General features: G+C 48.4%; 2 protein-coding genes across 2 annotated transcripts; one reads left to right on the forward strand and one right to left on the reverse strand.

The window, feature by feature from the left end:
• Positions 1-2,011: 2,011 nt before the first annotated feature.
• Positions 2,012-13,267, reverse strand: cnrip1 (cannabinoid receptor interacting protein 1). The gene is made up of 3 exons (XM_033026341.1): positions 12,883-13,267; positions 10,808-10,952; positions 2,012-2,393 (listed from the first exon to the last, which is right to left on the reverse strand). Exons 1-3 carry the CDS (start codon positions 13,059-13,061, stop codon positions 2,229-2,231), a joined length of 489 nt encoding a protein of 162 aa, XP_032882232.1. The 5' UTR covers positions 13,062-13,267; the 3' UTR covers positions 2,012-2,228.
• A 12,737-nt stretch (positions 13,268-26,004) lies between these two features.
• plek (pleckstrin) lies at positions 26,005-59,260 on the forward strand. The gene is made up of 9 exons (XM_033026342.1): positions 26,005-26,322; positions 45,127-45,282; positions 47,135-47,316; positions 48,064-48,155; positions 50,969-51,153; positions 54,554-54,658; positions 55,766-55,849; positions 57,728-57,803; positions 58,602-59,260. The coding sequence occupies exons 1-9, from the start codon at positions 26,275-26,277 to the stop codon at positions 58,739-58,741; spliced, it is 1,068 nt and encodes a 355-aa protein (XP_032882233.1). The 5' UTR covers positions 26,005-26,274; the 3' UTR covers positions 58,742-59,260.
• The last annotated feature ends 12,829 nt before the right edge of the window (positions 59,261-72,089 follow it).

Consider the following 72,089-nt stretch of genomic DNA (forward strand, 5'->3'; position numbering starts at 1 on the left):
AAATTAATGATCAAACATTGAAGATAGACACAAAATGCTGGAGTAACTCAGCGGGACAGGCAGCATCTCTGGAGAGAAGGAACGGGTGACCCTTCTTCAGACTCTTACATTGTAGTATTTTGGATATCCTTTTACACTGGTATTTTATTTAATTCACATGTTTGATCGATGATGGTTAATGTTTTATGTGTCATTCCTAACTGTCACTGCATGTCATGTTGTCACTTGCGGGCGGAGCACCAAGGCAAATTCCTTGTATGTGTACATACTTGTTCAATAAACTTAGTAATTCATTCATTCACTCGTACTCAAAAAGGATTTAATTTCCCATGACTTATTAATGCACATAGAATCGTTTTTTTTATTGCATATTATCAACAGGTAACACGTTTGTTTTGCATTTCCCATTTTCCATCAAAGTAACGAGGAAATGATACAACAGAACACTTCACATCTGTCACATACTGCTGTGATAATTCATTATCTCTTAGCCATGTAAGGAACAGGTCTGAATGACAAATAAATGAATCTAATCTAATCTAATCTATGGAGCAAAGGAATAGGTGACGCCTATTCCTTCGCTCCATGGATGCTGCCTCACCCACTGAGTTTCTCCAGCATTTATGTCCACCTTTCATTGAAGGTCATGAACATTTTAAGCTCGTCTTTTATTCAAATTGATTCTCAAGTGACTAACACCGACACTACACACTCCCACAACTCAACATCAGATCACCTGCACCAACTGAGGTAGACAAAATAAATACAACACAGAGCAAAATAACAAGGTGTAGCATCTTGCAAAGTGTAGTCTCAATAATAACTTAAAAGGACTGCCCGCACAAAATGATATTCACCACACTCTCATCTTGCAGTGCAGATGGGTTCATGGTGAGGAATATCAGGAATATAGAAACAAAGAACTGCAGATGCTGGTTTATACCAAAGATAGACACAAACATATTTGAACAAACATATTCTTGATATTAAAGATTGACACAAAGTGTTGGAGTAACTCAACGGGTCAGGCAGAATCTCTGGAGAAAAAGGACAGGTAATGGGCTAGTGGAATCCAGGGATATGGGGAGAAGGCAGGCATGGGATATTGATTGGCCACGATCAGCCATGATCACAATGAATGCAGCGTAGGTTTACAAGGTTAATTCCCAGGATGGCGGGACTGTCATATGCTGAGAGAATGGAGCAGCTGGGCTTGTACACTCTGGAGTTTAGAAGGATGAGAGGAAATCTCATTGAAACATATAAGATTGTTAAGGGCTTGGACACACTAGAGGCAGGAAACATGTTCCTGATGTTGGGGGAGTCCAGAACCAGGGGCCGCAGTTTAAGAATAAGGAGTAAGCCATTTAGAACGGAGACGAGGAAACACTTTTTCTCACAGAGAGTGGTGAGTCTGTAGAATTCTCTGCCTCAGAGGGCGGTGGAGGCAGGTTCTCTGGATGCTTTCAAGAGAGAGCTAGATAGGGCTCTTAAAAATAGCAGAGTCAGGGGAAATGGGGAGAAGGCAGGAACGGGGTACTAATTGGGGACGATCAGCCATGATCACATTGAATGGCGGTGCAGGCTCGAAGGGCCGAATGGCCTACTCCTGCACCTATTGTCTATGTTTCTATGTTTCGTCAGACCTGTTTTGGATGAAGACCATTCTTCAGAGAATGAACAAGGGTCCCGACCCAAAACGTTAACTGTCCTTTTTCACCTGAGGTGAGCTGCCCGACCCGCTGAGTTACTCCATCGCTCTGCGTCTATCTTTAAAATCAGGAATATGTTTGTTTAATTCCCGATTGCTATTCTAACAATTGCACGTTCCGAATTCTTGATCGGACAACAGATATTACATTTTACATTAATTGAACCAAAAACATTGTACATTTGACATCAATTTACTCTCCTAACTGTTATGGCAGAACATATACGTTACTAACATAATGCAGATACTGGTGTTTAAGTTTCTGCTGAGTGATATAAGCAGCAGGTCGGATATGTTTTTATCAAAATCAAATTCTATCTGTTTAAAATACGTGGATAAATGTCCATTCTAAACAGCAGGAGAAGCAATTACACTTGAGCACTAAATGGTTAATTCCACATTGTGCAGTTTCAGCCCAATTTGTGTTGATGTTAAGGCTTGGTTTTTGTATTTATAACGCGGACAAGTGTAATCTGTCCAGACCAGTGTGTGAAGGGATATGTCCTCATACTGCAGTCTAGGTAAACATCTCTTTGTTGATCCACATCAGACTGCGGGTCTCGTTGGGTTTACACTCATAGTCGATGCTGCCAAAGCTGTTCCCCCACTGGCAGTGGTCCCGCTTGTGATAGTTGTAGAACTTCACCTGCCAAACCGTCTCAAAGGTGCCAATGTCCATGAACTGGAGAGAGGGAAGGAGAGAGAGTGGGGGAGAGAGAGAGAGAGGGGGGGGGAGGGGTAGGGGTGGTGGAGGGGGAGAGGGAGGGATGGGGAGGGGAGGGCGAAGGACAGAGGGAGAGAGATAGAAGGAGGGGGAGAGGGAGAGACAGGGAGAGATAGAGGGGGCAGGGGAGAGGGATGGGGAGGGGGAGAGGGAGAGAAGAGGCAGTAGAGAGTTAGGAAAAGAGCAGAGGGGAGGAGAGGAAAGGAAAGAGAGAGAGGGGGAGGATGAGGGGGTGGGTGGGAGTGGGGAAGAGGGAGGGAGTGAAGAGAGGAAAAAGGTGAGTGGAAGAGGGTAGGAGAGGGAGGGTGGGAGGAGAGAGGGGGGTGGGAGAGGGTGAGGTAGAGGGAGAGGGGGGAGGGGAGAGGGTGAGGTAGAGGGAGAGGGGGGAGGGGAGAGGGGGGAGGGGGAGAGAGAAAAGAAAGTTTCAGTAAAACTGGGTTCACTGTAATGATACATTTCAAAGCCAAATCAAAAGCCCAAACGCAAGGATTAAATGTTACCAGAATGAGAGTGGAATTATATTAATGACAATGTTCCTGAATTTATTAATACCAGTTTGCCAGTTGAATCATTCATGTTTACTTAGAATAAGATGAAATGCACTCTTCTGAAGAAGGGCCTCGACCTGAAGTATCACCTATCCATGTTCTCCACAGATGCTGCCTGACCCGCTGAGTTACTCCAGCACTCTGTGAAACGTCACCTATCCATGTTCCCCACAGATGCTGCCTGACCCGCTGAGTTACTCCAGCACTCTGTGAAACGTCACCTATCCATGTTCTCCAGAGATGTAGCCAAGATCACATTGAATGGTGGTGCTGGCTCAGAGGGCTGAATGGCCTACCCGTGCACCTATTGTCTATTGTCTATTGAGAAGGGCAAAGGTTAAAGGAGATGCTCGGGGCAAGTTTTTGACGCGGAGAGGGGAACAGCTGCCAGGGATGGTGCTGGAGGCAGATACAATAGTGGCATTTAATGGGCATTTGGATAGACATGAATATGGAGGGAATGGAGGGATATGGATCACGTGCAGACAGAGGAGATGAGTTTAACGGCTTCATGTTCAGCATGTCCTGTGTTCTAACATGGAAGGTGATCATACGTTGAAGTCCTTATTCTATTGCCCTCTGGATTAAGATGGAAATTATGCTTACAGTTACAGTTTACAGTTTAGTTTATTGTCACGTGTACCGAGGTACAGTGAAAAGCTTTTGTTGCGCGCTAACCAGTCAGCGGAAAGACAATACATGATTACAATCGATCCATTCACAGTGTGCACATACATGATAAGGGAATAACGTTTAGTGCAAGGTAAAGCCAGCAAAGTCCGATCAAGGATAGTCCGAGAGTCACCAATGAGGTAGATAGTAGTTCAGGTTCAGGACCGCTCTCTGGTTGTGGTAGGATGGTTCAGTTGCCTGATAACAGCCGGGAAGAAACTGTCCCTGAATCTGGAGGTGTGCGTTTTCACACTTCTGTACCTTTGCCCGATGGGAGAGGGGAGAAGAGGGAGTGGCCAGGGTGCGACTGGTCCTTGATTCTGCTGCTGGCCTTGCCGAGGCAGCGTGAGGTGTAGATGGAGTGAATGGAAGGGAGGTGTGATGGTCTGGGCTGCAATGTCCACAATTCGCTGCAATTGTCCTGTATTTCAACAGTTTATCCGTGTCTATCTATCTCCATCAAAGAGTAAATAAATTGTCTAGAGTATAATTAGAGTGAATGTTATACCTAGCCTGCAAACATGGTCAATGAAGTTAGCTCGACAGGCCCTCAGGCTTGCCCGACTACTTAATCAGATGTTGGCTGGCTTGCAGCGTCTAGCTAATCTGATATTGTCAACCTTGATACAGACATCTATCACCATCAGGCTCGAAGCTTTCAACCATTTGTCAGAAGATATTTTGGAGAAAAAAGGTGGAAGTCTCAGATTTCCGCTTCTCTTCCCGACATCACAGTTGGAAGGTCACTGGAATTTTCATCTTATTCTGAATTCACCCACAATCTCCTCCCCATCTCATTATATGCAGTGAAACAAACCAACAGCTACTGATGAAAAGAATGAATAAGGGATGAGCCCTTCATCAAACAAGCCAAATAGCCCCTGTCCCACTTAGGCCATTTCTTCGGCGACTACAGGCGACTAGGATGTCGCCACATGGTCGCGGGGTGACGCCTGTACGGTCGTGAGTCGTCTCCTCAAGTCGCCTACAGAGTCGTAACGTTTTTCTGGTCACCGCTGGATTTTGAAATGTTCAAAACGTTTCGGCGACTGTGGGCTTGACGTTGCTTGTCTTCTCCTGACGTAGGCGCTGTCGCAGGTTGTCACCAGGTGACGCAGGTTGTCGCCGGGTGCTGACTTTGGTGAATTCCATCGGCGACTACCTACGTCAACCGGCGACAGGTAGCGGTGACTGAATTGTCTTCAGTTGTCGCCGACAGCGTCGTTGCTTGTCGTAGCTTGTCGCAGGTGGACGTAGGTTGACTTTGGTTGCCGTAGGTGGACGGCGACCCAATATGCAACGTTTCTGGCTGACACCCTTCTTCTGAAGAAGGGTTTCGGCCCAAAACGTTGCCTATTTCCTTCGCTCCACATAGATGCTGCTGCACCCGCTGACTTTCTCCAGCATTTTTGTCTACCTTCGTTTTCTAGCATCTGCAGTTCCTTCTTAAACAGGTGCAGGAGTAGGCCATTCAAACCCTTCGAGACAGCACTGCTATTCAATGTGATCATGGCTGATCATCCCCAATCAGTACCCCGTTCCTGCCTTCTCCCCATATCCCCTGACTCCGCTATCTTTAAGAGCCCTATCTAGCTCTCTCTTGAAAGTATCTAGAGAACCGGCCTCCACCGCCCTCTGAGGCTGAGAATTCCACAGACTCACAACTCTCTGTGAGAAGAAGTGTTTCCTCATCTCCATCTAAATGGCTTGCCCCTTATTCTTAAACCCCATTCTCCTGCCTTCTCCACAGAACCTCTGACACCTGTGTTGAAGATGGTGTTAAGAAATCAACAAAGTTGTCCCATTAAGTTTAGTTTAGTTTAGAGATACAGCGCGGAACAGGCCCTTCGGCCCACCGAGTCCGCACCGACCAGCGATCCCTGCACACTAACACTATCCTACACATACAATCCTGCACGTCTTTGGAGTGTGGAAGGAAACCAAAGATCTCAAAGAAAATCCACGCATGTCACGGGGAGAACGTACAAACTCCGTACAGACAGCACCCGTGTTCAGGATTGAGCCCGGGTCTCAGGCGCTGTGAGGCAGCAACTCTACCGCTGCGCCACCGTGCCGCCCTAAGTGGAAAAACTGAGGATCGCAACAGCGTAAAGACACCGCCATCTGTCCATTTTCTCCGCAGATGCTGCCTGACCTGCTGAGATCTTCCAGCACTTTGTGTTTTATCCACAGGGTACTTCAGTGTCATATCTTTGCACTAAATGTTGTACCCTTTAGCCTTTATCTTTGTACTGCGGACATCTTGATTGCATTCATGTACGCACTTTTCTACTTGATTGGCTAGCATGCAAACAAAGGTTTTTCACTGTACCTCGCTAAACTAAATGAACATTGCTACTGTACGTACAGACGGCAGCCGAGGTCAGGATCGAACCCAAGTCTCTGGCACTTTGAGGCAGCAGCACTGTGCCACCCCAGTGTACACATTCTATACTCTACCTATTGTACATCCATCAATATGAGGGTTTAGCAAACAATGATAGATAGAGCAGAAGCTAGACAAAAATGCTGGGGTAACTCAGCGGGTGAGGCAGCATCTCTGGAGAGAAGGAATAGGTGACGTTTCGGGTCGAGACCCTTCTTCAGACTGATGTCGGGGGGGGGGGGCGGGGAAAAGGAAGGGAAGAGGCGGAGACGGTGGGCTGTGGGAGAGCTGGGAAGGGAAGGGGAAGGAGGGAGAAAGCAAGGACTACCTGAAATTGGAGAAGTCAATGTTCATACCGCTGGGATGTAAACTACCCAAGCGAAATATGAGGTGCTGCTCCTCCAATTTGGCAAATTGTTGTCTGTGTGGGAAGAAACTGCAAATACTGGTTTACACTGAAGGTAGCCACAAAATGCTGGAGTAACTCAGCGGGACAGGCAGCATCTTTGGAGAGAAGGAATGTTCTTTCAAAAGACCTTTGATAAGGTGCCGCACATCAGGTTCTTGGGAAGATAAGAGCCCAATGTATTAAAGGACATTTACTAGCATGGATGGCGGGTTGGCTGCCAGTGACTAGTGGAGTTCCGCAAGGGTCGGTGCTGGGGCCGTTACTCTTCACATTGTATATTAATGATTTGGACGAGGGGATTGAAGGTTTTGTGGCCAAGTTTACAGATGATGCTAAAATAGGTGGAGGGGCAGGCAGTGTATGGGAAGCAGGGACTCTCCAGAAGGACTTGGACAGGTTAGAAGTGTGGACAGAGAAGTGGCAGATTCAGTGTAGCAATGTGTGGAGTCGTGCATTTTGGTAACAGGAATAAAGGCGTAGATTATGTTCTAAATGGAGAGAGAATCCAGATATCAGAGGTGCAAAGGGACTTGGGAATGATGGTGCAGGATTCCCAAAATGTTAATCTGCAAGTGGAATCGGTAGTAAGGGCATCAAATTCAATGCTAGCATTTATATCAAGAGGACTGGAATACAAAAACAGGGATGTAACGCTGAGGCTCTATAAGGCGCTGGTCAGGCCGCATTTGGAATATTGTGAGCAATTTTGGGCCCCATCTCTGAGGAAGGATGTGCCGGCTCTGGAGAGGGTCCAGAGGAGGTTTACAAGAATGATCCCAGGAGTGAGTGGGTTAACATATGATGAGCGTTTGTCAGCACTGGGCCTGTACTCGCTGGAGTTTAGAAGGTTGAGGGGGGACCTCATTGACACTTACAGAATAATGAAAGGCATAGATAGAGTGGATGTGGAGAGGATGTTTCCACTGGTGGGAGAGTCTAGGACCAGAGGTCATCGCCTTAGAATTAAAGAGTGCTCTTTTAGAAAGGAGGTGAGGAGGAACTTCTTTAGTCAGAGGGTGGTGAATCTGTGGAACTCATTGCCACAGAGGGCTGTGGAGGCCAAGTCAGTGGATATTTTTAAGGCAGAGATAGACAAATTCTTGATTAGAACGGGTGTCAAGGGTTATGGGAGGAAGGCAGGAAAATGGGATTAGGAGGCAAAGATCAGCCATGACTGAATGGGCAGAGTAGACTCGATGGGCCGAATGGCCTAATTGTACTATAACTTGTGAACTTGTGATTGGGCGAGGTTTCGGGTCCAGACCCTTCTTCAGTTAGACTAGGCAGTCTTATTGACACGCTATGTTTTGACGGACGATGATGTGAGAACTGAGCAAATCTGTTTGCAAGTGGCGGTGTTGGAATAAGAAGTCAGTCACAAGCAGTCATGGGAGGCAGTGCCTACCCTGAATAAAATTATAAAATGGCAATTATTAAATATAAATAGTAAAGGCACGGGAGAATTATGCTTACCTAAGAGATTGATCTCTTATGTAGGCGTAATTCTCCGTGCCTTTCATCCACAGTACATGTAACACACGGACGTATGTGCTACACACGTGCCATCGACACTGCTTCAAGCCATCAGTGGCAACGGTCTACAAAGGCAGCTGAAATTCTGCCTTTCCACCGTGGACTGCGTGCAGCGCATGTTTCTTGGCAGGTTTTTCAAAGACGGATAGTGATTATCTTAAGAGTTTCCCCAAGCAATCTTATGAGGAAAAGACCCAAATAATTAAAAATGGCGGACCAACACCGGAACTTAAAGAACTTCAACAGCGCAAAGGAACAAAAATAATTGGAACATCTAAAACAGCTCGGTACAACAGGAAAGAGTGGCCATGCGGTTGTATTTCAACAAATAGAATGTGGGAAGTACATTTCTTTGAGCTATTTGTTTTTAAATACTTTAGAAGACAAATTACTTTATAAAAGTCGAGAGAACAATCTGCACATATGCGGTTTTCAAGATTATTTTTAAAAGCCGACTAACCAAAGATACTGACTGCCTACCCTGACTAAATTACTCACGGCATGTGCCTGGTCACAAGGCAGAGAGTGTGAACACTCAGGGTGTTGGTGTGATGATCAATCAGTAATATATTCAAGGCTGAGAAAGATTTTTGCATTTACAGGTACTCCTTGGCTGATTGATTGAAAGATACATAGAAACATAGAAATTAGGTGCAGGAGTAGGCCATTCGGCCCTTCGAGCCTGCACCGCTATTCAATATGATCATGGCTGATCATCCAATTCAGTATCCCGTACCTGCCTTCTCTCCATACCCTCTGATCCCCTTAGCCACAAGGGCCACATCTAACTCCCTCTTAAATATAGCCAATGAACTGGCCTCGACTACCCTCTGTGGCAGAGAGTTCCAGAGATTCACCACTCTCTGTGTGAAAAAAGTTATTCTCATCTCGGTTTTAAAGGATTTCCCCCTTATCCTTAAGCTGTGACCCCTTGTCCTGGACTTCCCCAACATCGGGAGCAATCTTCCTGCATCTAGCCTGTCCAACCCCTTAAGAATTTTATAAGTTTCTATAAGATCCCCTCTCAATCTCCTAAATTCTAGAGAGTATAAACCAAGTCTATCCAGTCTTTCTTCATAAGACAGTCCTGACATCCCAGGAATCAGTCTGGTGAACCTTCTCTGCACTCCCTCTAGGACAATAATGTCCTTCGTCAGATTTGGGGAATCAGCACAGAAACTGGCCCTTCAGCCCACCATGTCCAGGCCGACCATCGATCGGCCATTCACACACCAGTTCTATGTTATCCAACTTTCACGTCTGCTCCCTACACACTTGGGGCAATTTACAGACGGCCGATTAACCTACAAACCTGCAGGTCTTTGGGTTGTGGGAGGAAACCGGAGTACCCGGAGGAAATGCTGGAGTTTAGAAGAATGAGGGGGAACCTCAATGAAACGTACAGAATAGTGAAAGGCTTGGATAGAGTGGATGTGGAGAGGATGTTTCCACTAGTGGGAGAGTCTAGGACCAGAGGGCACAGCCTCAGAATTAAGAGCCTCAGAATTTTTGAAAGGAGGTGAGGAAGAATTTCTTTAGTCAGAACGTGGTGAATCTGTGGGATTCTTTCCCACTGAAGGCTGTGGAGGTCACAAGTCAGTGGATATATTTAAGGCAGAGACAGATAGATTCTTGATTAGTACGGGTGCCAGAGGTTATGGGGAGAAGGCAGGAGAATGGGGTTAGGAGGGAGAGATAGATCAGCCATGATTGAATGGTGGAGTAGACTTGATGGGCCGAATGGCCTAATTCTGCTCCTATCAGTTATTATCTTACGAAGAAACCCACGCAGTCACAGGAAAAACGTGCAAACTCTACACAGACAGCATCCGAGGTAAGGATTGAACCCAGCTATCCAACGCCATGAGGCAGCAGCTCTACCCGCTGCACCACTGTGCCGCCTCTGATTGATGAATGTTCCAAATACAAATTGTTGTCAATATACCATTGACTGTTAACTGTAGCCTCGATGTACACATTGGTTTCAACGAAGACTGGTCCTCTTTCTACTCTTAAAATGCGTTGCTAAGGCTCGATGCAAGAAAAATGTCTCTAACTTCAAGTTACCCTTGCTTTCCCTCTCTCTCCATCCCCTCCCCCTCCCCAGGTTCTCCAGCAATTTTTAGCTCTCATCATCAGCGGTCACTCAACACGAGTGTGACTGTCCTCTCATGGTGGACGCCTGCCTGTGCGTGACTTTGTTTAACGTGGGGAGACTGGTGCACAGACAGCTACCTGACTTTTCGGGTCGAGACCCTTCTTCAGACTGAGTCAGGGGACTGAGATCCAATTCCCAGGATAGCGGGACTGTCATATGCTGAGAGAATGGAGCAGCTGGACGTGCACTCTGGAGTTTAGAAGGATGAGAGGGAATCTCATTGAAACATATAAGATTATTGAATGGCGGTGCTGGCTCGAAGGGCCGAATGGCCTACTGCACCTATTGTCTATATTGTTTATTGAGAGGGAGACTAGAGATATGGAAGTGTAAGATGTGAAAACAATAGACAATAGACAATAGGTGCAGGAGTAGGCCATCGAGCCAGCACCGCCATTCAATGTGATCATGGCTGATCATCCACAATCAGTACCCCTGCAGATCAGCAGATCAAAGTAGATGAAATGTGTAGGAAAGAACTGAGATGCTGGTTTACACTGAAGATAGACACACAAAATGTTGGAGTAACTCAGCAAGTCAGGCAGGCAGCATCTGTGGAGAGTAGGAATGGGTGATGTTTCGGGTCGAGACCCTTCTTCAGAAGGAGTCTTGGTGACTTGGTGAACCGGTGATTCGGAATGAGGTGGGATTGTGTTATTGACTAACCTGAATGTGGACTTGCAGAGGCTGCCGTTCGCCACTCTTGGTGTGAACTACTCCTTCTGTGTCGTAGACCCCAGTGTAGTTCACCGTCTGTGGGTCTCTCGAAGTCTCCTCCAGGGAGATGGGTATCGTGCCCACCAACATCGACCTGAAATCACACAGGAGCCTTCTTATACACAATAGACAATAGACAATAGGTGCAGGAGGCCATTCAGCCCTTCGAGCCAGCACCGCCATTCAATGCGATCGTGGCTGATCATCCCCAATCACTACCCCAATGGGCAAGTATAGACTCTCCGTCTGAAGAAGGATCTCGACTTGAAACGTCAGCCATTCCTTCACTCCAGAGATGCTACCTGACCCGCTGAGTTACTCCAGCATTTTGTGTCTATCTTCAGGGTAAACCAGCATCTGCAGTTCCTTCCTGCACACTAAGTATTTAAGGTAACCTTTTTCCAAATAAGGATGAACTTAACGCTCCCTCTAAACATGAGTTAATCGGCCATGTTCAGGTAGCCCGGCATCTTAAGGGCAAGGTCTACCACAAACAAAGAGAGGCACAAAACGCTGGAGTATCTCAGTGAACCCAACCCGAAACTTCGCCTATCCATGTTACCCAGAGATGCTGCCTGCCTGCCTGCCTGGCCCGCTGAGTTACAGGACTAGTATAAACCAGAGATAGGCACAAAATGCTGGTGTAACTCAGCAGGACAGGCAGGCAGCATCTCTGGGTAACATGGATAGGCGAAGATACCTTGTAAACCAGCATCTGCAGTTCCTTCTGATTACATTGACCACAGACACTGAAGGTGTACGCGCCCGCCCGCCAATGTCACGGCCAAACCCAGCCCTGTCTTTCTGCTTTGTTGTAAAATTAATAATAATGCAAGAAATATCATGGGCACAAATAGACAATTTACACCTCCAGCGGGAAGACGGGACAAGTGTGTAATTGTGGAAACAGAGACACTCGGTGTAGGAGTGGGCCACTCGGCCCTTCAAGCCAGCACCGTCATTCAGTGTGATCATGGCAGAGTATAAGCACTCAGTTTCAGCGACTGAGAAAGCAGGGCTGTGATTACTGTAGCTCTCTCTCTCTGTCTCTGTCTCTCTCTCTCACTATCTCTCTCACTAGCGCTCTCTCTCTCTCTGTCTCTGTCTCTCTCTCTCACTCTCTCTCTCTCTCTCTCTCTCTCTCTGTGGAATCTGTGTTACCAAGAGGTGCCCACCTTACATCTGTCTAATGATTAGGCAGCAATAACTTGCTGATTTGCCTCGAGTTAGCTAGCTTTTAGATTTTGTTTTGCTTTAGTTGCATGGGAATTAAAAATAAATAGACGCACAGGAATTTTTCTATATATATGTGTGTGTGTGCATATATATATATGTATGCACGCATATATATACACACACACACACACATATTTATACATATGCACGCATATACACACACACACACACACACACACATATATATATATATATGTAGTCATGTATATATACACAAACACACACACATATATATATGTAGTCATGTATATACACACACATATATATATATGTATGCATGCATATGCAAATACACACACATTTATATATATGCATGCATATACACGCACACACACATATATATGTAGTCATGTATATACACATACACACACACATATATATATGTATGCACGCATATATATATATACACACACACACACACACACACACACACACATATGTAGTCATGTATATGCGTGATGCTCTACCTAGAGATTTTCAGCGTACTACATCCAGATCCAGACCCATATATATATATATATAGGGCGGCGCTGATCGCCTGACAATCGGTATCATCTTGAGCAGAGTGCCAGTCTGTAACCTTGGCTTCCCCTGTATATGTTGGGTGTTCAGGGGTATTTGCAGCCGCAGTAATGCAGGACAGAGAGTAGCGGCGACCAGATGACAAAGCGCAGGGGGAGGGTTGGGGTTAGGGGGGGGGGGGGAGGTGTTGGAGCCGGCGGCTTTGCCCCACTTACACCCCAGACATGGCCCTACCTGGCCCCATCACCCCGACCTTGAGTACTCACTTGGCCGACACGACCCCGGGCTTGAGGACGATGTCCACCTTGTACTTGGCTCCGGTCAGCAGCTTGATAGTCCGGTTTTGTCCGAAGCGTTGCCCGTCCACTTTGAAATACACCGGGCCGTCGCCGGGTTGGATTCTCAAGGAGACCCCGATTTTCACCAAACTGGGAATCTCGCCCATAGTGGACAATGTTAGGGGGGGGATGGATGCTAGATCATGGGGAGGAGGGGGGCTCAGATGCTGCGGGAATATTCAGTACAGACACAGGGCGCAGCGAGCCAGGACTACATGAGCTGAATCCACTCTGATTGCTCGTGTAATCCCCTGCTACAAATACAAAGACGTCAGCACTGCGCGGCCGCTGTGATCCTCTACCCACTGTTCAGTCAAGATGGCAAGTGATCTATCTCCCCTCCTCAATCACCTCCACTCAACATACACGGCCCCAGATGCTGGTCAGAAAACGCCCTCCTCTTACACTTTTAATCTAATGGCATTTAAAAAAAATCTTGTGCAGGAAAGAGCTGAAAGATGCTGGTTTAAACCGAAGGTAGACACAAAACGCTGCTGTAACTCAGCGGGACAGGAAACATCTCTGGAGAGAAGGAACGGCTGATGTTTCGGGTCGAGACTCTTCCTCAGACTTCTTTAGTCTGAAGATGGACACAAAATGCTGGAGAAACTCAGGGGGTCAGGCAGCATCTCTGGAGAAAAAGGAATGGGTGACGTTTCGGGTCGAAATTTCATAAGAGTACATGTGTGCATTATTTAAAAATGCTTTGATTTAGAACTAATTCTCCGGTCATAGTTGTTGATAAACCAAGACTTCACGTGTATTTGTTGAAATGCCACATATAAATGTAGAAACAAAGAAAATAGGTGCAGGAGTAGGCCATTCGGCCCTTCGAGCCAGCACCGCCATTCAATATGATCATGGCTGATCATCCAAAATCAGTACCCCGTTTTCCCCCCATATTCCTTGATTCCCTTTAGCCCCAAGGGCTAAGTCTAACTCCCTCCAATGAATCGGCCTCCACTGCCTTCTGTGGCAGAGAATTCCACAGATTCACAACTCTCTGGGTGAAAAAGTCTTTCCTCATCTCAGTCCTAAATGGCCTTATTCTTAAACTGTCACCTGGAACATATAAGATTATTAAGGTAGACAAAAATGCTGGAGAAACTCAGCGGGTGCAGCAGCATCTATGGAGCGAAGGAAATAGGTAACGTTTCCGGCCGAAACCCTTCTTCAGACTGAATTATTAAGGGCTTGGACACGCTAGAGGCAGGAAACATGTTCCCGATGTTGGGCGAGTCCAGAACCAGGGGCCACAGTTTAAGAATAAGGAGTAAGCCATTTAGAACGGAGACGAGGAAACACTTTTTCACACAGTGAGTGGTGAGTCTGTGGAATTCTCTGCCTCAGAGGAGGGTGGAGGCCGGTTCTCTGGATAATTTCAAGAGAGAGCTAGATAGGGCTCTTAAAGATAGCGGAGTCAGGGGATATGGGGAGAAGGCAGGAACGGGGTACTGATTGGGGATGATCAGCCATGATCACATTGAATGGCGGTGCTGGCTCGAAGGGCCGAATGGCCTACTCCTGCACCTAGTATCAGGGCCGGGTTTACGTATAAGCTAGACAAGCTTAAGGTTAGGGCCTCGAGATCTAGGGGGGCCTCGGCCCGCTCCACCAAACTTTTGATATATTTGTATTTTCTGAGCCTTGTCCTTTCAACAATCAGGAGTGTTGGAGTCGGTGCGCGGCTGCAAGTTTAACAATGTCAGAGCCAGCTCCGACTGTGCCCGACCTGCCTGCTTCAGGGGAGAAGATATAAGGCGGGATAAAGGGTGGGTGGGAATGAGCAGCCACCCGCTACCATAGGCGGAATGGTCCATTCTATAGTTAACCCTGCTCACAGTCTCTGATGGGGCTGGTTTCCCGCCCAACGGGACCTCCTGCTGACCCTGGCCACTCCACCGCCCTCCAGCAGCCCGCAGCCATCGCCTTACCTGCAGCCTGGTCTCAGCACCGGGCCTGAAGTTTCCACGCTGCAGACTCCAACTCCCCTGAGTTTGACTGCGCTGGGTCCTAGTGCTAGTCCCCCCAACCCTGGTCACCTCAGTGGCTGTTCCTCTGGGTCTTCCCCATTCCCCTCAAACCATGTGACCCCAGCTCTTCCCCACACACACTACAGTCCGCATACCCCCCAACCCCCTGACCACCCACCACCCCCCCACCAGACATTGCCTCTGGCCCCAACCCCCATCCTTGCCGTGTGTTCACCATCCCCCCTGACCTCCCCTCTCAGATACCGAACGGTTTGTCCGCCAATGGCCACCAACTGCTCGGGAGAGAGGTATTTTTCAAGACTCAAAAGAATAAAAAATGAATTAAGGTCCACGATGCCTCAAGAGAGGTTGGCTGCACTGAGCATTCTGTGCATTGAGGCAAACAGATCTTGGTGAACTTCTGGATGATTTTGCTATGAAGAAGGCGAGAATAAAACATTTTTGTTCTTAGTGTATTTGTAGTATCTTTATTTCTTAATATTCCACATTCAATTCAAGAGACACTTATTGTCACATGCACCAATAGATACAATGAAATTTGGGGTCAACATCCGACGTCGGAACGGCTTGGACTTCTGAATCGGCCACTTCCTACCGGAGTCCGCGGCTCCTGAAGTCACAGGCTGAGCTGGGCGGAGATTCACGCTGGCGGCCCTCGGCAAAGGGATCCCAGGGTTCCGCGATGTTGAAATCAGCGCGGCCCGAGGCTGGGAGCTCAGTAACCCACAGCTCCACGATGTTGAAGCAGCGGGCCCAACACCCCAGAGCTTCAAATGGCGATCCAGGTAAGGCATCGCCCGCTCCGCGGTGAATCCAATATGTATTTTAAAACCAACTGTTTAATGGCAACATACAGCAGGATCTAATAGTGTCACACTGTCACTGTCAGGTAGTCATGGTCCTCTAGTCGTGGGGGTGGGGGATTGGGATGGGGGGGGCTTAGGGCCTCTCTTCATCTAAATCCGGCCCTGCCTATTGTCTACCTACAGGCACAGTGCCATCAAACATTCATCATATGTTAACCCACTAATTGTGGGCCAAAAGGCTGGCTCCCGTGCTGTTCTGTTCATAACAGTAATGACTGTTTATTTCAAGATGATCCGTCAAAGCTCTGTTTGATCATTGGGGAAACAAAACAAAGAACATACGACACAAAGCAGCATTTTACATTCCAACATTTACCAACCAGGCCAGGAACAAAAACATAAACATCGTGACCATCAAAGCAGAAAGAAAGGTTGAAATCTGTTCTGTTACAAATTGTTCTGAATCGGGTCATTTGATCCCAAGACGTGTTTCAGCTGCAAGATGTACTTAGTTAAAGGTGGTTACTCATTAGATTCTCTGGATACTTTCAAGAGAGAGCTAGATAGGGCTCTTAAAGATAGCGGAGTCAGGGGATATGGGGAGAAGGCAGGAACGGGGTACTGATTGGGGATGATCAGCCATGATCACATTGAATGGCGGTGCTGGCTCGAAGGGCCGAATGGCCTACTCCTGCACCTATTGTCTGTTGACCCCTGGTTCTGGACTCCCCCAACATGGGAACATGTTTCCTGCATCTAGCGTGTCCAATCCCTCTAAGAATTTTATATGTTTCTATAAGATGCCCTCTCATCCTTCTAAATCCAGTGAATATTAAGCACACATGTATTCCACGGTGGCGCAGCGGCAGAGTTGCTGCCTCACAGAGCGACTCGGGTTCGATCCCGACTACGGAGTTTGTGCGTTCTAGCTGTGACCACGTGGGTTTTCTCCGAGATCTTCGGTTTCCTCCCACACTCCAAAGACATACAGGTTTGTAGGTTAATTGGATTGGTATAAATGTAAATTGTCCCTAGTGTGTGTAGGGTAGTGTTAGTGTGCGGGGATCGCTGGCCGGCGTGGACCTGGTGGGCCGAAGGGCCTGTATCTATAAACTAAACAAAACTAAACAAGGCCAGTTGACCCATTCTTTCATCATGTGTCTAACTTGTATCTGGGGGGAATTAAACCATTATTCTAGTCTCCCCATGCCTCACATATAATCCCGTCTGGGGGAGGCCCACGAGAGGAAGAAGACTAAAGGGCCTGTCCCACTTGCCGGCGTCATAGCAGTGTAGCAGTGAACATTTCAAAATCCAGCGGTGACAAAAAAATGTTGCGACACTTGAAAAAACACCGCACGTCAATACGTCATCACGCCGCGTCACGTCGTGAATGTTTCGGTGACCTGATATGTCAATCAATAATGCCGGCAGTATTAGAAACGTAGAAACATAGAAAATAGGTGCAGGAGGAGGCCATTCGGCCCTCGAGCCTGCACCGCCATTCAATATGATCATGGCTGATCGTCCCCAATCAATAACCCGTGCCTGCCTTCTCCCCATATCCCTTGACTCCACTAGCCCCTAGAGCTCTATCTCACTCTCTCTTAAATCCATCCAGTGATTTGGCCTCCACTGCCCTCTGTGGCAGGGAATTCCATAAATTCACAACTCTCTGGGTGAAAACGTTTTTTCTCACCTCAGTCTTAAATGGCCTCCCCTTTATTAGATACATAGAAAATAGGTGCAGGAGTAGGCCATTCGGCCCTTCAAGCCTGCACCGCCATTCAATATGATCATGGCTGATCATCCAACTCAGTATCCCGTACCTGCCTTCTCTCCATACCCCCTGATCCCTTTAGCCACAAGGGCCACATCTAACTCCCTCTTAAATATAGCCAATGAACTGGCCTCAACTACCCTCTGTGGCAGAGAGTTCCAGAGATTCACCACTCTCTGTGTGAAAAAGTTTCTAAGACAGTGGCCCCTGGTTCTGGACTCGCCCAACATTGGGAACATTTTTCCTGCATCTAGCTTGTCCAGTCCTTTTATAATTTTATATGTTCCTATAAGATACCCCCTCATCCTTCTAAACTCCAGTGAATACAAGCCTAGTCTTTTCAATCTTTCCTCATATGACAGTCCCGCCATCCCAGGGATCAATCTCGTGGAGCCAGAACCAGGGGCCACAGTCTTAGAATAAAGGGGAGGCCATTTAAGACTGAGGTGAGAAAAAACGTTTTCACCCAGAGAGTTGTGAATTTATGGAATTCCCAAGAACATGATTTTAAACACTGGTGTCCCCCAGGGTTGTGTTTTATCACCGATTTTATTTTCCATCTACACAAACGACATAACAAACAATAACAGTGACATTTCCCTTTTTAAGTATGCAGACAATATGGCCCTGGTGGCCCACATCAAGGATCACAATTCTCTGGCTACCTACTAGCAGCAGGTCAACACCCTGATGCTGTGGATCAAAGAGAGCTCTCTGGAGCTTAACATCTCCAAGACCAAGGAGCTGTGTTGTGGGGGGAGGCGAACATCTTCCCCCCAACCTCTCTTTGAACCTCTGAGGCTGAATGGGCAGACAGTTGAGCAGGTAGAGGCCTTTAGATTCAGATTCAGATTCAGATTCAATTTTAATTGTCATTGTCAGTGTACAGTACAGAGACAACGAAATGCATTTAGCATCTCCCTGGAAGAGCGACATAGCAAATGATTTAAATAAATAATAATAAGTGATAATAAGTGTCCGGGGGGGGGGGGGGTGATTGGCAGTCACCGAGGTACGTTGTTGAGTAGAGTGACAGCCGCCGGGAAGAAGCTGTTCCTGGACCTGCTGGTTCGGCAACGGAGAGACCTGTAGCGCCTCCCGGATGGTAGGAGAGTAAACAGTCCATGGTTGGGGTGAGAGCAGTCCTTGGCGATGCTGAGCGCCCTCCGCAGATAACGCTTGCTTTGGACAGACTCAATGGAGGGGAGCGAGGAACCGGTGATGCGTTGGGCAATTTTCACCACCCTCTGCAATGCCTTCCGGTCGGAGACAGAGCAGTTGCCATACCATACTGTGATGCAGTTGGTAAGGATGCTCTCGATGGTGCAGCGGTAGAAGTTCACCAGGATCTGAGGAGACAGATGGACCTTCTTCAGTCTCCTCAGGAAGAAGAGACGCTGGTGAGCCTTCTTGATCAGAGTTGAGGTATTGTGGGTCCAAGAGAGGTCATCGGAGATGTTGACTCCCAGGAACCTGAAGCTAGAAACACGTTCCACCTCCGTCCCGTTAATGTGGATGGGGGTGTGCGTGCCGCCCCTGGACTTCCTGAAGTCTACAATGAGCTCCTTGGTCTTCTTGGAGTTAAGGGCCAGGTTGTTGTCAGCGCACCATGCTGCTAAGTGCTGGACCTCCTCCCTGTAGGCCGACTCATCGTTGTTGCTGATGAGGCCAATCACCGTTGTATCATCTGCATACTTGATGATGGTGTTAGTACCATGTACAGGTGTGCAGTCATAGGTGAAGAGGGAGTAGAGGAGGGGGCTCAGCACACAGCCCTGTGGAACGCCGGTGTTCAGGGTGAGGGTTGAAGAGGTGTGCTTGTCTAACCTAACAGACTGGGGTCTGTTGGTTAGAAAGTCCAGTATCCAGTTGCAGAGGGAGGGGTCGATGCCCAGGTTACCGAGTTTGGTGATCAGTTTTGATGGTATAATGGTGTTGAATGCTGAGCTGTAATCGATGAACAGCATTCTTACGTAAGTGTCTCTGTTGTCGAGGTGGGAGAGGGCGGAGTGAAGTGCCGTTGAGATGGCATCCTCCGTACTCCTGTTCTTGCGGTAGGCAAACTGATAGGGATCCAGTGTGGGGGGTAGGCAGCTTTTGAGGTGTGCCAGGACCAGCCTCTCGAAGCACTTGGTGATGATGGGGGTAAGTGCAACTGGGCGGAAGTCGTTGAGGCTTGCCGCAGTGGAGTGTTTTGGCACTGGCACGATGGAGGTGGTTTTAAGGCACGTGGGGACAACTGCTTGGGCAAGTGACAGGTTGAAGATGTCAGTCCAGACGTCTGTCAGCTGCGCAGCACAGGCCCTGAGCACGCGCCCGGGGATGCCGTCAGGGCCAGCAGCTTTACGTGCATTAGTCCTACTCAGTGCCACAAATACGTCGTAGGGGGTGAGTGTGAGGGGTTGGTGATCGGCAGGTAGCACAGCCTTGATGGCTGTCTCTAGATTGTCCCTGTCGAAGCGGCCATAGAAGTGGTTAAGCTCCTCAAGGAAGGAGGCGTCGCTGGATGTGGGGGTGGTGTTGGAGGGTCTGTAGTCCGTGATGGCCTGGATGCCTTGCCACATGCGTCGGGGGTCGGAGTTGTTGTTGAAGTGCTCCTCAATCCTGAGCTTATGGCAGTGCTTGGCCTTCTTGATGCCCCTCTTCAGGTTAGCCCTGGCTGAACTGTAGGCTCGAGCATCGCCTGACCTGAAAGCGGTGTCCCGTGCTTTCAGCAGTAGCCTGACCTCGCTGTTCATCCATGGCTTCTGATTCGGGAATATGGTCACCTGTTTGAGGGAGGTGACACTATTGATGGTGGAGTTTATAAAGTCCAGAACAGAGGATGTGTAGGAATCAATGTCCATGTGGGAGTCAAGGGTGGCCTGGGCTGCAAACGCCTTCCAGTCAGTGTTTCCAAAACACTGCTGAAGTGTGAAGTCCGCTTCCTCTGACCAGACTTTAACTGTCCTCACAGTTGGTTTTAGATACCTGGGCACAGAGATTGACACCCGCCTGTCCTTCTCCCAGCACACAGACTCTGTGTACAAGAAGGCACAGCAACGCCTGTTCCTGCTGAGGAAACTCAGGAGCTTTGATGTCAGACAGGACATTTTAACAGCTGTCTATAAATCACTTATAGAATCTGTACTCACCTTTAACATCACATCCTGGTTCACCCTCACCTCTGTCAAAGACAAATCAAAGCTTTCCCGGATCATCAAGCAAGCAAGCAAAATAACTGGCAAAACTCAAAATCAATTATCAGTACACCACACCCAGGCAGTTAAAAGGAAAGCCAACCTCATTACACAGGATCCCACCCACCCCCTGCACAAGTCCTTCCAACTTCTGCCATCAGGCCGCCGATATAGAGTCCCCCTATCCAAGAAAAACATCCACAAAAACTCATTCATACCCATTGCCATAAACAGCTTAAATAAAAAATGAACAAGGGACAAATTAACCCTGACGCACTGTCACTTTACAAGTATCCACAACTTTTATCTTGTCTATTTTTATAGTTTCTAATCTTTATACTTGCTTTTAAGATCTATACACACTGTGTGTGCTCGCAGAAATCTGTGTTGTATGACTGCTTATCAGTACATTGTCCTGGTTGTATGTTGAGCCACGTCAAAGAAGATTTTCTGTTACGACAGACAATAAAGTTTTCTGAATCGGAATCTGAATCTGAACCTACGCTGCACTGCCTCAATCACAAGGATGTCCTTCCTCAAATTAGTCGTCGAAATAAATTGCGAAGTGGGATAGGCCCTGAAGTACGAAGAGCTGGTCATAGACTGCTGTAAGCAGGGCTGGAAGGCAAAGTGTGGGGGTGTGGTGTGTGGGGGGGTGTGGTGTGTGGGGGGGAGGTAAGGGGGAAACCGCTTTGGTCGCCTCCTCCTTGGAGAGGTGACTTTTTTCATGTCACCTCCCCCGTGGCCTAACATCGAGGATCGGTGCGGCCTTTCCCGGAGACGTGCCCGGGGCTTCAGCTGCGGGCGCAGCGAGGACTCTCGGCATGGAACGGGTGAGCCCTCAGTGGGGGTCGCCAGAAATGAGCGCTCCGTTCACTGGACCGCGGCAGCCTGAAACCGCGGTCTGCGGAGCTCCAGCTGGCGCGGCATCCTCAGCCCGGGATCCTTCGTTGGGGACCCAGAGGAGAAGAAGCTCCCACCGCCGGCCCACGGCCAACTTCTACCGCGGGTGTGGCGGGGACTTACCATCAGGAGTGGGATCCCTCGCCGGGAACCCCTGGAGGGGAGCTCTGACCGTCGGCCCTGCGGTCTGCGGTGCTTCTGGCTGCGGCGCGGCGGGAACTTTAAATCTTCGACCGCCGGCATGCGACCTTTCAAAACTCTTTAGATTCTGGAGTAGTTCCTGAGGATTGGAGGGTAGCAAACGTAACCCCACTTTTTAAGAAGGGAGGGAGAGAGAAAACGGGGAATTACAGACCAGTTAGTCTAACGTCGGTAGTGGGGAAACTACTAGAATCAGTTATTAAAGATGGGATAGCAGCACATTTGGAAAGTGGTGAAATCATTGGACAAAGTCAGCATGGATTTACAAAAGGTAAATCATGTCTGACGAATCATATAGAATTTTTCGAGGATGCAACTACTAGCGTGGATAGGGGAGAACCAGTGGATGTGGTGTATCTGGACTTCCAGAAGGCTTTCGACAAGGTCCCACATAAGAGATTAGTATACAAACTTAAAGCACACGGCATTGGGGGTTCAGTATTGATGTGGATAGAGAACTGGCTGGCAAACAGGAAGCAAAGAGTAGGAGTAAACGGGTCCTTTTCACAATGGCAGGCAGTGACTAGTGGGGTACCGCAAGGCTCAGTGCTGGGACCCCAGCTATTTACAATATATATTAATGATCTGGATGAGGGAATTGAAGGCAACATCTCCAAGTTTGCGGATGACACTAAGCTGGGGGGCAGTGTTAGCTGTGAGGAGGATGCTAGCAGACTGCAAGGTGACTTGGATAGGCTGGGTGAGTGGGCAAATGTTTGGCAGATGCAGTATAATGTGGATAAATGTGAGGTTATCCATTTTGGTGGCAAAAACAGGAAAGCAGACTATTATCTAAATGGTGGCCGACTAGGAAAAGGGGAGATGCAGCGAGACCTGGGTGTCATGGTACACCAGTCATTGAAAGTGGGCATGCAGGTGCAGCAGGCAGTGAAGAAAGCGAATGGTATGTTAGCTTTCATAGCAAAAGGATTTGAGTATAGGAGCAGGGAGGTTCTACTACAGTTGTACAGGGTCTTGGTGAGACCACACCTGGAGTATTGCGTACAGTTTTGGTCTCCAAATCTGAGGAAGGACATTATTGCCATAGAGGGAGTGCAGAGAAGGTTCACCAGACTGATTCCTGGGATGTCAGGACTGTCTTATGAAGAGAGACTGGATAGACTTGGTTTATACTCTCTAGAATTTAGGAGATTGAGAGGGGATCTTATAGAAACTTATAAAAGTCTTAAGGGGTTGGACAGGCTAGATGCAGGAAGATTGCTCCCGATGTTGGGGAAGTCCAGGACAAGGGGTCACAGTTTAAGGATAAGGGGGAAATCCTTTAAAACCGAGATGAGAAGAACTTTTTTCACACAGAGAGTGGTGAATCTCTGAAACTCTCTGCCACAGAAGGTAGTCGAGGCCAGTTCATTGCCTATATTTAAGAGGGAGTTAGATGTGGCCCTTGTGGCTAAGGGGATCAGAGGGTATGGAGAGAAGGCAGGTACGGGATACTGAGTTGGATGATCAGCCATGATCATATTGAATGGCGGTGCAGGCTCGAAGGGCCGAATGGCCTACTCCTACACCTAATTTCTATCTATGTTTCTATGACCTACACCAACCTGAAGCCGCGGTCTCCAGTGGGGAGGCACCGATTCAGGACTTATCTGGTCCTCACCTGGACTTTACCTGGACTTTACCTGGACTTTACCTTGTCTACACATCTGGACGCCCGCAGCGGCGACTGCGGAGAGTTGAGGTCCCGACCACAGGGGAAAATGGAGGAGGTCTGGCCAAACTTTGTGCCTTCCACCACAGTGATGAATGCTGTGGTGGATGTTTGTGTTAAAGTTTCATTGTGTTTTTGTGTGTTCTTTATCATTGTACCGCTGCTGGCAAATTCATTTCACTTGCACGTTATGTGCAATGTGACAAATAAATCTGATATTGATATTGAGAAAGGCCATCAAGAACCTCACAGAGACCGCGGAGAAGGCCTTGAGATGGATGTGGATCAGGAGAGGAGGTCCATGGGGAGGAGCGAATGCCACCTGAACACAAGTCGTGGTCTGGTCAACCACGGCTGGGTCGCGTGGGTGAGGGTGTCTGATGTTGAAACACCCAATGACCCCAGATTACATCACTGATGATGTGTTCAGGAGCATCTATAGATGTATGTTTTAATCAACCATGCCATATCTCTCAAATAGCAACGGCTGGGGAATTAAATGTGCTGCCAATATGGGGGGAAGAAGCTGTTCCTAAATCTGTGTGTGAGCACTCTCAAGCTGTTATATATTCTGCCTGAGAGGAGAGGAGAGGAAGTAATGGCAGGGACAAGTCCTTGATCATATTGGCTGCTTTCCCTAGCGGTGTGGAGTGTAGATGGAGTCGATGGTGGGAAGTCTAGTCTTAGAGTCATAGAGTGTCATAGAGTGATACAGTGTGGAAACAGGCCATTCGGCCCAACTTGCCCACACTGGCCAACAATGTCCCAGCTACACTAGTCCCACCTGCCCGCCCACGTTTGGCCCATATCCCTCCAAACCTGTCCTATCCATGTACATGTTTCTTAGACGATGGGATAGTCCCAGCCTCAACTACCTCCTCTGGCAGCTCGTTTCATACACCCGGCACTCTTTGAGTGAAAAAGTTACCCCTCAGATTCCTATCAAATCTATTCCCCTTCACCTTAAACCCATGTCCTCTGGTCTGTGTGATGGATTTTGCTACATCACACTTAAAGATAGCGGAGTCAGGGGATATGGGGAGAAGGCAGGAACGGGGTACTAATTGGGGATGATCAGCCATGATCACAGTGAATGGCGGTGCTGGCTCGAAGGGCCGAATGGCCTCCTCCTGCACCTATTGTCTATTGTCTCCAACTCTCTGGAATATTTTTGGAGTATTGAGCAGAGATGTTCCCGAACCAACCTGATAGAATTCTTCATATGGACCATGTTAGCAAGAAGACATCAACAATAGCTTAAAACTAACCGATGCAAAGTCAGTGTTGAACATGAGGCCAAGTTAAACTAATCTCCTCTGCCTGTGGGTGGTCCATATCCCTCCACTCTCTGCATATCCATGTAAAAGCCTTTTAAACACCATTATCGTATCTGCCTCCACCACCACCCCTGGCAACGCGTTCCAGGCACCCACCACCCTCTGTGTAAAAAAACTTGCCCCACTCAACTGCTTGAAAATTTGCCCCTTTCACCTTAAAGCAATGTCCTCTAGTCTTTGACATATCTGGGAAAAAGGTTCTGACTGCACTAATCGGGGTGGGAGATTGCAACCTTCACGTGGTCCACCCTGTTTCGACGAATGCAATCAACCTGGCGTGCACAAACAGAAGATCAAACAGACCAAGTGGTCTTACAACTTTAGGCTGTGCACGCCACACGCAAGAAGAAGATGACCGCCTATTCCATCCATGCCTCTCATAGTTTTTATACACTTCCACCAGGACTCCCATCAACCTCTGATGCTCCAGAGAAAACAATCAAACTTTGTCCAAGGTAGACAAAAATGCTGGAGAAACTCAGCGGGTGAGGCAGCATCTATGGAGCGAAGGAATAGGTGACGTTTCGGGTCGAGACCCTTCTTCAGATTAATGTGGGGGAGGGGGGGGACAGGAAGAAGAAAGGAAGAGGCGGAGACAGTGGGCTGTGGGAGAGCTGGGAAGTGGAGGGGAAGTAGGGAGAAAGCAAGGACTACCTGAAATTGGAGGTCAATGTTCATTTGGAGAAGTCAAACTTTGTCCGCCCGCCTTTTCGGCGAATGCTATCGAATCCAGGCTGATACTGCGGAACCTCTTCTACGATGTTTATTTATTTATTTACTTTTAAAATAGGTGCAGGAGTAGGCCCTTCGAGCCTGCACCGCCATTCAATGTGATCATGGCTGATCATCCCTAATCAGTACCCCGTTCCTGCCTTCTCCCTATATCCCCTGACTCCGCTATCTTTAAGAGCCCTATCTAGCTCTCTCTTGAAAGTATCCAGAGAACCCTGAGGCAGAGAATTCCACAGACTCACAACTTTCTGTGTGAAAAAGTGTTTCCTCGTCTCCGTTCTAAATGGCTTACCCCTTATTCTTGAACTGTGGCCTAAGCTAAGATTTTGTGTCTATCTTTTGTGAGATCACTGACCATTGATTCACTCACTTCAGCAGATACCTAGTTCACTGTGTGGATCCTCAGATACAAAGCACAAGGACTGACTCGGGTGTGTCTACACAAGGCTGGTTAGTTTGGGGCAGATTTGCAGTGAGCAGCCTGCAGGCGCAGGACCTATCTCCAGGCCAGGCAGCGTTTCCTTCCTCTTCTCACCCGGCTGCTGACAAAGAGGGCACCACTACTCACGCAAGCTCAGCCGCTTTGCAATGTGGAAGAAGGTCTCTTTCCTGGGCGTGACGACACAACGTGACAGCAGGGGTTCAGAACGTAACTGACAGCCAGCGCTGACTCCCGGGCCATTCCCCAACCCAGCCCCGACCTTACAACACCCAGCATGGAGGTGGAAGCCAAGGTGATCAGAGAGGGTTACCTCGTCAAAAAGGTAGGGCTCATCAGTCCATTTTGTCGTTAGATTTTGTTTGGGACGTCCCATTGTTAACCTTAGCATTTACAAAAATAAGTTCTTCAGGGTACGAAGCCACAACGGGCATGTATTGGAGATAACTGCTCATTTGTTCAATTTAAAGTTGTATGTATTTATTCTGTTTTTATTCATTACACTGACAAAAACTGATGAGAAATAATTTTTCGTTTCTTCTGTGTATGTAAGTACTCAGTGAAATAACAATAAAGTTAATACTGAGATACTAAATGCTCATAAAGGCACAGTGCTGGAGCAACAACAGGACAGGCAGCATCTCTGGAGAGAGGGAATAGGAGACCCTTCTTAGGGAGTTAGATGTGGCCCTTGTGGCTAAAGGGATCAGGGGGTATGGAGAGGGCAGGTACAGTATACTGAGTTGGATGATCAGCCATGATCATATTGAATGGCTTGAAGGGCCGAATGGCCTACTCCTGCACCTATTTTCTATGTTCAGACCCCACGACGTCACCCACTCCTTCTCTCCAGAGATGCGGCCTGTCCCGCTGAGTTACTCCAGCATTTTTTTGTGTTGCAGTCTTCGGTTTAAACAAGCACCTGCAGTTTCTTGCTCCTCACCTCCGGTGACTCCTGACAAAGAGGTTCTGGAGAAAAAGTTACGGGTGACGTTTCGGGGTGGGGGTGGGGGTCGGGACCTTCTCCTCCAGACTCCTTGCCACACGTGGATATGTATTGATTGGAGAGGAGAGGCAAGATGCTGGAATCTGCAGCAAAGCACAAAGCGTTGGAGGAACTCAGCGGGTCAGGCAGCGTCTGTGGAGGGAATGGACAGACAACGTGTTGGTCGGGGCCCTACCTCAGACATGATCACCTTGCATGGCTCGAAGGGCCGAATGGCCTACTCCTGCACCTATTGTCTATTGCCTATTGTCAAAGTTGCATCAGGGGTTTCTGGTTTCTGTTTTGTTTTTGCACTCATGTTCTTTTTTTTAAAATTTATTAAACTTCCTTTTTTTCTTTTGCTTTGTTAAATTATCTATGAGTATCGTGTTTCAAGACGTGTTGTGCTGCTGCAAGCAAGAATTTCATTGTTCCGTTTCAGTCCATATGGGGAAGGGTTTCGACCCAAAACGTCACCTATTCGTTCTCTCCAGAGATGCTGCCTGACCCGCTGAGTTACTCCAGCATTTTGTGTGTGTGTGTGTGTGTGTATGTGTGTATGTGTGCGCGTGCGTGTGTGTGTGTGCGCGTGTGTGTGTGTGCGCGCGTGTGTTTGTGTGTGCGTGTGCGTGTGTGCGTGCGTGCGCGTGTGCGTGTGCGTGCGTGCGCGTGTGCGTGTGTGCGTGTGTGCGTGTGTGTGTGTGTGCGTGTGCGTGTGTGTGTGTGTGCGCGCGTGTGCGCGCGTGTGTGCGTGTGTGCGTGTGTGTGTGCGCGTGTGTGCGTGTGCGTGTGCGTGTGTGTGTGTGTGCGTGTGCGTGTGTGTGTGTGTGTGCGCGTGTGTGCGTGTGCGTGTGTGTGTGTGTGTGCGCGTGTGTGCGTGTGCGTGTGCGTGTGTGTGTGTGTGTGTGCGTGTGCGCGTGTGCGTGCGTGTGTTTCTTTACATCTGGCTGTACCATGAATGAGTGTGAAGTGTCGCTGAGAGCGTATATACTGGTGAGACGTTTGTAAACTCTGGGTTATAGGGCACCATAGGCAGGTCTTTCAGAAATCTCAAACCATTTACTCCCGTTACTGCAGATTCTAGATTTTCACAGTTCGCAACTTCACAAATTATAGGGGTAGAATTAGGCCATTCGGCCCATCGAGCACTCCGCCATTCAATCATGGCTGATCTCTGCCTCCCAATCCCATTCTCCTGCCTTCTCCCCATGACCCTTGACACCTGTACTAATCAGGAATTTGTCTATCTCTGCCTTAAAAAAACATCGACTGACTTGGCCTCCACAGCCGTCTGTGGCAATGAGTTCCATTCCAACTACCCATTTTATAAACTCTTTTCCATTCTGGTCAGACCTTTTCGGAGCTCCCGCAACGGCAACTTCTCCCGACCGAGTTGCGGGGTTGTGGGTGACCCGGAGCGGGGCCTTGCGTCGCCCGGCGTGGCTTTAACGGCCGCGGGACTTGCAATCGCCTGCTGGGGGCTTTAGCATCGGGAGAAGAATGGAGAGCAGGGGAGAGAGAATGACTTTGCCTTCCATCACAGTGAGGAGGAGATTCACTGTGATGGATGTTTGTGTAAATTGTGTTGGTGTGTGTCTTGGTTCTTTTCATGTTGTATGACTGCTGTACGGCCTCGCGGGGCCGGTCCCACTTCGATCGCCGGAGCCGTATGGAGTTGTGCGGAGCTGGTCCCGACATCGCGCGGGGCTCCGAAAAACTGACCGTGTTCAAAAATTCCATGCGGCAACGGCCTGCCGGCTCGCAGCCGCTTGAGGCCGTACGCACCGCCTCGACGGGCATACGCAGCGTCTTGACGCCGTACGTCACGTGCGAACTTCCCGCGGACTTCGCTCGAACTTCACGTCACTCACTCGACCTCCGCGCGGCCCCCGCTTCCGGTTCGGTCGCGCTTGCCGCATGCAGGTCGCATGCTCGTGGGACAGGCCCTTAAGGTTTCAAAGGTCTTTTATTGTCACGTGTACCAAATGATCAGCCATGATCACATTGAATGGCGGTGCTGGCTCGAAGGGCCGAATGGCCTCCTCCTGCACCTATTGTCTATTGTCTAATTAAGGTATTCGAATATTACCATACAGCCATTCGAGAAAAAGCAACAAGACACACAACTACATAACAGGTAACATAAACATCCACCCCAGCGGATTCTCCACATTCCTCACTGTGATGGAAGGCAATAAAGTCTCATCTTCTTCCCTCTTTAGTGAGTGTTTGCAGTGTTGGCATCTTCTGTGACCGGCCCTCTGGTACACCAGAATATGTCTCAATGTAGATAGACACAAAAGGCTGGAGTAACAAAGATGCTGCCTGTCCCGCTGAGTTACTCCAGCTTTTTGGGTCTATCTTCGGTTTGAAAGCCGGGTCTGTAGTTCCTTCTTAATTTAGACTTGGTCAACTTTCTGTTGACCGGGAAGGTCAAGGGTCATTGTCCTTGGTGAGTTTTGTGCAAACGGAACTAAAATGTGCCCAATTGCGGAGTGAGTTGTATCCGGACTCAAGGCAGGAAATGGTGAGGCTTTGAGCTGTAAGACCGTAACTTCTGAGTTCATTTGCATACATAAAGATGACGGAGTGCGTAACAAACACCCCTTCGCATTCCACCTCTCCGCGGCTAAAGAGAAATAAAAGCTACCGCACCCACATCCCCCTCCCCTCCTCCTTAAACGCACCAGCTAAACTGAACGCAACGGATGCTGATTTAAACCGAAGATAGACACAAAACGCTGGAGTAATGGGTCAAGAGGCTTTTGGCACTTTGGCCTTCATCAGTCAGAGTATTGAGTATAGAAGTTGGGAGGTCATGTTGCAGTTGTATAAGATGTTGGTGAGACCACATCTAGAATACTGTGTTCAGTTCTGGGCACCATGTTATAGGAAAGATATTGTCAAGCTTGAAAGGGCTCAGAAAAGATTTACGAGGATGTTGCCAGGGCTAGAGGGTGTGAGCTACAGGGAGAGGTTGAGTAGGCTAGGACTCTATTCCATAGAGTGTAGGAGGAGATCTTATAGAGGTGTACAAAATCATGAGAGGAATAGATCGGGTAGATGCACAGAGTCTTTTACCCAGAGTAGGGGAATCGAGGACCAGAGAACATCGTTCAAGGTGAAGGGGAAAAGATTTAATAGGAATCCTAGGGGTAACTTTTTCCACACAGAGGGTGGTGGGTGTATGGAACAGGCTGTCAGAGGAGGTTGGGACTATCCCAACGTTCAAGAAACAGTCTGAAGAAGCGTTTTGGGCCGAAACGTTGCCTATTTCCTTCGCTCCATAGATGCTGCCGCACCCGCTGAGTTTCTCCAGCATTTATGTCTACCTTCGATTTTCCAGCATCTGCAGTTCCTTCTTGAACAAGAAACAGTTAGACAGGTACATGGATAGGACGGGTTTGGAGGGATATGGACCAAGCGCAGGCAGGTGAGACTAGTGTAGCTGGGACATTGTTGGCCGGTGTGGGCGAGTTGGGCCAAAGGGCCTGTTTCCGCACTGTATCACTCTATGGCTAACTCAGTGGGACAGGCAGCATCTCTGTAAAGAAGGAATAGGTGACTTTTCCGGTCGAGACCCTGGATGAGAGGGTATGAGCTACAGGGAGAAATTGGACACACTTGGATTGTTTTCTCTGCAGTATCGTGGGGTTGAGGAGCAACTTGATAGAAATAGGCATCGACAGCATAGACACTGAGAAGCCAGGGTAGTGTCAAAAACTAATTTGAGGAAGGACATTCTTGCTATTGAGGGAGTGCAGAGTAGGTTTACAAGGTTAATTCCCGGGATGGCGGGGCTGTCATATGCTGAGAGAATGGAGCAGCTGGGCTTGTACACTCTGGAGTTTAGAAGGATGAGAGGGCATCTTATTGAAACATATAAGATTGTTAAGGGTTTGGACACGCTAGAGGCAGGAAACTTGTTCCCGTATGTTGGGGGAGTCCAGAACCAGGGGCCACAGTTTAAGAATAAGGAGTAAGCCATTTAGAACGGAGACGAGGACATTTTTTTTCTCACAGAGAGTGGTGAGTCTGTGGAATTCTCTGCCCCAGAGGTCGGTGGAGGCAGGTTCTCTGGATGCTTTCAAGAGAGAGCTAGATAGGGCTATTAAAAATAGTGGAATCAGGGGATATGGGGAGAAGGCAGGAACGGGGTACTGATTGTGGATGATCAGCCATGATCACATTGAATGGCGGTGCTGGCTCGAAGGGCCGAATGGCCTACTCCTGCACCTATTGTCTATTGTCTATTGTCTATAGCTTTAACATTAGAATGGCCAAGTTTAAAGATGATGTGTGGGGATAGTTATTTTTACACTGTCTAGGTGGGTGCCTGGGATGTGGCCGCCAGGGGTGGTGGTCAGATACGGATTATGTACAGGCAGAGATTAATTTAACCATAGAATCACGAGTTATAGGAGCAGAATTAGGCCATTCGGCCCATCATCTACTACACCATTCAATCATGGCTGATCTATCTCTCCCTCCTAACCCCATTCTCCTGCCTTCTCCCCATAACCCCTGACACCCGCACTAATCAAGAATCTATCCATCTCCGCCTTAAAAATATCCACTGACTTGGCCTCCACAACATTCTGTGGCAAAGAATTCCACAGATTCCTCATCTTCTGACTAAAGAAATTCCTCCGCATCTCCTTCCTTAAGGGCGTGTCCCACTTGGCGATATTTTCGGTGACTGCCGTGGTCATATCAGTGTCGCCAAAAGATTTTGAACGTTTCAACATCCAGCGACGACAGAAAATAAAGTTGCGACGCTTGAAAAAACGCCGCGCGTCACACGTCATCACGCCGCATCACGCCGCATCACGCCAAGTCAGTCAATAATGCCGGCAGTCGCCAAAAAAAATCACCAAGTGGGACAGGCCCTTAAAAGAACGCCCTTTGAATGAGACTATGACCTCTAGTCCTAGACTCTCCCAATAGTGAAAACATCCTCTCCACATCCACTCTATCCAAGCCTTTTACTATTCTGTACGTCCCCCCTCTTCATGGCATTATGTTCGACACAGACATTGATCCAATGGACCCATTCCTGAACGGTACTGTCCTATGTTCTACATTCAACCACCGTAGCTCAGTCTAGTTTAGTTTAGAGATACAGTGCGGAAACAGGCCCTTCGGCCCATCGACCAGTGATCCTCCCGTACACACCAGCACTATCCTACACGCTAGAGATACTTTACAATCTGTACCAAAGCCAATTAGCCTACAAACCTGTACGTCTTTGGAGCACCCGGAGAAAACCCACGCAGGTCACGGCGAGAACGTGCAAACTCCGTACAGGCAGCGCCCGCCGTCAGAATGTAACCCGGGTCTCTGGCGCGGTGAGGCAGCAACTCTACCGCTGCCTGGCTGTTGGAGAATAACAACATTGCAGGAACCATTCAAGAGATTTAATCTGATCTGAATTTGAATCTGAACATCAAGGATAGGTGGTCAGATGCTGCAGCTTTTGGTGCCTATCTTCGGTTTAAACCAGCATCTGCTGTTCCTTCCTACACAGCCAGATAATCATCGTCTGGCTCACATCAGTGTTACAAGCGCAACTCAGTGCAAGAAGGAGAAGGGCTCCAGGATTAACGGGGATGACGGAGGATCAGGTTTAGCTTTAATATTGTCACGTGATCCAAGGCGCCGTGATCAGCTTTGTCGTGCTTGCTATCCAATCAGATCAAGCTGGAATGGGTACAGAGAAGATTTACGTGGATATTGCCAGGACTAGAGGGTGTGAGCTACAGGGAGAGGTTGTGTAGGCTGGGTCTCTATTCCATGGAGCGCAGGAGGATGAGGGGTGATCTTATAGATGTGTATAAAATCATGAGAGGAATAGATCGAGTAGATGCACAGAATCTCTTTCCCAGAGTAGGAGAATCGAGGACCAGAGGACATAGGTTCAAGGTGATGGGGAAAAGATTTAATAGGAATCTGAGGGGTAACTTTTTCACACAAAGGATGGTGGGTGTATGGAACAAGCTGCCAGAGGAGGTAGTTGAGGCCGGGACTATCCCAATATTTAAGAATCATGTTAGACAGGTACATGGATAGGTTAAATTGTAAATTGTGCCTAGTGTGTGTAGCATAGTGTTAGTATGCGGGGTGATCACTGGTTGGCATAGACTCAGTGGGCCGAAGGGCCTGTTTCCGCGTTGTATCTATAAACTGAACTAAACTAAAGTCCAAAATAGCAGAATGGTGGCAAATCTGCAGTAACCTGATGTGGTGCGAAAAATACAAAAGTTCAATAACGGAATAATGTGGTGGCGTTTTGGTTCAAGGGGAAGAAGCTATCTGAAGCCTGGACATCTTGGCTTGCAAGGCCCTGGATCTTTTCCCAGAAGGTAGAAGAGAGAAAAGGGAATGGTGAGGGAGGCAGGCAGCCTTGGCTTGCTGCTGTTGGAATCAAACCCAAGTCAAGTACAACATGTACAGTTAGGGGAATGCACGTTGGCACAGCAGTAGAGTTGCAGCTTCACAGCGCCAGGGATCCTGGTTTGATCCTGACTATGGGTTGTATCTGTATGGAGTTTCTCCCTGGGGCCGTGTGGGTTTTCTGCGGGAGCTCCGGTTTCCCTCACAGGCGTACAGGTTTGTTGGCTAACTGGCATCTGTAACTTGTATATTGCCCCTCGTGTGTGTGGGATAGTGCTGGTGTACGGGGATCGCTGGTCGGCATGGACCCGGTGGGCCGAAGGGCCTGTTTCAGCATTGTATCTCTAAACTAAACTAAAATTAAACATCATTGCCTGACCCGACCCTGATCAAAATACGAAGAGTGAGTTTATGATGTGGAGATGAGTAATAATGACAGATTACTTACCTTGATGGACAATGGTTAACCAACTGGTTTTGTGGGAATCTTACGCTTCTCTTTGTTATTTCCAACCCCCCCCCCCACCCCACTACATTTATTAATTGACCCCTGTCCCACGGTGCGAGTTCATTCCAAGAGCTCTCCCGAGTTTGCCCTGATTGGAACTCAGAGATTTACGGTAATGGCCACTCGTCAGTACGCGGGGCTCTCGTGGACATTTTTCAACGTGTTGAAAAATCTTCACGATTCTTCCCGTGCTTACCTGCCGTTAGCGAGTCTTCCCGAGTCCCTGCCGTTAGCGCTAAGAGACGTCCCCGAGCTCCGACGTACCCGCTACGTTCATTCTCCGTGCTTACCACGAGTTTGATTTTTTTTAAACTCGGGAGAGCTCGTGAATGAACACGTACCGTGGGACAGGGCTATAGGTTTCCAGTCCCTCTGCATGACTCAACCCTACAAGGTTCAACTCTACTCACCATTCCAGTAAATCAACCACAAGGCCAATGGAAAACAACTACTGAGAAATCCATTTGAGAAATAAGTAGAAAGATCTTTTCTCGTGATGAAGCCACGGGTGGAGAAAAGCTTCACCAGGATGTAGCTGGAACAGGAAGCCACCAGTTATAAGGAGAGGCTAGATAGTTTAGTTTAGAGATACAGCTCGGAAACAGGCCCTTCGGCCCACCGAGTCCGTCCGCGCCGACCAGCGATCCCCGCACACTAACACCATCCTACACCCACTAGGGACAATTTACATTTATACCAAGCCAATTAACCTGTACGTCTTTGGAGTGTGGGAGGAAAGTGAAGATCTTGAAAAAAACCCACGCGGGTCACGGGGAGAACGTGCAAACTCCGTACAGACAGCACCCATGGTCAGGATCGAACCCGGGTCTCTGCCGCTGTGAGGCAGCAACTCTACCCGCTGCTCTACAAATCTCACAAACTAGAGAACAGGTGTTTAAGGTGAGAGAGGACGATTTAGACTTTAGAGGCACTGTGTGGAAACAGGCCCTTCGGCCCACTGAGTCCGTACCGACCAGTCATCGCCCCATACACTAGCACTACCTTACACACTAGGGACAATTTTACAACTTACCAAAGTCAATTAATCTACAAACTTGTAAGTCTTTGGAGTGAGTGAGGAAACCGGAGCACCCGGAGAAAACCCACGCAGGTCACAGGGAGAACGTACAAACTCCACACAGACAGCGCCTATAATCTCTGGTGCTGTAAGGCAGCAACGTTCCTGCTGCACCACCGGGCCACCGATAGGTTTAAATGGTGATGAGGGGCAAATATATCACATGGGGGATGGGTGATATATGGAACAAGCTGCCAGAGGAAGTGGCACAGGCAGTTACTGTTAGCACATCTAAATGACATTTGGACATGTACATGGATAGGAAATATTTACACCCTGTCCCACTGTACAAGTTCATTCCAAGAGCTCTCCTGAGTTTAAGAAAAATCAAACTCGTGGTAAGCACGAAGAATGAACGTAGCGGGTACGTCGGAGCTCGGGGACGTCTCTTACCGGCTCTTCCCGCTAACGGCAGGTACTCGGGAAGACTCGCTAACGGCAGGTAAGCACGGGAAGACTCGTGAAGATTTTTCAACATGTTGATAAATGTCCACGAGAGCCCCGAGTACCCACGAGCGGCCATTACCGTAAATCTCCGAGTTCGAATCAGCGCAAACTCGGGAGAACTCTTGGAATGAACTCGTACCGTGGGACAGGGGTTTTAGCGAGAGATGGGCCAAATGTAGACACATGGGACGCATGGATGAGGCACCTTGGCTGGCATGGTTGAGATGCGGCAAGGGGCTTGTACCAACCACACTGCATGACTCCATGCATCGATGACCCTACTCAGACTGCAGTTCTCCAAGTCCACGCTGAACATCGATCACCCACTCACACTAGTTCTATCTTATCCCACTATCTCATTCACTCCCCACACACTAGGGGGGCAATTTACAGAGGGCCGATTAACCTACAAACCTGCACGTGTTTGGGATTTGGGAGGAAAGCGGAGCGCCCGGAGAAAACCCACGCAGGTCACGGGCAGAGCGTACACACTCCACACCGACAGCATGATCAAACCCTGGTCTTTGGCACTGTGAGGCAGCGTTTTGGCCCTCTGTACCCACTGTGAAACACTGATGAACCCATTGTATCGCAACCCATTATATGCAAACTCAATGGTAGCATTTATTTCAAGAGGGCTTGTACACAAAAACAGGGATGTAACGCTGAGGCTCTATAAGGTGCTGGTCAGGCCGCATTGGGAATATTGTGAGCAATTTTGGGCACCTTATCTGAGGAAGGATGTGCTGGCTCAGGAGAGGGTCCAGAGGAGGTTTACAAGAATGATCCCAGGAATGAGTGGGTTAACCTATGATGAGCATTTGTCGGCACTGGGCCTGTACTCGCTGGAGTTTAGAAAAATTAAGGGGGACCTCATTGAAATGTACAGAATAGTGAAAGGCTTGGATAGAGTGGATGTGGAGAGGATGTTTCCACCAGTGGGAGAGTCTAGGATCAGAGGGCACAGCCTCAGAATTAAAGGATGTTCTTCTAAAGGAGGTGAGGAGGAATTTCTTTAGTCAGAGGGTGGTGAATCTGTGGAATTCATTGCCACAGACGGCTGTGGAGGCCAAGCCAATGGACATTTTTAAGGCAGAGATAGATAGATTCTTGATTAGTACGGGTGTCAGGGGTTATGGGGAGAAGGCAGGTGAATGGGGTTAGGAGGGAGAGATAGATCAGCCATGGCGGAGTAGACTCGATGGGCTGAATGGCCTAATACTACTCCTATCACATGTGACATGACCCATTAAGGAAAGATGAGTTCAGGTGGCACTTCTTACCATCTTTAGAGAGGAGTCAGCTATCAGTATCCCCTTAACTCTCAGCTCCTGTCAGAAAGAAAGCCAAAAGAATGTTTCAAGAAAGATTATCTTTCTTCCCCCCCCCCCCCCCGAGGAGAAAGTCAACGGAAGTTTGCTGTAAAAATAACTTGTTTAATAAGTCATGAAGCCTCACTCAGCAGTTTCCATGGTAAAGAGTTAGATCATGTTCGTTCATTCTGTGCTGCAAAGAAAGTGCGCACTGGTATATCTTTATAATGCATATAATGTCAAGAATTAAAGGACGCTCCTTTGGGAAGGAGATGATGAGAAATGTCTTTAGTCAGAGGGTGGTGAATCTGTGGAATCCATTGCCAGAGGACTGTGGAGGCCAAGTCAGTGGATATTTTTAAGGCAGAGATAGATAGGTTCTTGATCAGTACGGGTGTCAGGGGTTATGGGGAGAAGGCAGGAGAATGGGGTTGAGAGGGAAAGATAGATCAGCCACTGATTGAATGGCAGAGTAGACTCAATGAGCTGATGGGCCAAATTGCCTAACTTGATGGGCCAAATGGCCTAATTCTGCTCCAATCACATATGAACCTTTGAATGTGTATTATCAGCTGTGCAGAATCACATAGCAAACAACATGTCTAGAAGAACAACAAACAATTCTTCATCTCAATCCTCATTTTTTTGTCTCAAAGTCGCGGCAACAATCAGATTGTCATTTTTTAACGATCAATATACTATGAACAATCCTCACACACGCACACACGCACACACACATGCACACACACGCACACCCACACACGCACACGCACACACACGCGCACACACACGCACACACACGCGCGCGCACACACACACACACACACAGACACACACACGCGCGCACGCACACACACACGCACACACACACACATACACACACACTCACACTCACACACTCACACACACACACTCACACTCACACTCACACTCACACTCACACTCACACACACACACACAGACTCACACACACACACCGGTGTGTGTGTAGGATAGTGTTAGTGTTTGCGGGGGCCGCAGGTCGGTGCGAACTCGGTGGGCCGAAGGGCCTGTTTCTGTGCTGTATCCGAAACTAAACACTGCCATCAAATGTCTTCTAGAGATAACAGCTGTAGTTGGTAGTTGGTCGGCACTGACACGGTGGGCCGAAGGGCCTGTTTCTACGCTGTATCTCTAAACTAAACAGCTCTATCTTCTTTGAACTAAGATCACTCATATCTGGATTGTTGTCTTAAACATATCTTGCAATCTCTCTTGGATCGACATCTTCCAGGCAAGTGTTCCACAAAGACTTCTTCTCACGTTTCCAAGTCCATTTACAAAGCTGAGGGTTGATACTAAAGTTGCAAGATTTCACCTTTAACCCACCCAACTCCACTTGCACCACAGTTCCCCAGCCCACAAGAGGTTGCAGTAAATTGTGGACGCAGCCCAGACCATCACAGAAAACCAACCTCCCATCCATCCATCCATCGACTCCATTTATACATCACGCTGCACCCCGGCCACTCCCCTCTTCGATCAAGTCAAAAGTGTAGAAGTGTGAAAACGCACAACCTAATTAGAGTCATGGTCATAATGCATGGAAACAGGCCATTCGGCCCTACTTGTCCATGCCGACCAACATACCACATCTACCCTTTGGTGTAAACCAGCATCTGCAGTTCCTTCCTGCACTTTCGGCACTCAGTACCCTGAACAAGGAGGAGGACTGGCTGAACTTTGTTGCGTTCCACCACAGTGAAGAATGCTGTGGTGGATGTTTGTGTTAAATCTTATTGTGTATTGTGTGTTGTTTTTAAGTGTAGCGCTGCTGGCAAATTCATCTCACTGCACCTTCGGCTTGTACTCGCTAGAATTTAGAAGATTGAGGGGGGATCTTATAGAAACTTCCCCGATGTTGGGGAAGTCCAGGACAAGGGGTCACAGTTTAAGGATAAAGGGGAAATCCTTTAGGACCGAGATGAGAAAAACATTTTTCACACAGAGAGTGGTGAGTCTCTGGAACTCTCTGCCACAGAAGGTAGTTGAGGCCAGTTCATTGACTATATTTAAGAGGGAGTTAGATGTGGCCCTTGTGGCTAAAGGGATCAGGGGGTATGGAGAGAAGGCAGGTACAGGATACTGAGTTGGATGATCAGCCATGATCATATTGAATGGCATTGCAGGCTGGAAGGGCCGAATGGCCTACTCCTGCACCTATTGTCTATGTTTCTACGTTTCCATGTGATGAATAAAATTGACTTTGCCTTTGACTTTGATAAAGGCTAATGTATTCTTGACCACCCAATTGTTAAAAGTAATAAATGCTAATTCAGTTCTTGTGTTTGGCTCCCAGCAGATGATCATGTTTATGCCAAGGAGCCCAAGTTCAGGGTCAGGTCAGGGGGAGTTCCCCCCCGCCACGGGTACCATGTAATCCCGTGCTACCTGCTCCATGGTCGGATAGTCGGCGACTAAACCGTCTCACCCACCTGGTTTGCCAGGTGAGGAGGGGGCTGTGGACCCCCAGCAGGACCAAAACCAAGACCTGTCAAAGGGCAGATGAGCTTCTAGCGAGCCGATGGCCATCCACACTTCAGTAGAAGTTGCGATCACTGTCGTACACGGCATTGTAAGGAACGATGATAAAGCACACACACACCAAGATCCTATACTTCCAGTGGCGGAAGTCCGCAGGAACTGGAGGACAGAGATGTGTGGTGCGTCCGTCACCGTTCCCATCGGAAACCAGCGCCACTGCGTCGCTAATGTTTTCAACGATGATGAATGAATGAGCCTAAGAATGAATTTACTGTCAGTCTGAAGAAGGGTCTCGACACGAAACGTCACCCATTCCTTCTCTCTAGAGACACTGCCTGTCCCGCTGTGATACTCCAGCATTGTGTGTCTATCTTTGGTGTAAACCAGCATCTGCAGTTCCTTCTTACACATGAGTTTACTGTACTAGTACTTTCTCAATTTTCCTCTTGAATTTGTAACTTTGGTCAACGGCTATTTTAAAGCTTCCTCTTTTTCTACAAAAAAAGTCTCAGGAAAGTTACTAAACTCTGCACAAAGCTTAGATAGACACACAATGCTTGAATATGGTGACTCAGCGGGACAGGCAGCATCTCTGGACACCTTTTTCATACAGAGTTGTGAGTCTGTGGAATTCTCTGCCTCAGAGGGCGGTGGAGGCCGGTTCTCTAGATGCTTTCAAGAGAGAGCTAGATAGGGCTCTTAATAATAGCAGAGTCAGGGGAAATGGGGAGAAGGCTGGAACGGGGTACTGATTGGGGATGATCAGCCGTGATCACATTGAATGGTGGTGCTGGCTCAAAGGGCCGAATGGCCTACTCCTGCACCTATTGTCTATTGTCTATACAATAGAAAATTGTCTAAAGGTTGCTTTAGAAAGCTGGTGAACATATTTATTCATCATCAGTCTGAAGAAGGGTTTCGGCCCGAAACGTTGCCTATTTCCTTCGCTCCATAGATGCTGCCTCACCCGCTGAGTTTCTCCAGCATTTTTGTCTACCCTCGATTTTCCAGCATCTGCAGTTCCTTCTTGAATATTTTTATTTCATGGTACATTCTGACTTCCTTCCTGTTGAACAACCAGGCAAGGCACTTTCTTCCCATTTCCACAGTGTTCAAATCAAACCACTTCTTCTGCTGGTCTTCAATGCAGAAACAAATTGCAGAATATTGTCAAACTTGTGAAACCTTCGAACCCCATTTACCAATTGCAGTTTGCAGATCAGGCAATGATAATTATATTAAATGAACAACCTAGTGTATAGACAAAAATGCTGGAGAAACTCAGCGGGTGAGGCAGCATCTATGGAGCGAAGGAATAGATGACGTCACCTTTTCCTTCTCTCAACCCGAAACGTCATCTCCATTCCTTCGCTCCATAGATGCTGCCTCACCCGCTGAGTTTCTCCAGCATTTTTGTCTACCTTCGATTTTTCCACCATCTGCAGTTCTGTCTTAAACAAATCCTCAGTATGTATTCAGTGGAAACAATATTGCAATAAAACTCTCTCAATGACAAAGACATGCTATGACTTCCAAACCTCAAAACTCAATTGATCAATGTGGCTGCAGTCTTAATCTAGAATGAACATTTGGTCAACGTGTGCCATCTAAAGGTGGAGATAGACACCTCTCCAAATAACCCTTGCATTCCCTCCCTCTCCATCCCTCCCCACCCAAGTCATAACAGCTTCCAAGTCACGGCACCCTGTTGCCACACAAGCCCAAGAGCTGCTCTGCACAACACCGGCTGACGCTTCCAAGGCCACTTGGGTCAAGACGAGATGGAGAGACCAGTGGAAGTCAGCGGAACCATCTAGGCTACACCAGTACATCGATGACCCCATGGACGTCCCTGGCCAGGACCTGCCCCGAAAGCAGTGGACAACCCTCAACCGCTTGAGGACAGGCGTCGGACGCTATGGAGTAGCGATGAAGAGGTGGGGCCTCGTGGACAGCGAGCACCTCCTGCGAGTGTGGGGACCCAACACAGACAGTGGAGCACATCGTCACCAGTTGCCCCAAACACCGGTTGGCCACCGAATGGTGAACGAGGTCTGATTCACCTGGACGATGACACGGTGGCCTGGCTCGCCTCAACGGAGCTGCAGGTCTAAACGACACACGACAGAAGAAGAGGAAGCTTCACAGTCGTCTTGTTGAGTCTCATTGTAAATCTTTCTCACCTACAATGGCAAAGAGCTAACAATGGCCTGATTCATTTATCATCCTCACTATTTTTGCCTATTTATCCATATATATATATATATATGTTCTCTGTATGTCTGTTCTATATATAGAACAGATATATATATATAGATAAATAGGCAAAAAAACTGACGATGATAAAGGATAAAGGGGAAGTCTTTTCGGACCGAGATGAGAAAAATATTTTTTACACAGAGAGTGTTGAATCTGTGGAATTCTCTGCCACAGAAGGTAGTTGAGGCCAGTTCATTGGCTATATTTAAGAGGGAGTTAGATGTGCCCTTGTGGCTAAAGGTATCAGGGGTATGGAGAGAAGGCAGGTACAGGATACTGAGTTGGATGATCATATTGAATGGTGGTGCAGGCTCGAAGGCCGAATAGCCTACCTGCACCTAGTTTCTATATTTCTATGAACCAGGCTATTTGTTCGATATCTCTCTACATCACCATCTATATCTCTTGTTTCCCTCACCCCTGACTCTCAGTCCGAAGAAGGGTCTTGACCCGAGACGTTGCCCGTTCCTTCTCTCCAGAGATTCTGCCTGACCCGCTGAGTTACTCCAGCTTTTTGTATCCACCCATTACTTCTCTCCCGAGATGCTGCCTGACCCAGGAAGTTGTTCCAGATTGAGAGTGTGATGTGGGAATGATTGGCACGGGCTTCATGCAGCAAGTGCAGTGCAGAATCAACAAGATGCTGCCGTCAACCAGGGGGAGCTTGTGTGAAAGCACGAGCAGCTCCAGCTGCTGGAATCTTCAGCAAAGGGCTGGAGGAACTGTGGGCCAGGCAGCCTCTGTGGAGGGAATGGCCTTTTGGGTCCGGACTCTTCCTCACACTCTAACCAGGGTCTGAAGAAGGGCTCCGATCTAAGATGTCCTCTGTCCATTCCTTCCACAATAGTGGCATTGAAGATGCTTTTAGATAGGCACATGGGAGTGTAGGGAATACAGGGATGTGGATTACGTGCAGGAAGATGAGATTAGTCGAACTTGACAATACATTTGGCACAAACAATATTCAATAGACAATAGGCGCAGGAGTAGGCCATTCGGCCCTTCGAGCCAGCACCGTCATTCAATGTGATCATGGCTGATCATCCCCAATCCGTACCCCGTTCCTGCCTTCTCCCCATATCCCCTGACTCCGCTATCTTCAAGAGCCCTATCTAGCTCTCTCTTGAAAGTATCCAGAGAACCGGCCTCCACCGCCCTCTGAGGCAGAGAATTCCACAGACTCACAACTCTGTGTGAAAAAGTGTTTCCTCATCTCCGTTCTAAATGGCTTACTCCTTATTCTTACTGTGGGCCCTGGTTCTGGACTCCCCCAGCATCGGGAACATGTTTCCTGCCTCTAGCGTGTCCAAACCCTTAATAATCTTATATGTTTCAATGAGATCCCATCCTTCTAAACTCCAGAGTGTACAAGCCCAGCTGCTCCATTCTCTCAGCATATGACAGTCCCGCCATCCCGGGAATTAACCTTGTAAACCTACGCTGCACTCCCTCAATAGCAAGAATGTCCCTCCTCAAATTAGGGGACCAAAACTGCACACAATACTCCAGGTGTGGTCTCACCAGGGCCTTGTACAACTGCAGAAGGACCTCTTTGCTCCATACTCAACTCCCCTTGTTATAAAGGCCAACATGCCATTGGCAAACAGTGTGGGCCGAAGGACCCTTTGCTGTGCTGTGCTGTTCTATGTTCTGTGTTCTGTGGTCTATGTTCACTTTGTGTTGTGCTCGGTCTGAATACTTCTTTAATGTCCACGTCTGAGTGACTGAAGATAATGTGGAGAAAGTGCAGCTGAGGAAACCGCTGAGCTTTGAACCTTTTGAAACTAGAACATGTGAGATTGCAACTTCCTGACTGAACCTATTTGTGACCATTTGTTCAGAATGCTTGTGATGTAGGGCGTACATTGTGCTCTCGAGCCACAATACTCCGAGCTTAGTTGCGTTTAAGCTTTTGTTGCGTGCTAACCAGTCAGCAGAAAGACAACACATGATTACAATCTAGCCATCCACAGTGTACAGATACAGGGTACAGCAGATAACATTTAGTGCTAGATGACGTCCAGTAACGTCCGAAGAAATGCAGAGGTTTTAAAGAGTGGAGCGATTGTAATCATTTATTGCAGATCCACTTCTGGGACCAATGCGCAGAGAGACAATAGACAATAGGTGCAGGAGGAGGCCATTCAGCCCTTCGAGCCAGCACCACCATTCAATGTGATCATGGCTGATCATCCCCAATCAGTACCCCGTTCCTGCCTTCTCCCCATATCCCCTGACACCGCTATCTTTAAGAGCCCTATCTAGCTCTCTCTTGAAAGCATCCAGAGAACTGGCCTCCACCGCCCTCTGAGGCAGAGAATTCCACAGACTCACAATTCAAGAGAGAGCAAGATGGGGTTCTTAAAAATAGCAGTCTGGTGATATGGGGAGAAGGCAGGAACGGGGTACTGATTGGGGACGATCAGCCATGATCACATTGAATGGTGGTGTTGAAGATGGACACAAAGCTGGAGTAACTCAGAGGGACCGGCAGCATCTGGAGAGAAGGAATGGGTGATGTTTCGTGTCGAGACTCTTCTTCAGTCTGAAAAGAAGGGTCTTGACCCGAAACGTCACCCATTGCTTCTCTCCAGAGATGCTGCCGGTCCCACTGAGTTACTCCAGCATTTTGTGTCTATCTTCAATTTTTTTGGCCCCGCTCTAGGAGTAGAAGTGGGGGCGGATCCGGGCCGCAACGGCCGTGAGCCCCAGGCCGAGCTCGGCGATCGTTTGCCCGCTTCTGCTGCTGTTGGAGGTGAGACGTTGCATCGCGCCAGGGTCTTGGGCCTGTCCCTCTTTGGCCGTCAGTTCCGCGACAGGCCGTTGGCGCGCAAAGATTTTGTTCACAACAAAAATTTCGGAGCCTCGCGCGATGTCGCGCATAACTACATACCCCTCCGCGCTTCTAAGTGGGATCGGCCCCGCACGGCCATACGATGCCTGTACGCCTCAATGTGACCACGAGGTCGCATAATTTGCGTGCCAAGGACACGTAAGTGGGACAGGCCCTTTACCTTGCCGGAGATGCGGCTGTTTTCCGGGCCTTATCTCCGGTCGCTCTGCGGCCTACATCGTGGAGCTGGAGGCCTCGCTCGGGACTGACTTTGAACGGACTTGCCCTCGGAGCCGATCCCTTGCCTGGGATCGACGCTCCAACCACGGCCTGCGGACTTCAACATCAAGGGGCTCGCAGTCTCAGGAGAGACCGAGTCAGGAAGCTCCAATGATGCAGAAGGTTCGACTAGCCCCGACCCAGGGTCAGATCGCCTAGCGCGGGGGAGCTGAGATCCCCCCCTGATGCAGGAGCTTGATCGCCCAGACGAGGAGGCTCGCCGCCCACCACAGGAGTAAGATCGTCCCGTCAACGGAGGGCTCAAGGCCCCCGACCACGGGAGGACAAAGAAGGGAAGAGATTGAACTTTATTTCGCCTTCCATCACAGTGAGGAATGTGGAGGGGTCACTGTGGTGGATGTTTATGTTAACATGTATTTTGTGAGTCCTGTTGCTTTTTATTGGTATGACTGTACGGCAAATCAAATTCCTCGTATGTTGCAAAACATACTTGGCTAATAAAGTATGATTGTGATTATGATTAATGTTGGATATTTGCATTCCGTCACAGGGGACAGTGTTCAACTCGTGGAAGGCTGTTTGGGCTGTGCTTTTGGAAGATGGCATTGAATTTTACAGGAGAAAATCTGACCAAAGTCCGAAAGGAGTTCTCCCCTTGAAGGGGAGTTCAGTTGTATCCCCCTGTCTGGACTACAGCAAGAGAGCGGTACGTAGGTCCAGCCGTTCGTTACAATTCTGTAGTTGCTTGAGGTATGAGGTACGATGGGACCAATGTAACTGTGCGGGCGGGGATCGCTGGTCGGCACGGACACAGTGGGCCAAAGGGCCTGTTTCCATGCTGTATCTCTAAACTAACCTAAACTAAACTAAACTTCATTGGAATTTAGAAGGTTGAGAAGGGATCTTATAGAAACATATAAAAGTCTTCAAGGATTGGACAGGGTAGATGCAGGAAAAATGTTCCCAATGTTGGGGGGAGTCCAGAACCAGGGGCCACACAGTTTAAGAATAAAAGGGGAGGCCATTTAGGACTGAGATGTGGGAAAAAAAATTCACCCAGAGAGTTGTGAATCTGTGGCGTTCTCTGCCACAGAAGGCAGCGGAGGCCAATTCACTGGATGTTTTCAAGAGAGAGTTAGATTTAGCTCTTAGGACTAACGGAATCAAGGAATATGGGGAGAAAGCAGGAACGGGGTACTGATTGTGGATGATCAGCCATGATCATGTTGAATGGCGGTGCTGGCTCGAAGGGCCGAATGGCCTACTCCTGCACCTATTTTCTATCCGTGTTCTCCAGTGATGCTGCCTGACTTACTGGGTTACTCCAGCACTTTGTGCCATACGCAAGAATCTAGCTCCTGCAGTTCCTGATGCTCTTTGAGCTGTAGGATAGGTGTTGAGATTCTGCCCACCTGTTGCTGTGGGAACGCAGAGTTTCAGATCACCAACTGTTGCTTCCAAGTTGGACATCCCAGAAACTGGAAACAGGAAGATGATTAAACTGCCATCCTGTCCCTCAGCCACTAACTCCATGACAACTGGGTTGAGACTGATTTAGACGGTTTGAAAACCTGGTTTCCGACACTGCATAGACCTCACACACATACGTCAATAGTAAGACAGAGCATAAATACTGCTCGCCAGAAATCTGAAATCAAGCTTAAAATGGTGGAAATAGTTTAGTTTAGTTTAGTTTAGAGATACAGCGTGGAAACAGACCATTCATATGTTCATATGTGATAGGAATGAGGCCATTCATAGATACATAGAAAATAGGTGCAGGAGTAGGCCATTCGGCCCTTCGAGCCTGCACCATTCAATATGATCATGGCTGACTTCGGCCCATTCGGCCCATCAAATCTACTCCACCATTCAATCATGGCTGATCTATCTCTCCCTCTCAACCCCATTCTCCTGCCTTCTCTCCTTAACTCCTGACACCCGCACTAATCTGGAATCTCTCAATCTCCACCTTAAATATATCCATTGACTTGGCCTCCACAGCCGTCTGTGGCAATGAGTTCCACAGATTCACCACTGGGTGAATGGCTGTCCGTTCTGACCAGCGATCACCTTTACACTAGTTCTATCCTACACACTAGGGACAATTTACAGAAGCCAATTAACCTGCGTCTTTGAAGTGTGGGAGTAAATCGAGGCTCTCGGAGAAAGCCCACGCAGGTCCCGAGGTCACAAGGAGAACGTACAAACTCCGTACAGACAGCACCCGTAGTCAGGATTGAACCCGGGTCTCCGGCGCTGTAAGTGCTGTAAAGCAGCAACTCTACCGTGCCAAGGTGGTCAATCCTGCTGCTGGTTTTTAGTTGGTCCTTCAATTAGTCTCGCCCTCTTCTTTTCCCACAGCCTTGCAAACGTTTGTGTGCGTCGAGCGCATTAAATTTCATCTTGAATCTGCTGCGCTGAGACGTTCCCCGTGGCAGAGGGTTGGTCACCGGCACGGAAATCTAGGCCTCCCTGCCAATGAAGTTTTCAATGCATTTTCATCTTCGCAAGCGCCATTTTTGGAAAAAAAAAGTAACGCCGCTGTTTATTGTTAGTTTGTCTTCAAGTTTCGTACGGATAAGAGTCAGGAGCATTACCTGCAAGCCTCACACGTTGAGGAACGGGATGCCTGGGTGAAAGACATGAAGAGAGCCATCCAGTTCATCGAAGGTGGCCAAAAGTTTGCCCGGAAGTCCACCAGGAAGTCCATCAAGTTGGCCAGTGATATTAACTTGGGGTAAGAACCTCGATTGATCTGTTTTATCCATCTTTACGTCTCCAGGTTGGGTGGATGTGCACTTGGTTTAGTTCGGTGAGACAGCACTGATTTACAGTAGACAATAGGTGCAGGAGTAGGCCATTCGGCCCTTTGAGCCAGCACCGCCATTCAATGTGGTCATGGCTGATCATCCCCAATCAGTACCCCGTTCCTGCTTTCTCCCCATATCACTTGATTTTGTTAGCCCTAAGAGCTAAATCTAACTCTATCTTGAAAACAGCCAGTGAATCGGCCTCCACTGCCTTCTGAGGCAGAGAATTCCACAGATTCACAACTCTCTGGGTGAAAAAGTGTTTCCTCATCTCAGACCAAAAAGTCCTACCCCTTATTCTTAAACTGTGTGGCCCCTGGTTCTGGACTCCCCCAACATGGGGAAGATTTTTCCTGAATCTAGCCTGGCCAATCCCTCAGTTAGATTGACCTTCCCGAGGGTGAACCCGCGGAGAGCAACTGGTCCGGATGTAGTTCCTCACTGTGTCCTTAAGGAACTGCGCCAACCAACTGGCGGGAGTGCACACGGACACCTTTAACCTCTCCCTACTCTGCTCTGAGAGGTCAGGGGATATGGGGAGAAAGCAGGAACGGGGTACTGATTGGGGATGATCAGCCATGATCACATTGAATGGCGGTGTTGGCTCGAAGGGCCGAATGACCTACTCCTGCACCTATTGTCTAGTGTCTAAACCTTGTTCTCCCTCCACCTAGCGCGTTATACCACTCCATGAAGGACCCTGAGACGGGCGTGAAGGAGCACAAGTTAAATAAAGATAAGAAGATCTTCAATCACTGTTTTGCAGGTAAATATTGATGAAAGAAAGCAGTTTCCATCTTGATAGTTCAATGGCTCAACCCTAGCTATACATCACATCTGTATGGGTCACATCTGTATGGGTCACAGCTGCAACCGCACTGGGAAATTATTTCTGCGTACATTACACACGTGGACACCGACATTTTTGCCGCCATTTATTCAAAGTCCAAAGTCCGGTCGGCCCGCTGCTTGCTGTACTGGAGCGGTTCCCGCAAACCCACGTCTCCTCTCCTCTCCTCTCCTCTCCTCGCCCGGCCATCTTCGTGTCCCACGGGCACCTCCTGCAGCCGACCCTGAAGGTGCTGGGGGGGGCATTACCCCGGTTCACCCTCCCACCTGCCCTCCATCCTCGTGGCCGACGTCTCCAGCTTCCTCCCAGTTACGCCGACGGATCGACCGACGAGCCTTTGGGCGGGTTTCCCAAAAACCTTCACCTGCAGGGTTGCCAACTTTCTCACTCCCAAATAAGGGACAAAATACGGGACAAATTCCCCACGGCAATTCGTTGACCGACTCGGCTGTGGCTCAGTGAATGATGAGTTGGCCCGGGTGCTGGACTGCACACAAAGCCCAGCCGGCGGGCCAGCTGAGGAGTTTTGGCCCGGGCCGCGCGTTGTCGTGCGCAAAGTCCGGCGCCCCGTCCAACTCATGAACCGATGATCGGCCGTGAGAAGGAGGGGTGGTGGTGGTGTCGGCGGTAAGCGAAGGTCCAAAGGTCGGACAGCTGGCCAGGCTGCCGACCGACCGACGGGGCCACGGGCGAGGCGCTGCTGCTGCTGCTGCTGCTGCTGCACTCCATGGGCTGCACTACGTTGGGACGGGTGAGGCGGGGCCGGACGCGGCGCTCCGACCCGACAGTCCCAACGACCCGAGTAGCAGCGGTCAAATACGGGACAAGGGCGGTCCTGTACGGGACTAACCCATTTAGCCCAAAATAGATAGATAGATAGATAGATAGATAGATAGATAGATAGATAGATAGATAGATAGATAGATAGATAGATAGATAGATAGATAGATAGATAGATAGATAGATAGATAGATAGATAGATAGATAGATAGATAGATAGATAGATAGATAGATAGATATAATTTATTGCCACACAACCAGGGTTGGTGGAAATTTGGGTTGTCAGCAGCAGTACAATAATAAAGAACACACAATAAAACTGTAACACAAACATCCACCACAGCATTCATCACTGTGGTGGAAGGCACAAACATTTGGCCAGTCCACCTCCATTCCCCCCCCCCCCCCCCCCCCCCGTGTACAGGACCAGAGTCCAGTCAGTCCAGGATCGGCTCTTCCTCACCGGAGACCGTGGCTTTAGATTGTTGTAGGCCGCAGACCGGCGGTCAAGATTTAAGTCCCCGCCGCAGCCAGAAGCACCGTAGACTGCAGGGCCGGCGGTCGAAGCTCCCCTCCAGGGGTGATGGTATGTCCATGCCGGCCCCGCGGTAGAAGTTGGCCGCGGGCCGGCAGTGATGGCTTCTTCTTCCCCCGGGTCCCCAACGTGAGATCCCGGGCTGTAGACGCCGCACCAGCTGGAGCTCTGCAGACCGCGGCTTCAGGCTGCGACTTCAGGCTGCCGGCTGCCCCGGGCCAGCGAAACGGAGCGCTCCCCTCCAGCGAGCCCCAGCGAGGGCTCACCCGCTCCACGCCGAGAGTCCACGCTGAAGCCCCGGGCGCGTCTCCGGGAAAGGCCACGTCGATCCTTGATGTTAGGCCACGGGGGAGGCGACCTGGAAAATATACGGGATGTCCCGGCTAATACGGGACCTTATTCACCTGAGAGACTCAATACAAGATCAGCAAGACTGCGCTGCTGAAAAAGGTCCAGCAGAGACTGCACTTCCTGAGGGTGCTCAGGAAGAATAACATCACTCAGAGACTGCTGCTGTCCTTTTATCGGTGCTCCATTGAGAGCCTCCTAACATACTGTGTATGCGTATGGTACACCAGCTGCACAGCGGCTCAGAGGAAAGCGCTCCAGAGGGCCATTGACAACGCCCAGAGGATTGTCGGATGCCCTCTCCTTACCTTGGAGGACTTACACAGTTCCCGCTGCATCAAAAAATCCCAGAGTATTATAAAGGACATTTCCCACCCCGGACACTCCCTGTTTGAACTGTTACCGTCAGGCAGACGGTACAGATCTACAAGGACAAGGACAAACAGACTTAAAAACAGTTTTTACCCCACTGCTATAAAGGCACTAAATGTAGCCGCCAAGGAACGCAGGGGCGATACATACATACATGAAATCGACAGAAGGATGTAGGGCTGGGTGTTTATGCGTGCTATTTTTATGATATTTATTTTAGTTGTTTATCTTTTTAAATATTTTACCTTGTATGTATCGTTAGCTTTTAGAAATGTTTGAATGGTGCACTGACTGGCTGACATTTTACAATTTCGTTGTACATGGTTCATGTTACAATGACAATAAAGAAACTATTCTATTCTATTCTAGCCTCAGAACTCACTTCATCCTTCTAAACTCCAACGAGTACAGGTCCAGTGCTGACAAACGTTCATCATATGTTAATCCACACATACCTGGGATCATTCTTGTAAACCTCCCCTGGACCCTCGCCAGCACATCCTTCCTCAGTTATGGTGCCCAAAACTGCTCGCAATATTCCAAATGCGGCCTGACCAGCGCCGTATAGAGCCTCAGCTTTAGCCTCCTTTAATTCTGAGGCTGTGACCTCTAATCCTAGAGTCTCCCACTAGTGGAAACATCCTCTCCACATCCACTGTGTCCAGGCCTCACACTAGTGTGTATTTTGTTGCAGGTGCCTCCGTGATAGACTGGCTGCTGTCTACGAACTTTGTGAGGAATCGTCGTGAAGGCATTCTGCTGTCTGCTGCTCTGGTGTGCGATGGTTATATTCAGGCAGCAGAGGACAAGAGCAAAGAGGCTGCCGAACAACTGGCCGAGAACTGCTTCCTAGACGACAGTGACGCCTACTATTACTTTGTGAGTGGCTAAAGGCCCTGTCCCAATCGGCGATTTTTTCGGCGACTGTCGGCATCATTGACTGACGTATCAGTTCACCGAAAATGTTGCGGCGTGACTACGTGTTGACGCGCGGCGTCTCCTCAAGTGTCGCAACCTTTTTTTAGTTGCCGCTGGATTTTGAAATGTTCAAAATCTTTCACCGACCCTGATACGTCAGTCAATGACACCGGCAGTCGGCGAAAAAATCGGCAAGTGCGACAGGCCCTTGATCATCTGGTAGTTTCAGTTTTCGAGGTAATTTCCAGGAAACAGCCCCTTCGTCCCACCCAGTCTGCGCCGATCAACCCTCACCCCTACACCAGTTCCAAGTCATCCTAGTTTCGCATCCTACACGCCGGGGACAATTTGCCGGGACCAATCAACTTACAAACCCCCGCGTCTGTGGGATGTGGGAGAAAACCGGCGCACCCGGAGAAAACCCACGTGGTTCAGTTTAGAGATGCAGCGCGGAAGCAGGCCCTTCGGCCCGCTGACACCGTGCCGACCAGCGATCACCCCGTACACTAGCACTATCCCTATCCTACACACTGGGCACAATGTACACATTTTACCAAAGCCAATTGACCTATAAACCCGCACTTCTTTGGAGTGTGGGAGGAGCACCCAAAGGAAACCCACACTGTCATTAGGGGAACGTGCAAACTCTGTACAGTCAGCACCCATAGTCAGGATGGAACCCTGGTCACTGGTGCTGTGAAGCGGCATCCCTGCCACTGCGCCACTGTGCAACAACATGTTTTATTTTCCTTTCAAAGTTTGACTGCGTTTTGTAGAAGTCCAGCAAAAGCAATAAACCCCTGTCCCACTGCATGTGTTCATCCAAGAGCTCTCCCGAGTTGTAAAAAAAATCAAACTCGTGGTAAGCACGGAGAATGAACGTAGCGGGTACGTCAGAGCTCGGGGACGTCTCTTAGTGGCTCGTAACGCTAACGGAAGGTACTCGGGAAGACTCGTGAAGATTTTTCAACATGATTAAAAATGTCCACGAGAGCCCCGAGTACCGACGAGTGGCCATTACCGTAAATCTCCGAGTTGGAATCAGGGCAAACTCGGGAGAGCTCTTGGAATGAACTCGTACCGTGGGACAGGGCTATTAAGCTTGTAGCAAAAGCCAGCAAAAGCCAAAAGCTTGTAGAAGAGTCCAGCAAAAGCCTGAGGTGCAGAGTATGGTTCTGTACGTCTCTCATTCACTCTCTGCAACTGATGTACTGCAATGCTAACTGATGTACCGCACAGCAGAGGAACAGGAGCTTTGATCCACAACATCTGTGCCCAACATGTTGCAAAGACCATCACTAATCCACCTATCCACATCTCTCCATTCCCTACATATATATCCATGTGCCCATGCAAATGTTTCGACTTTAGCGTGGAAACTTCAGCCCACCATGTCCGCGCCGACCGGCCCCCACCCCCCCCGTACACTAGCGCGATCCTACACACACTAGGGACAATTTACAGAAGCAGTTTAACCGAGAAACCTGCAGGCCTTTGGGATGTGGAAGGAATCCGGAGCACCTGAAGAAAGTCCACGCAGTCAAAGGGAGAACGTGTAAACTCCATACAGACAGCGCCTGTAGTCCGGATTGAACCCGGGTCTCTGGCGCTGAGAGGCAGCAACTCTACCGCTGCGCTACTGTGCTATACACAAACATATCCACAAACACAGCTGCTATCTGGCGTTTATAGACCTGGTATGCAACAGCAAGTAAGTGTCCCATTGTCCCATTGTTGGTACACATGGCAATGGAACACTCGTCATTGTTGATGATATCTCCGCCACGTGGAACCACTGTATAGTTGTCAATGACAGGGTTATGGAGGAGATTTGCATTGCCTGTGATTTCTCACCCTTGCTGTCTGTGACATTAGCAATAAGGTTATGTTTAAGAAGGAACTGCAGATGATGGAAAAATTGAAGGTAGACAAAAATGCTGGAGAGACGCAGTGGGTGAGGCAGCATCTATGGAGCGAAGGAGTAGACGACGTTTCGGGTCGAGACCCTTCTTCAGACTGATGTGGGGGTGGGGGGGGGGCGGGAAGAAGAAAGGAAGAGGCGGAGACAGTGGGCTGTGGGAGAGCTGGGATGGGGGAGGGGAAGGAGGGAGAAAGCAAGGACTACCTGAAATTAGAGAAGTCAATGTTCATACCGCTGGGGTGTAAACTGCCCAAGCGAAATATGAGGTGCTGCTCCTCCAATTTGTGGTGGGCCTCACTCTGGCCATGGAGGAGGCCCAGGACAGAAAGGTCGGATTCGGAATGGGAGGGGGAGTTGAAAGCCATAGATGCTGCCTCACCCGCTGAGTTTCTCCAGCATTTTTTTCTACCTTAGCAATGAGGTGAAGTTGTTTTAATTCTGGAGTGGTTTGAACAGAAAGAGGCAAGAGTCCAGAGTGTTTCATTGTCATGTGTCCCAGATAGAACAATGACATTCTTACTTGCTGCAGCACGACACAATATGTAAACATAGTACACTGTAAACAATATGATAAACGAGAGAGAAAAAAGTTCAGTGTGTGTACACATACACATACAAATACACATATATATAGATCATATATATACGCAAATAGTGCAACGATAGAAGTCTAGAAGTTGGGAGGTCATGTTGCAGTTGTATAAGACGTTGGTGAGGCCGCATTTAGAATATTGTGTTCAGTTCAGGGCACCATGTTATCGGAAAGATATTGTCAAGCTTGAAAGGGTTCAGAGAAGATTTACGAGGTTGTTGCCAGGACTAGAGGGTGTGAGCTATAGGGAGAGGTTAAGTAGGCTGGGATTCTATTCCCTGGAGCGCAGGAGGATGAAGGGAGATCTTATAGAGGTGCACAAAATCATGAGAGGAATAGATCGGGTAAATGCACAGAATCTCTTGCCCAGAGTAGGGGAATCGAGGACCAGAGGACATAGGTTCAAGGTGAAGGGGAAAATATTTAATAGGAATCCGAGGGGTAACTTTTTCATACAAAGGGTGGAACAAGCTGCCAGAGGAGATAGTTGAGGCTGGGACTATCCCATTGATTAAGAAACAGTTGGACAGGTACATGGATACGACAGGTTTGGAGGGATATGGACCAAGGGCAGGCAAGTGAGACTAGTGTAGCTGGGACATGTTGGCTGGTGTGGGCAAGTTGGGCCGAAGGGCCTGTTTCCACACTGACTCTAAGACTCTTAGAATAACAATAATAGTCTATGTAGTTCAGAGCTTATTTGGAGGTTGTAGTGTTTAATAGCCTGATGGCTGTGGGGAAGAAGCTGTTCCTGAACCTGGACGTTAGTCTTCAGGCTCCTGTACCTTCTCCCCGATGGCTGGGGTGAGATGAGTGTGTAACTGCGATGTGTTTCCACCCGTTTACAGGCTGACAGCGGCTTCTTCAGTGAAGGAAATTCAAGTGACGATGAAGATGTTTTAAAGGCGGAATTTCGAGGCGTTATTATCAAGCAAGGATGCCTGCTGAAACAGGTAGGTAATGCATGGCTGTATCTGTGTTGCACAGCCACAGGAGGATGAGAATCATTCACCACTGCAGTACAGGAGTGAAGAGTTGGAGATGGTCTACCATAGTGAAGGTATCCCAGTGAAAGATGTCCACTCGGCTACACAACCGATAATCCAGTCACTCCCTAGTTTTCCAAATAAAGTTGACACACGTGGATGGTCACGGTGGCACAGCGGTAGAGTTTCTGCCTTACAGCGAATGCAGCGCTGGAGACCCGGGTTCAATCCTGACCACGGGTGCTGAACGTATGGAGTTTGTATGTTCTTCCCGTGACCTACGTGGGGTAGAGTACCTGGGGGGGGGGGGGGGGTTTGTGTGGCAAGGGACGAGTTGACCAAGGATTTTACGGAGGGAGCAGTCTCTGCGGAAAGGGGTGGAGATGGGAAGATGTGGCCACTGGTGGGATCCTGTTGGAGGTGGCGAAAATGTGAGGATTATGTGTTGTATGCGACGGCTGATGGGATGGAAGGTGAGGACAAGGGGGACTCTGTCCTTGTTACGACTGGGGGGGGGGGGGAGGGGGAGCAGGAGCGGAGCTGCGGGATATCGAGGAGACCCTACTGAGGGCCTCATCTATGATGGAAGAGAGGAACCCCCATTCCCTAAAGAATGACGACATCTCCGATGTCCTAGTAGATATATCTAGACTACACTTCTTCCCACCCTGCTTCCTGTAAAGACTCTGTCCCCTACTCCCAATTCCTCCGTCTACACCTCATCTGCGCCCAGGATGAGGTGTTCCATACCAGGACATCCAACATTTTATCTCTGTTTACTTGGTTGTTACCTTCTCCCAGCTAACAATAATCTATTCTACATGTTCATTGATCTCCATCCCCTCTGTCCTGTTTTCACACCTTGCACTTCCTTATCTATGTCTCTCCCTCTCCCCTGACATCAGTCTGAAGAAGAGTCTTGACCCGAATCGCCACCCGTTCCATCTCTCCAGAGATGCTGCCTGTCCCGCTGAGTTACTCCAGCATTTTGTGTCTATCTTCAGATCTTGAGAGGGCCACCACTGAACACATCGTGCTCGGAAAAGTTGACGTGACTATTTTATTTTTAAACAGGGTCACAGGAGGAAAAACTGGAAAGTCCGGAAGTTTGTGCTCCGGGATGACCCTGCCTACCTGCACTATTACGACCCCGCTGTGGTATGGCCGTAGGACCTTTTAAGACAGTTATCTCTCTTTGGGGTCAATACACAATGCATCCTCCTCGCCATCCATTGGCAAAGGAGTTTCTTTAGTCGGAGGGTGGTGAATCTGTGGAATTCATTGCCACGGACGGCTGAGGAGGACAAGTCATTTGTTGTTGTTAAGGCGGAGATTAACTAATTGATTAGCATGGGTAACAATAGACAATAGACAACAGGTGCAGGAGTAGGCCATTCGGCCCTTCGAGCCAGCACCACCATTCAATGTGATCATGGCTGATCTTCCACAATCAGTACCCCGTTCCTGCCTTCTCCCCATATCCCCTGACTCCGCTATCCCTAAGAGCTCTATCTAGCTCTCTCTTGAAAGTATCCAGAAAACCGGCCTCCACCGCCCTCTGAGGCAGAGAATTCCACAGACTCACAACTCACTGTGTGAGAAAGTGTTTCCTCATCTCCGTTCTAAATGGCTTACCCCTTATTCTTAAACTGTGGCCCCTGGTACTGGACTCCCCCAACATCAGGAACATGTTTCCTGCCCCTAGTGTGTCCAAACCCTTAATAATCTTATATGTTTCAATGAGATACCCTCTCATCCTTCTAAACTCCAGAGTGTACAAGCCCAACCGCTCCAATCTATCAACATGTGACAATCCCGCCATCCCGGGAATTAACCTTGTAAACCTACGCTGCACTCCCTCAATAGCAAGAATGTCCTTCCTCAAATTAGGGGACCAAAACTGCACACAATACTCCAGGTGTGGTCTCACTAGGGCCCTGTATAACTGCAGAAGGGCCTCTTTGCTCCTTTACTCAACTCCTCGTGTTATGAAGGCCAACATGCCATTCGCTTTCTTCACTGCCTGCTGTACGGGGGTTTTGGGGAGAAGTCAGTAGAATGGGGTTAGGAGGGAGAGATAGAGTTCCGGTGGGCGGCGTGACTCACTTCGCAGCGGCCTCTGCAGTCCGTCTGTCTTTTTGTTATTTTTTGTCCCGTTTTAATGTTGTTTTTATTTTATTTTGATGGGGTATGTGTGTGTGTGTGTGTGTGTGGGGGGGGCGGGGGGGAAACTTTTAAAATCTTTCCCCTGCACGGAGAACCCGACCTTTTCCCTGTCGGGTCTCTGTTGTCGTTGGGGCCTAGCACCGTGGAGCGGCCTCCAGCAGGAGCGACCTGGGGCTCCAGTCCCGGAGCTGCGGATCTACTCACCGTCGTGGAGCTGGCCGAGTTCGGAGCTGTGGTGGCGCGCTGCTGCCACCCGACCCCCGGAGATTCGGAGGCTCCAACCGCAGGTCCGGTGGACAGTGACACCGGGAGCCCGCGGGTCCCTGCTGGGAGACCGCTTTTCGGGGCTTCCGCAACGGCGACTTCACCCGCCCGAGTCGCGGGGTCGAGGAGTGCCTGGAGCGGGGCCTTACATCACCGCCTGGCGTGGCTTCAACGGCTGCGGGACTTTGCTAGCGCCCGCCGTGGGCTCCAACAACAAGACCCGGAGCGCGGCCTTGCATCGCCCGGCGCGGCGTTAATGGCCGTGGGACTTTGCTAGCGCCCGCCGGAGGCTTTGACTCTGACATCGGGAGGGGAATGGGGAGTGCAGGGGAGAGATAAGTTTTTTTGCCTTCCATCACAGCGAGGAGGAGATGCGCTGGGATGGATGTCTGTGTAAATTGTGTTGTGTCTTGGGTCTTTTTTACTTGTGTGTATGACTGCAGAAACAACATTTCATTTGAGCCTCTATGAGGTTCAAGTGACAAATAAATTGTATTGTGTGTATTGTGTATCAGCCATTGATTGAATTGCAGAGGAGCCTGGATGGGGGCGAACGGCCTAACTCTGCTCCCGTCACTTGTCAACTTGTGACCTTTGCCTTCACAGGGTGAGCATGACGAGCCGCTTGGGTCCATCCACCTCCGCAGCTGCGTGGTGACCGCTGCAGATGACCACCCGGACGGTAGGTGTCCCCATCACCTGATGTAGGGGAGACAAGGTCAACAGCCCAGAGAGAGACCTCTATGTTTGGTTCATCATGGAACACAGAACAGCACAGGAATGGGCCCTCCCGCCCACAGTGTCCATGCCGAACATGATGCCAAGTTAAACTAATAGACAACAGGTGCAGGAGGAGGCCATTCGGCCCTTCGAGCCAGCACCGCCATTCAATGTGATCATGGCTGATCATCCACAATCAGTACCCCGTTCCTCCCTTCTCCCCATATTGTGATTGGATATGGATTATATGCAGGTCTTGGCATCAAGTTCAGCACAGATATTGTTCCATGTTTAGTTTAGTTTAGTTTAGAGATACAGCGTGGAAACAGGCCCTTCGGCCCACCGTGTCCACGCCGACCAGCGATCCCCGCACACTAACACTATCCTACACACACTAGGGACAATTTACATTTACACCAAGCCAATTAACCTACAAACCTGTACGTCTTTGGAGTGTGGGATGAAACCAGAGATCTCGGAGAAAACCCACACAGGTCACGGGGAGAACGTGCAAACTCCGTAGACAGCACCCGTAGTGGGGATCGAACCCGAGTCTCCGGCACTGCAAGCGCTGTAAGGCAGCGACTCTACCGCTGCGCAACCGTGACCGCCAGCACGGAGAACATGTTGTATGTTCTTTTCCAAATAAGGATCTTTGATATGGACTCCTCTGATGGTTTTTCACTGGTGAATCATCAATGTTCTCACTGAGTGTGCGGTAACTTTGGGAACTGGCTCTGACGGAGAATTTTCTTTGCAGGAAAGAAATCGGACGTTCGGGGGAACCTGTTTGAGATCATCACAGCGGACGAGGTGCACTACCTGATGCAGGCTGCCACACGCGAGGAACTCACAGAATGGATCAACGTCATTAAAAAAGTGGCCATCAGTGGGAAATGAAGGCAACGTTAGAACAATGAAGGATGGCCAATATTCTAGGGCAACTCAAGATGTGTTGTAAAGATGTGTAGTATTAACCCCACACTCAAATATTTAACCCTTTATCAACCACATAGTTTAGATCAGTTTGCTTAGTTTACTGTCACATGTACCGAGGTACAGTGAAAAGCTTCTGTTGCGTGCTAGCCAGTCAGCAGAAAGACAGTCTGAAGAAGGGTCTCGACCCGAAACGTCACCCATTCCTTCTCTCCAGAGATGCTGCCTGTCCCGCTGAGATAATCCAGCTTTTTGTGTCTGTATTCAGCAGAAAGAAAATACATGATTCGAATCGAGCCATTTAAAGTGTGTAGGAATGTTGCTGTGGGTTTAGCGATATATGAGTGTGGTAGATATAATTGTGGATCCGCTTGTGTGGCTAGCACGCTTATAGTCGCCTGGGCTGGGCGCCCGCCATCTTGGAAACGTCATCAACTATGACTGATCACTGTGCTATAAATAAAACCCTGCCTTGTGAATATTTCTAACCTATTACAGAAATTGGCCAGCTGTATTTCAATTCCTGTTTATTGTTGCATGCCTCATTAACTTTCTATTTTTGGATAGGAATTTCCAAAAGCATATAAGTTAAGTTCAGTTTAGGTAATAGACAATAGACAATAGGTGCAGGAGTAGGCCATTCGGCCCTTCAAGCCAGCACCGCCATTCACTGTGATCATGGATGATCATCCCCAATCAGTATCCCGTTCCTGCCTTCTCCCCATATCCCCTGACTCCGCTATTTTTAAGAGCCCAATCTAACTCTCTCTTGAAAGCATCCAGAGAACCTGCATCCACCGCCCTCTGTGGCAGAGAATTCCGCACTCACAACTCTGTGTGTGAAAAAGTTTAGTTTATTGTCACGTGTATCGAGGTACAGTGAAAAGCTTTTGTTGCGCGCTAACCAGTCAGCGGAAAGACAATACATGATTACAGTCGAGCCATTCACAGTGTACTGATACATGATCAATGAATAATGTTTAGTGCAAGGTAAAGCCAGTAAAGTCCGATCAAGGATAGTCCGAGGATCACCAATGAGGTAGATAGTAGTTCAGGACCGCTCTCTGGTTGTGGTAGGATGGTTCAATTGCCTGATAACAGCTGGGAAGAAACTTATAGCTAATATTGTCTGATGTTGATGAGTCAGGTATATACGTCTGCAACTGATTCAGTTAAGAAGTGACGTGATTTATATTAATCACTCATCATGCTTTGCTTACGGTGTCTATTTTGTAAAGTCCGAAGCAAAACTAACATTTGATGGAATGCAGATTTGAGTTGAGTTTGAGTTTTTGTTTATTATCACATGCACCGAGGTACAGTCTTCTTCTTGCTTGTGGCGTGCACAGCCTAAAGTTGTAGGACAACTTGTTCTGTTTGATTTATTTGATTGTGTACGCCGGGTTGATTGCATTCGTCGAAACAGGGCGGACCACGTGAAGGTTGCAATCTCCCACCCCCCCCGCCCCGAGGTACAGTGAAAAGCTTTTTATTGCGTGCTGAACAGTCAGCGGAAAGACAGTACATGATTACAATCGAGCCATTTACAGTGTACAGGTACAGGATAAAGGGAATGATGATAAAGTCCGATCAAACATCTTCCGAGGGTCTCCAGTGAGGTAGATAGTAGTTCAGCATTGCGATATAGTTGTTGGTAGGATGCTTCAGTTGCCTGGTGATAGCTGGGAAGGATGAAAATATGTGGCCCATTGGTTAGATTGCACCAAGCAATTATGCTGATGTGTGGAACCAAACCTCAACCCCCCCCTTCCCCTACATTCCTTCCTCTAGCTTCACAATTTGCAAGTCTTCAATCCCTTTGTCTCACTCCTGTCCATTCATTGCTGGCCTTTGTCCAACCATCTGCCTGAGGAAGGGTCCTGACCCGAAACGTCACCTATCCACGTTCTCCACAGATGCTGCCTGACCCGCTGAGTTACTCCAGCACTCTGTGAAACGTCACCTATCCACGTTCTCCACAGATGCTGCCTGACCCGCTGAGTTACTCCAGCACCAATTTGTTGCCCTTACTGTGATTTTTCCTCACAATCATAACTATTTCACCTTAAAGATCGTGTATTGTATCTTTTTGTATTCTTGTATGTTTGTAACGCAGCTTCAACAGTTCCTTGTGATTCCTGCGGTCTTGCCTTTGTGCAGAAACACAGAGGGACAAATTGTTAAACATAATTTGACACTCAAACCACAGCGGGAAATGTTCAGGAAGGAACTGCAGATGCTGGTCTACACCGAATATAAACATAAATAACTGGAGTTACTCAGCGGGACAGGCAGTGTCTCGGGAGAGAAAGAATGGATGACGTTTTGGGCCTGAACTTCTTCTTGTGTTTGGGGCAGGAGAAGTTATGTAAAGCCCTTCAGGCACTGTAACCAGTTCTACGTCATGCCCCCCGCATTCAGCTGCAGCCTGGTGATGCCATCCGGCTTGATGTTCGCAGGTGCCCGCCCTAAAAATGGCGCATGCTCCAGGTTGGCGCCAAGCCGCAGCAACTGAGGTTGCATTAGGGCTGCAAGTTGCGGCGCCAGAGGTTGCATTAGGGCTGCAAGCTGCGGTGACCGAGGCTGCACTATTCCTGCTGCTGTCTCTGTTTGTTGTCATTCACCTGACTAAGGTCAGTTGACAGGGCTCACCACGGGGAAGTCGACAATAGACAACAGGCGCAGGAGGAGGCCATTCGGCCCTTCGAGCCAGCACTGCCATTCAATGTGATCACAGCTGATCGTCCACAATCAGTACCCCGTTCCTGCCTTCTCCCCATATCCCCTGACTCCGCTATCTTTAAGAGCCCTATCTAGCTCTCTCTTGAAAGTATCCAGAGAACTGGCCTCCACTGCCCCCTGAGGCAGAGAATTCCACAGACTCACAACTCTCTGTGTGAAAAAGTGTTTCCTCATCTCCGTTTTAAATGGCTAACCCCTTATTCTTAAATTGTGGCCCTTGGTTCCGGACTCCCCCAACATCGGGAACATGTTTCCTGCCTATAGCGTATCCAAACCTTTAATAATCTTATATGTTTCATTGAGATTGCCTCTCATCCTAAATTCCAGAGTTTACAAGCCCAGCCGCTCCATTCTCTCAACTTATGACAGTCCCGCCATCCCATGAATTTGACAACATTATCCCCTTTGGGTCTGAAGAAGGGTCTCGACCCAAAACGTTGCCCATTCCTTCTCTCCAGAGACGCTGCCTGTCCCGCTGAGTTACTCCAGCATTTAGTGTCTACCTTCGGTATAAATATGTTTCCTGACTGGTGACATTAAATAAAAACATTTCTGGGTTCTGTTGGAAGGTATTTAAAAATTCTTGAGTTACTGCAGAATTAAATCTATTTCCCATTATACACAGAGGGTGCAAAATTAGGGAGGAAATAGTGAAGGGATATTTGAACAAGACCACTGTCACATTATTTTTTTGATACAAAATTATTCTGTAACCAATCTCCACAAAATTATTCTGTAAATAAATTAAAAAAAACAAAACGTGAATTAACTCTGTCTGAAGAAAGATCTCGACTCGAAACGTCGCCCATTCCTTCTCCACAGATACTGCCTGACCCGCTGAGTTACTCCAGCACTCTGAAACGTCACCTATCCATGTTCTCCACAGATGCTGCCTGACCCGCTGAGTTACTCCAGCACTCTGTGAAACGTCACCTATCCATGTTCTCCACAGATGCTGCCTGACCCGCTGAGTTACTCCAGCACTCTGTGAAATGTCACCTATCCATGTTCTCCACAGATGCTGCCTGACCCGCTGAGTTACTCCAGCACTCTGTGAAACGTCACCTATCCATGTTCTCCACAGATGCTGCCTGACCCGCTGAGTTACTCCAGCACTCTGTGTCTATGTGAGGAAATGTTCAGACACTTACACCACAATGGCTACAAGCTGCAACTCTTTGAGATGTGGGGGTTACATGTTTTGATGCCCTCTGATACACAGCCCAATAAAATGGTTCCTCCTTGAAGATTCGATGGAGACATCGTTGTTCACTGGACATCCTTCAAACAGTGTATTTCCACTATTTCTCTAATCAATATAGAAACATAGAAAATAGATGCAGGAGTAGGCCATTCGGCCCTTTGAGCCAGCACCGCCATTCAATGTGATCATGGCTGATCATCCATCTCAGTATCCTGTACCTGCCTTCTCTCCATACCCCCTGATCCCTTTAGCCACAAGGGCCACATCTAACTCCCTCTTAAATATAGCCAATGAACTATATGCACCTGTGTTTCATGGTGTTATGTAGAATGTGCAGTGCTGTAATAAGGGGATGGCATGGTGTTCCAAGATCAGAGAAGCCATGTTATATCATGCCCAGCAGCATATTCTGGCTGTTGTAGCCGGTACTAATGTGACCTCCTATACATCGGCGAGACCAAGTATAGACTAGGCGGCCGTTTTGCCAAGTAATTTAGGGCAGCACGATGGCGCAGCGGTAGATTTGCTGCCTAACAGTGCTAGAGACACGGGTTCGATCCCGACGACGGGTGCTGTCTGTATGCAGTTTATGTGTTCTCCCTGTGACTGCGTGGGTTTTCTCCGGGTGCTCCGGTCTCCCCCCACACTCCAAAGACCAGCAGGTTTGTTGGTTAATTGGCTTCAGTAAAAATTATAAATATTTCCCTGTTTTCTCTGTCCCTGGATCTGGAGGCGTGCGTTACCCCACTTCTGTACCTTCTGCCCGATGGGAGAGGGGAGAAGAGGGAGTGGCCAGGGTGAGACTGGTCCTTGATGATGCTGCTGGCCTTGCCGAGGCAGCCTGAGGTGTAGATGGAGTCGATGGAAGGGAGGTTAGTTTGTGTGATGGTCTGGGCTGCGTCCACAATTCGCTGCAATTTCTTGCGGTCTTGGACGGAGCAGTTCCCAAACCGAGCTGTGATGCATTCGGATAAAATGCTTTCTATGATGCATCTGTAGAGGTTGGTGCCACTTTATCTAAACCACATTTGCTTATCCCTCTGTTCCATTACTCCCCATGCATTTATCCAGCTTTCAACCTTTGGTTTTCCCTTGACACCAGGAAACTGTGAGGGGCAGGGTCCTGGTTATCTCCGGCAGGGATGTTTGCGGGAATAGCAACGTATTTCTGGGCATCCTGGTGGTATTTCTGGTGTCAAAGCAATGTCATCTTCTGTTGCCGGTAGGGCCAGTGGTGCAGATATGTGTAAACCCCTTCAGTCCCGCTGCATATCACAATATCCCACTTTCTCACCCACTCCTTCACACTAGGGGGCAATTTACAGAGGGGCCGATTAACCGACACACCCGCACGCCTTTGACCACGCGGTCACAAAGGGAGAACGTGCAAACCCCACACAGGCAGACAGCACCCGTAGTCAGGATTGAATCCGCGGTGCAAAGGAGCTGCTTTTGACTTTAGAGATACAGCGCGGAAACAGGGCCCTCTGCTCACCGAGACCATGCCGACCAGCGATCCCCGTACGCTAAAGGCCCTGTCCCACTGTATGAGTTCATTCAAGAGCTCTCCCGAGTTTAAAAAAAAATCAAACTTGTGGTAAGCAAGTAGAATGTACGTAGCGGGTACATCGGAGCTCAGGGTCGTCTCTCAGCGGCTCGTAACGCTAACGGCAGGTACTCGGGAAACACGGTAAGCTCGTGAAGACTCGTGAAGATTTGTGAAGAATTATCCACGAGAGCCCCGAGTACCTACGAGCGGCCATTACCGTAAATCTCCGAGTTCGAATCAGGGGAAACTCGGGACTCGTACAGTGGGACAGGCCCCTTTACACTGTCCTACACACCAGGGACATTTATCTGTGCCATTGTGCTGCCCTTACAGTTGATCTTTATCACAGGCATTCAGGGGTTATATATTTACTGCAACTGAACACAGCTTGTAGCAGGAAGAGCTGAAGCCAAGTGCTGCATCTAGCAACCTACACATCATTAGACGTGTGTGATTTTGATTCCCAGGCCTCATCAGTATGCCAGCTGATGGGACTGCACTGACAGTGAAGATGCCTGTATTCCCACATGCTGCGTATCTGTCACTGGTAAACAACCTGAACAAAGGAAAATAAAAAGATGCACAATTTTATTTCCCCTTGGAGTTGCCTTTGGTCTTATTTGTTGCAACGTCACATCGCCATTGCAGGCCATTCCATATCGCCGTGTACGATTTTGATGGATAGTAATAGACAATAGACAATAGACAATAGGTGCAGGAGGAGGCCATTCGGCCCTTCGAGCCATTCAATGTGATCGTGGCTGATCATCCCCAATCAGTACCCTATAATAACGTTATCTCATTGAAACATATAAGATTATTAAGGGTTTGTACACGCTAGAAGCAGGAAACATGTTCCCGATGTTGGGGGAGTCCAGAACCAGGGGCCACAGTTTAAGAATAAGGGGTAAGCCATTTAGAACAGAGATGAGGAAACACTTTTTCTCACAGAGAGTGGTGAGTCTGTGGAATTCTCTGCCTCAGAGGGCGGTGGAGGCAGGTTCTCTGGATGCTTTCAAGAGAGAGCTGGATAGGGCTCTTAAAGATAGCGGAGTCAGGGGAAATGGGGAGAAGGCAGGAACGGGGTACTGATTGGGGATGATCCGCCATGATCACATTGAATGGTGGTGCTGGCTCGAAGGGCCGAATGGCCTACTCCTACACCTATTGTCTATTGTCTATTAGTTTAACTTACGCTGGCCTTCTGTGGAGCTTTCTCCCACATTATCCCCCTGCTTCCTCCTGCTTGGAGGCTCCAGCACAGTTCTGCATGGTGTAGAAAGAAAATAACACACACACGGATATCACCAATCTCTTCTGTAGACCAAGGTAATAGAGTCACACAGTGTTGAAACAGGCCCTTTAGCCAAGCATGAGATTAGTATTCAAACTTAAAGAGATTAGTATACAAACTTAAAGCACACGGTATTGGGGGTTCAGTATTGATGTGGATAGAGAACTGGCTGGCAGACAGGAAGCAAAGAGTAGGAGTAAACGGGTCCTTTTCACAATGGCAGGCAGTGACTAGTGGGGTACCGCAAGGCTCAGTGCTGGGACCCCAGCTATTTACGATATATATTAATGATTTGGACGAGGGAATTGAATGCAACATCTCTAAGTTTGCGGATGACACGAAGCTGGGGGGCAGTGTTAGCTGTGAGGAGGATGCTAGGAGACTGCAAGGTGACTTGGATAGGCTGGGTGAGTGGGCAAATGCATGGCAGATGCAGTATAATGTGGATAAATGTGAGGTTATCCACTTTGGTGGCAAAAACAGGAAAGTAAACTATTATCTGAATGGTGGCCGATTAGGAAAGGGGGAGATGCAACGAGACCTGGGTGTCATGGTACACCAGTCATTGAAAGTAGGCATGCAGGTGCAGCAGGCAGTGAAGAAGGCGAATGGTGTGTTAGCATTCATAGCAAAAGGATTTGAGTATAGGAGCAGGGAGGTTCTACTGCAGTTGTACAGGGTCTTGGTGAGACCACACCTGGAGTATTGCGTACAGTTTTGGTCTCCTAATCTGAGGAAAGACATTCTTGCCATAGACGGAGTGCAGAGAAGGTTCACCAGACTGATTCCTGGGATGTCAGGACTTTCATATGAAGAAAGACTGGATAGACTCGGTTTGTACTCGCTAGAATTTAGAAGCTTGAGGGGGGATCTTATAGAAACTTACAAAATTCTTAGGGGGTTGGACAGGCTAGATGCAGGAAGATTGTTTCCGATGTTGGGGAAGTCCAGAACAAGCGGTCACAGTTTAAGGATAAGGGGGAAATCTTTTAGGACCGAGATGAGGAAAACATTTTTCACACAGAGAGTGGTGAATCTCTGGAATTCTCTGCCACAGAAGGTAGTTGAGGCCAGTTCATTGGCTATATTTAAGAGGGAGTTAGATGTGGCCCTTGTGGCTAAAGGGATCAGGGGGTATGGAGAGAAGGCAGGTATAGGATACTGAGTTGGATGATCAGCCATGATCATATTGAATGGCGGTGCAGGCTCGAAGGGCCGAATGGCCTACTCCTGCACCTATTTTCTATGTTTCTTTGTTTCTATGACAAGATGCCCCATCTACACTAGTCCCACCTGCCCGCAATTGACCCACATCCTTCTAAACCTGTCCTATCCATGTACCCGTGCGAATATTTTTTAATTGTTGTTTGTGAAATAGAGTCATTGAGTGACACGGCATGGAAACAGGCCCTTCGGCCCAACCTGCCCACACCGGCCAACATGTCCCAGCTACACTAGTCCCTCCTGCCCGCATTTGGCCCATATCCTTCCAAACCTGTCCTATCCATGTACCAGTCTAACGGTTTCTTAAACGCTGGGATAGTCCCAGCCTCAACTACCTCCTCTGGCAGCTTATTCCATACACCCACCACCCTTTGTGTGAAAAAGTTACCCCTCAAATTCCTATTAAAACTTTTCCCCTTCACTTTAAACCAGGCCTCTGGTCCTCGATTCATCTACTCTTGGCAAGAGAATCTGTGCATCTACCCGATCTATTCCTCTCATTATTTTATACGTATCTATAAATCACATCCTCCTGCGCTCCAAGGAGTCCCAGCCTACTCAACCTCTCCCAGTAGCTCAGACCATCGAGTCCTGGCAACATACTCGGAAATTTTCTCTGTACTCTTTCCAGGCTGACCACATCTTTCCTATAAAATGGTGCCCAGAACTGAACACAATACTCTAAATGCAGTCTCACCAAAGCCTTATATAACGCCAACATGACCTTCGATACTCAAATATTAATGTTAAATATGGAATTAATTGCCACAGATAGCTGTGGTGGCCAAGTCAATTGTCAATTTTAAGGTGGAGATTGACAGATTCTTGATCAGTACGAGTGTCAAGGTGTATGGGGAGTAGGCACTGGAATGGGGTTGAGAGGGAAAGATAGATCAGCCATGATTAAATGGCAGAGTAGACTTGATGGGCCGAACGGTCTAATTCTGCTCCTAGAACTTATGAACGTAAGGGCCTGTCCCACTTAGGCAATTATTTAGACGACTACATGCGACTAGGCTGTCGCCACATGTTCGCCAGGGTGTCACCGAGTCGTCTCCTCAGTCGCCCAAAGAATCGTAGCGTCTTTCTGGTCGCCGCTGGATTTTGAAAAGTTCAAAACTTTTCAGCGGCAGTCGGCGACCGTGGGCTTGTCGTACGTCTTCTCCTGACGTAGGTGCTGTCGTTGGTTGTCGCCAAGATGACGTAGGTTGTCGCTGGTGCTGACGTCGGTGAATTCCATGGTCGTAGTCGCCGGCAGTCGCCTAAAAAAATCACCTAGTGGGACAGGCCCTTCATAGTACCTACCTCCTCTGGGAGCTCGTTCCATACACACACCACCCTCTGTGTGAAAACATTGCCCTTTAGACAATAGACCATAGACAATAGGTACAGGAGCAGGCCATTTGGTTTAGGTTCCTATTACATTTTTTATCCTCTCACCGTAAAACCTATGTCTGAAGAAGGGTTTCGGCCTGAAACGTTGCCTATTTCCTTCGCTCCATAGATGCTGCTGCACCCGCTGAGTTTCTCCAGCATTTTGATGTACCTTCCTCTGATTCTTAATTCCCCTAACTTGGGTGAAAGTAAGTAAGTAAGTAAGTTTATTGGCCAAGTATTCACATACAAGGAATTTGCCTTGGTGCTCCGCCCACAAGTAACAACATGACATACAGTGACAGTTACGAATGACTCAGAAAACACTAAACAGTAATAATAATAAAACATTAATGATAAAAGAGCATTGATCAAGCTTGTGAACCAACAAAATACCAGATGAAAGCGAGACTCAAAGGGAGGAAAGACTGTGCATTTGCCCCTATCCCCATCTAGTTTTAGTTTAGTTTATTATTGTCACGTGTGCCGAAGTATAATGGAAAGCTTTTATTTTGTTGCGTGCTAACCAGTCAGTGGGAAGACTATACATGACTACAACCAAGCCATCCACAGTGTACAGACACAGGATGAAGGGAATAATGTTAGTGTAAGATAAAGATTATCCCTCATCCTCCTGCGCTCCAAGGAATCTATTTCGAGCCTGCCCAACCTCTCCCTGTAGCTCAGGCCCTCGTGTCCCGGCAACATCCTCGTAAATCTTAGTTTAGTTTGGTTCAATTTAGTTTAGTTTAGAGATGCAGCGTGGAAGCAGGCCCTTCGGCCCACCGAGTCCGCACTGACCAGCGATCCCTGCACTCTAATGCCCCTGTCCCACTTAGGAAACCTGAACGGAAACCTCTGGAGACTTTGTGCCCCACCCAAGGTTTCCTTGCGGTTCCCGGAGGTTTTTGTCAGTCTCCCTACCTGCTTCCACTACCTGCAACCTCCGGCAACCACCTGCAACCTCCGGGAACCGCACGGAAACCTTGGGTGGGGCGCAAAGTCTCCAGAGGTTTCCGTTCAGGTTTCCTAAGTGGGACAGGGGCTTTACACTATCCTTTGCATAATATACCAATGCCAATGAACCTACAAACCTGTACATCTTTGGAATTTGGGAGGAAACCGGAGCACCTGGAGAAAACCCACGCAGGTCACAGGGAGAACGCACAAACTCCGTACAGATAGCAGCCGTGGTCAGGATTGAACCAGGGTCTCTGGCGCTGTAAGGCAGCAACTCTACCGCTACACCATCTTGTCTGCACTGTCTCCAGCTTAACATCATCATTCCAATAGCAAACTGAGGTTGTCAAGCTTGACGAAATACCTTATTGAGAAAACTATTGTGCCATGCCAAGTTGCGTTCAACACTGTCTTATTTCCCAATGTTAAATAAGTCTCTGTAAAGACATGATCTCTCCAAATATACTTTTCCTTTGCAACCTGTCAAGTTTGACAACTTATAATTGTAAAAATATCCTAATTATATTTCTGGGTCTACAGTGTCGCATCTGAAGATAACACATTGACTAACTTACTGTTTCATACATTCTGAAGTTCTTCAGCTAAACTAATGCTATTTTGAGAAATAAAGATCTGACACTTGCAAGACTCTTGCACAAAACTGGATGTGAGTTGTGTAAATAGACACAAAGTGCTGGAGTAACGGGACAGGCAGCATCTCAGGAGAAAAGGAATAGGTGCGTTTCGGGTCGAGACCCTTCTTTAGAGTGAGAGTCAGGGGAGAGGGAAAGTAAAGGCATGAGTAGGTACAAAGGACAATTAAATGTAAGCTGCATAATGAAAGATCGATAAGGAACCCATTATATCATAAGATCAGAAGGGCATAAGTGATAGGAGCACAATTAGGCCATTTGGCCCTTCAAGTCTACACCAACCCATCATAGAAACATACAGTGCCCTCCATAATGTTTGGGACAAAGACCCATCATTTATTTATTTGACTGTACGTTACGGTTTGAGATTTGTAATAGAAAAAAATCACATGTGGTTAAAGTGCACATTGTCAGATTTTAATAAAGACCATTTTTATACGTTTTGGTTTCACTATGTAGAAATTATATAATTAGCAGAGAAGACACCCAGCAACTGGTACACAAAAATGCTGGAGAAACTCAGCGGGTGCAGCAGCATCTATGGAGCGAAGGAAATAGGCGACGTTTCGGGTCGAAACCCTTCTTCAGACTGATAGGGGGTGGGGGGGGAGAAGGAAGGAAAAAGGGAGGAGGAGGAGCCCGAGGGCGGGGGGATGAGAGGAGACAGCTCGAGGGTTAAGGAAGGGGAGGAGACAGCAAGGGCTAGCAAAACTGGGAGAATTCAACGTTCATGCCACCGGGACGCAAACAACCCATGCGGAATATGAGGTGCTGTTCCTCCAATTTCCGGTGTTGCTCACTCTGGCAATGGAGGAGACCCAGGACAGAGAGGTCGGATTGGGAATGGGAGGGGGAGTTGAAGTGCTGAGCCACCGGGAGTTCAGGTAGGTTATTGCGGACTGAGCGGAGGTGTTCGGCGAAACGATCGCCCAACCTCCGCTTAGTCTCCCCGATGTAAAATCAACTGGTGATGTCCATGAATCGCAGACTTCAAACAGTCATTGCACGCAAAGGATATGCAACAAAACACTAAACGTGACTACTTTCATTTACATGACATTGCTGTGTCCCAAACATTATGGTGCCCTGAAATGGGGGGGACTATGTATAAACACTGCTGTAATTTCTACATGGTGAAACCTCTCTCCATTGAGATAATAACCTGCCTCCTTGTTTTTGCCGCCAAAGTGGAGAACCTCACATTTATCTACATTATACTGCATCTGCCACGCATCTGCCCGCTCAATCAACCTGTCTAAGTCACCCTGCAACCTCTTAGCATCCTATTCTCAGTTCACATGGCCACCCAGCTTTGTGTCATCTGCAAATTTGCTCATGTTACTTTTAATCCCATCATCTAAATCATTAATATATATTGTAAATAGTTGCGGTCCCAGCACTGAGCCTTGCGGCACACCACTGGCCACTGCCTGCCATTCTGACAGGGACCCATTTATTCCTACTCTTTGTTTCTTCTCTGCCAACCAATTCTCTATCCATGTCAATACCCTATCCCCAATATCATGTGCTCTAATTTTGCCCACTGATCTCCTGTGTGGGACTTTATCAAAGGCTTTCTGAAAGTCTAGATACACTACATCCACTGGCTCTCCTTCATCCATTTTACTTCTCAAAAAATTCCAGAAGGTTAGTCAAGCATGATTTCCCTTTCATAAATCCATGTTGCCTTGGACTAATCCTGTCACCACATTTCCAAATGCGTTGCTATTACATCTTTTATAATTGACTCCAGCATCTTTCCCACCACCGATGTCAGGCTAACTGTTCTGTAATTCCCTGTTTTCTCTCTCGCTCCTTTCTTGAGAAGTGGGATAACATTAGCTACCCTCGAATCCACAGGAACTGATCCTGAATCTATAGAACATTGGAAAATGATCACCAATGCATTTCTAGAGCCACCTCCTTGAGTACCCTGTGATGCAGACCATCAGGCCCTGGGGATTTATCAGCCTTCAGTCCCATCAGTCTACCCAATACTATTTCTCACCAAATGCAATTTCCTTTCAGTTCCTCTGTCTCCCTAGATCTTCTGTCCTCCAGCACATCTGGGAGATTGTTTGTGTCTTCCTTAGTGAAGACAGGACCAAAGTACCTGTTCAACTCCTCTGCCATTTCTTTGTTCCCCATAATAATTTCACCTGTTTCTGCCTTCAGGGGACCCACATTTGTCTTTACTAATCTTTTTCTCTTAACCTACCTAAAGAATCTTTTACTATCCTTCTTTATATTCATGGCCAGCTTACCCTCGTACTTCACCTTTTCACCCCGTATTGCCCTTTTTGTTAACTTCT

The sequence above is a fragment of the Amblyraja radiata genome, chromosome 8 (assembly GCF_010909765.2).
Source record: "Amblyraja radiata isolate CabotCenter1 chromosome 8, sAmbRad1.1.pri, whole genome shotgun sequence".
In the NCBI taxonomy this organism is placed as follows: Eukaryota; Metazoa; Chordata; class Chondrichthyes; order Rajiformes; family Rajidae; genus Amblyraja; species Amblyraja radiata.

Bases quoted from the DNA above. Each gene is read 5' to 3' on its own strand.
- cnrip1 (XM_033026341.1), bottom strand. From the start codon at position 13,061: ATGGGCGAGATTCCCAGTTTGGTGAAAATCGGGGTCTCCTTGAGAATC. The intron at 10,953-12,882 runs GTGAGTACTCAA...GTGTGATTTCAG, and splicing joins CCCGGGGTCGTGTCGGCCAA to GTCGATGTTGGTGGGCACGA. The intron at 2,394-10,807 runs GTTAGTCAATAA...CCCTCTCTCCAG, and splicing joins CTCTGCAAGTCCACATTCAG to TTCATGGACATTGGCACCTT.
- plek (XM_033026342.1), top strand. From the start codon at position 26,275: ATGGAGGTGGAAGCCAAGGTGATCAGAGAGGGTTACCTCGTCAAAAAG. The intron at 48,156-50,968 runs GTAAATATTGAT...ATTTTGTTGCAG, and splicing joins CTTCAATCACTGTTTTGCAG to GTGCCTCCGTGATAGACTGG. The intron at 57,804-58,601 runs GTAGGTGTCCCC...TTTTCTTTGCAG, and splicing joins TGCAGATGACCACCCGGACG to GAAAGAAATCGGACGTTCGG.